At 48.6% G+C, this 70,226-nt stretch overlaps 2 protein-coding genes across 3 annotated transcripts; one reads left to right on the top strand and one right to left on the bottom strand.

Annotated features, from left to right (window-relative positions):
- Positions 1–120: 120 nt before the first annotated feature.
- On the bottom strand, positions 121–4,433 carry LOC111144283 (receptor transporter protein 3). Its single transcript, XM_022498525.1, has 3 exons — positions 4,196–4,433; positions 1,081–1,552; positions 121–387 (listed from the first exon to the last, which is right to left on the bottom strand). Exons 1-3 carry the CDS (start codon positions 4,348–4,350, stop codon positions 121–123), a joined length of 894 nt encoding a protein of 297 aa, XP_022354233.1. The 5' UTR covers positions 4,351–4,433.
- A 31,676-nt stretch (positions 4,434–36,109) lies between these two features.
- Positions 36,110–65,195, top strand: LOC111144126 (lactotransferrin). 2 transcript variants are annotated; one of them, XM_022498279.1, is made up of 17 exons: positions 36,110–36,256; positions 42,629–42,792; positions 45,031–45,139; positions 45,471–45,653; positions 45,958–46,105; positions 46,707–46,762; positions 48,187–48,365; positions 48,837–49,011; positions 49,750–49,904; positions 51,120–51,210; positions 52,206–52,253; positions 52,742–52,897; positions 54,537–54,678; positions 60,344–60,411; positions 62,288–62,472; positions 63,386–63,575; positions 64,983–65,195. In XM_022498279.1, the coding sequence occupies exons 1-17, from the start codon at positions 36,214–36,216 to the stop codon at positions 65,015–65,017; spliced, it is 2,127 nt and encodes a 708-aa protein (XP_022353987.1). In that variant the 5' UTR covers positions 36,110–36,213; the 3' UTR covers positions 65,018–65,195. The 2 variants fall into 2 exon arrangements, with proteins under 2 accessions (XP_022353987.1, XP_022353988.1); XM_022498280.1 differs by having other exon boundaries at positions 49,750–49,898; positions 64,983–65,017.
- Positions 65,196–70,226: the final 5,031 nt, after the last annotated feature.

The following is a 70,226-nucleotide window of genomic DNA, read 5'->3' as shown; positions in this document are numbered from 1 at the left end:
ACAGATTAATCCCTTTCCCCACAGCCCCTGGCAGTCACCACGCTACTTCCTGTCTCTGGATTTACCTCTTCTGGGTATTTCCTATCCCTGGGATCATACTACATGACTTTGACCTTGGCATCATGTGGAGGTCCACTGAATGGTCTCTACGATAATCACCACGACAATAATCAGAATGAAAAAACAGCAGCAAACATTCAAGTTCTTGCACCTGGGATTCGGGGCTGTGTGGGGATAGAGCACCTCGTTACGGGTACTGACGTGGATTCTCGTCTCCACATGGTGTTGCGTGTTTGCTCTCGGGCTCCAGTGGGTGGGGAAGATTGCAGCCTCCCTGGACTCAGGATGCCAGGGTTGGGGTAAAGCCTTTCCTTTGTTTGCCATGGCGTTCCACTTCTCTATGTCCACTGTGGAGTTCCCCCTCACTGGGTCCGCGGTGATGATGTCCCTCTTCACTGTGTCCGAGGTGATGTTCCCCCTCACTGCGTTGGCGGTGATGTTCCTCCTCACTGCGTCTGCGGTTATGTTCCCCCTCACTGCGTCCGCGGTGATGATGTCCCTCTTCACTGCGTTGGCGGTGATGCTCCTCCTCACTGCGTCCACGGTGATGCTCTCCCTCACTGCGTCCGTGGTGATGATGTCCCTCTTCACTGCGTCCACGGTGATGATGTCCCTCTTCACTACGTCCGAGGTGATGTTCCCCCTCACTGCGTCCGTGGTGATGTTCCTTCTCACTCTGTCCCCGGTGATGCTCCCCTTCACTGCGTCCGCGGTGATGTTCCCCCTCACTCTGTCCGCGGTGATGTTCCCCCTCACTCTGTCCGCAGTGATGTTCCCCCTCACTGCGTCCACGGTGATGCTCTCCCTCACTGCGTCCGCGGTGATGATGTCCCTCTTCACTGCGTCCACGGTGATGATGTCCCTCTTCACTACGTCCGAGGTGATGTTCCCCCTCACTGCGTCCGCGGTGATGTTCCCTCTCACTCTGTCCCCGGTGATGCTCCCCTTCACTGCGTCCACGGTGATGTTCCCCCTCACTCTGTCCGCGGTGATGTTCCCCCTCACTGCGTCCGCGGTGATGTTCCCCTTCACTGTGTCCACTGTGGTGCCACTTCTACTGGGAAAGGGCATGGGAATGGTGATCCCAAGAGCAGGTGAGCTTATGGCAGGAAGTGATGGGGACACTGGTGACTGCACGGCCTCACTGAAGCCACTCTGGGCACAGAAGCCCTGCAGACATGCCTCGCAGTTGTTACTGTCATGCGGCCCTTCAAGAGCGATTTCCCTGACGGTAGGGATCTCCTCCATCGACTTAAATCCTTCTCTGTAGCATTTCTTCAGAATTCGGAATACCAGGTTGTTCAGGATCCTGGAGATGTTCTCTTTTGTGAACTCGGGAACCTCAAATGGAGACTGATGGCACTTCTGACATCTCTGGGCAAAGACCCTCATCTTCACGTTGCCCCTGGGTTTCCCCCCAATCTTGCGCATGTGGAAAACAACCTGAACTTGAGAAGAGGCCCAACTGCGAGAGCACCAGGAGCACTGGAACCTGTAGGGACAGGAGACAAGACCCTCAGCTTGGCCCAGGATGGCCGAGCTGTGGGCTGGGCCAGAGGGAGGAAGGGGCGCCCAACAACAGAGACATGACTCGACTGGGGTTGAGGTTGGTGGGGAAGATGTTAGCAAGCCCCTCGTTCCTATATCCACTGTGCCACCAACATGCCCTGGGATCCACAGGTGTCTGTCATGAAAATAGCAGACCACAAGCTCTTGGTGCTGGAAGGGACCTTCTAAATCCGACATGATGGGGCTAGAGATGAGGTGCATGCTGGAACCCATCATGTGCAGAGACTTGGTGGGTGTAAGAAGCAGGACCAGACCTCTGGGCTCCTGAACCCAAACCAAGGCTTCTTCAAATGTGGACTGAAGTGGGTCAGAGGCTATGAGTGCAACAGTAGCTATTAAACCAGCCCCCAAGAGCTCTGAACTGAAATCCACAGATGGCACAAGTGGGTGCTGGTAGGTGCTACTATCTGAAAGTTGGTGTCTCCCCGCAAATTCACAGGTCAGAACGCGAAGCCCCAAAGGTGATGATGTTAGAAGGCCTTTGGGAGGTGATTAGGTCATGAGGGTGGAGCCCATGTGGATGTGATTAGTGCCCATATCACACAGACCCCATAGAGCTCCCTAGCTCCTGCCACCATGTGAGGATACAGGAGAAGTCCGTCCATAAACCGGAAGAGGGCTCTCACCAGACCAGATGGCACCCTGATTGGACTTCCAGCCTCTAGAACTGTGAGCAATACATTTCTGTTGTGTCTGTTGTGTTTAGTCTGGTGTTTATCTTATTTTAATTTACTTTATGTTTTATTACCCGCCCCCCCGCCCCAAACAGACTAAGACAGTAAGTCGTAGACCCACAGATCAAGGAGGGTCTACTGTCGGGAGGAAAAGCATTGCTTTGCCCTGTTGCCCAGGGCCCCCCAATCCGTCAGTATGACAGGGAGATCACAGTGTCCAGCTCTCTCTCTTCTTGCTCCCCCTCCCACCCAGTTCATTGCTCAAGGTAACCTGGAAAACCTCATATTCTGTGTGCACCTGGCCTCACACCTTCCCTTCTCTGCAGAGAAGAGGGTGATTTCCTGAGCTCAGATATTTGGACAAATACAGGATAGATGGAGAGAGGGGAAGAAGGCACGCAAGGACATGGCTGCACCGAGGACAGGAATCATGGGAGAGGCAGAAATTGCAGAATGGCAGGGACAATTCCTGCTCACTAAATTATCCATGCACTCCTGCCCGCTTCCCAACCCCCTCACAGTTAGGCTGGGCAGTGTGACTGGTTGCCCAATGGGATGTGGGCCATGACATGTGTTACTTCCAAATCTGGTACGGAAGCTCTTGGAAAACCCTCCTGCTCCTCTTCCTCTGCCTCAACGACCTGGGGACAGTGTGTTAGGTCAAAAACACTGATATTTCAAGGTTCATCTATTCTAGCAGCCAAGCCTCACCTATCGTGGGAGAGTGAATTGGAGGGAGCTGGGAAGAATGAGCGAGCCAGTCAAGATTTCCTTCTTGTGTCTTGATTCTGGCCACACCTCACAGGGTGAGCATGGCCATGAAATGAAAGGAAGAGGACAAGAGGCTCTGACCACCACGAGAGAGATGACGTTATTGGGGTTATTCGGAGTTGGTTGTGCACAGCGGGGCTCTGCTCTCCTGAGCTGCTGTCCCCAACCCTCCCTCTCTGGGTCGTATTGCTCTGTTCATGTGCCAGCTCAGAGTTCAAGGTTGTCCAAAAAAAGCAGGGTGGGGGGTGGGGATGGGGCTGAGATTTTGCTTGGATGTTCCTGGTGCCAGCTCCTGGCCTGGGAAAGCCGTGGGCCACAAGGAGAGGAGAGCTCTGCTTCCTCTGCCCAGACCCTCCCCCAGAGAGGAGGGCAATGGGCAGACACCAAGTCTCAGGCCCCTACCCTCTTTGCAGGGGCAGCCCTACCCCCTGACCCTTGGAACTCTGCTTCCTCACCTGGGGAAAACAGGGTAAGGCTTTGAATGAGTTCCAAACATCTTGGATTATTTTTTTGTTTGTTTGTTTTAGGATTTTATTTATTCATTTCAGAGAGAGAGAGAGTGCACAAGCCAAGGGAGAGGGAGAAGCAGGTTCCCACTGAGCAGGGAGCCCGATGCATGGCTGGATCCCAGGACCCTGGGATCAGGACCTGAGGCGAAGGCAGACGCCTAACTAATGGCTGAGCCACCCAGGCGCCCCCAAGAGTCTTGGTTTAAAAGGATCCATTAGCCCAGAGAAGAGGGGGCAAGGTTTCTGCATATTGCTCAGCTACGCTAACCTCTGCCCTCTCCTGGAAGGGCCTCCTCAGCCCGAGGGGCCTCTCCCTCCTGGGGTCCATAGACAGCCCCAGGTCCTCAGGAGACAGGGCGCATAGGTAGGAACTTTGCCCACCCAGCTGTCCTGCAGCTCCTCCCTCCACCCCGATGCAGCCAACACGGGTGCCCAGTCCTGCTACTGTTTGGGATTCGCTGAAATAAAGCTAAAACTTCTGGATGATGGGCACCGTACTTCCTGTAGTCTTCAATGTGCAAGCACGGGACAGAACAAGAAAAGGAACAAGGATACACGGTAATGAAAAAATAAGAATTTTCTGGAATACGTACCATCCCATTCTCCACTCACCTGGCAAAGGCCCACTGCTGGTACTGTGACCATCCCGGCTCCAGGCTGTTGGGAAGAAGGTCTTTGTCTTCTGTCAGGGTCCATTTGTGCCATGGCTTCACTTCCTGGATTAATTCCTGGAACACTTGCTTCCATAGCTCCATGTCCTGATTCATGGTATGCTGTGTGGACAGCTGCGTACCTCAGGATCTCTGGGAGGCTCTGACAGGTCTGCAGCAGGACACGAGGTTTCCTACTTTACAGAACAAGGGCTGGGACCCGCCTTTGTGTACATGACCTGGGCCAGTGGACCAGGTCTTTGCCTTGAAGACAAAGGTCAGTTGAATCTGGCTTCCAGTTCAGTGGACTAGCGAGCGCTAGCCTCCTCCACGGGGAATTTCCAAAGACACGGAATGCATGGTTTCATCCAATAAAATATGACCAAGGGAAATCTCCGGACTCTGGATTGGATCAGCAGATAACTTGCCTGTAACCCGGAATACATTCTTTACCTCAGAAGCCTCTGGAAATGATGGAGAGATGCAACTGCCCCTCAGAACAATGTATTACTTAAACTATAACCCCTGGAGGATTTTACTAGTTACCAAGCACATTTAGATACGGCCTTAAGAAAAACACATACTGGCAACAGGTATTTGGGGGAAAGGACGATATATGACCATGAAGCTGGGCAGCTGGGGATGCCCAGCTTGCTCAGGGCGGAACGCCGCCCGCTTCTTGGAAGCCGAGCAGCTGGGAACGCCCGGGCCTGCTCAGGGCAGAACGGAACACCGCCTGCTTCCCCTTTCCATTGTAGCTCCTTCCTCCTCCCAAAAGCGCCTGTTGTTAGTTAGATGAGTCCTTTGAATGGGCTTGGTTAACTATAAACTTACCCTCCTTCCTGTTTGTCCACAAGACATGTGACTGATGTTTGATCTTCATCGGCTCTTCTGTGGGTTATTGTTTTCTATCTAATAAAAGTGAGACTGAGGAGTTGCTCGGGGCAGTGGTCTTGTCGACTGTTGTCCGCTGCTCTCTTTCTCTTGTAGCTGACTTGTTTGTGCCTAATTCTTCCGTTCACCAACTGGAAGCGGCAGAGAGGGGTTGCAGGAGCTCTGTTTTAACGCTTGGAAGTCCTTATCCACTGGGCTGCTGTGCCCAAGACTGGGGAGGAGAGATGCAAAGAAGGGCATGGCCACGGTGGGCCCTCACTGCTCCCCAAGTCCCTGTTCTGGGCTCTCTGCTTCCTGTTTCTGCTGGTCTCTGTACAACTGGATCTCACAGCTCCCAAGCTGTCCCGGCTTCAACCCAAAGGCCATTCTCCTCCCAACAGGGTTAGGGACACTTGCTATCGCTCTTTCTGAACACTGGCTGGGCCCTGGCTCTGCCGCTGGGAGGGGGCCGCGTCGGAAAACTTGGGACAGGCGCAGATGAGCTTGGACAAGACAGCACTCGGCCTTCTCGTGTCAGTTCCTGTGCTGAAAACAAGTGTCCTCTTCATGGTCTATTTGTGCCACGTTTGTCAGATTTTCGTGGTTTTTGTTGGTGATCTCTTTGTTTCAAGTGGTCCCAAAGCCTAGTGTTCGGTCTAGCGTGCCTAATGGTGAAGAGGCTGGGATGTACCTTCTGGAGAGAGCGTGCGCTCGATAAGCTTCATTCAGGCGCGAGTTCTAGTGTTGCTGCCTGCAAGTTCATACACGAACATTACTTACTACATAAGGTGTCTTTAAACAGAAACAATGCAAGGTCATGGATTGCTCAGCTGCCCAAAATGTTGTTACTAGAGGCTGGCAGGAACTAAGTCTGCATTTCCCTGGGGAGTCATGGTTCAGTATTTGTTATTTTAGTGTTCTTGGCAACTTTATGGGATTTACTTCCAAATAAATAAATAAATAAATAAATAAATAAATAAATAAATGAGAGGGGGCTGCAGTTTTCTTTGTCTACTCAGTGGTTTGTCTTTCCTCCCCATCCTTACATGGGGAGAGCTGGCTTGGTGAAACTAAACCACTTTCGAGCCCTGCCCTCACCCATTATCCAGTTTTTGCCCAGAAAGTTGCTAATGACTAGTGCCGTTAGCTCTAGTATAAGACCCTGCCAAATCTGCAGGCCATCTGCTAGCCCTGTCTTGTCTGTGGCCCAGAGATCGGAGTGTCATTCTTTTCCCAGCCAGGCTTCTGCACTGCTGGTTAGAACTGATCGAATGCACCGGGAACTGTAAATCCAGCCATTTCAGACTGTAATTTCTTTTTTCTCTGATGTATCCAGTTGCCTGGACCCTGGGGAGTGGTGGATAGATTCCAGGAAAGCAAGTCCACTCCATCTTCAGCTCAGTGCTTTCCGAGTCCTGTGTCAAAAGCGGTCTGGCCCCTTCTGGAAGTCCCTTATCATCCCTTTCCCCTGAGGTGCGCCTGGGTCTCTCCCAGCAGCAAGACCTGGTCTAGAGAATGAAGCTGATCTAGAGAACAGGGCTCAGTCCTGTGATGCTCCATCGTGTAGAGATTGGGAAGAGGAGGGTGATCCAAGAAATGAGATTTCAAGTTTCTGCAGTTTCTGCATCAGTCCCACAGGAAATCATCTGTGTGACATCACAAGGTGCTGACACACCCCATATTAGTCTCAGTTTTTGTGTTCCAGACACTAGGGTTACGGTGGCAAATAAAACAAAGGCTACCCTTACAGAGCTTGTGTTTTATTCAGATGGGGAGAAAGACAATGACCCAGTAAACAAGCAAATGTTCAATGTCCTGTCAGGTAGCCATGAGCGCTATGGAGGAAAACAGCATGGTGAGGGTCTGGAAGGAGGAATGGCATGGGCACATGGGCAGGGTGGCAGTAGGGACAGCTGCTCTAAGTGGGCAGTTATAGAAGGCTGCCCTGTGAGATGACATGTGAACCAAGACCCGTCTAAAGTGAAGGACTGGGCCAAGCATATACGTGGGGGGAGGAACAGTCAGATCAGAGGGGACAACCTGTGTGAAAGCACAGAGGTGGAAGTGGGCCTGGTGTGTCCGTGGAGGAGGGAAACCAGGGTGGCCAGAATTTAGTGAGCAGAAAAGGAGTACATGAGGTTGGAGATGTAGCTGAGGGCTGCAGGGCCTTGTAGGATTTTATTCCAAGTGTGATGGGAAACCAGTGAAGAGATTGGGTACGAGAGTGAGAAGGTCTGATTTCACATTGTGATCTCGGCTGTCTGACCTGTCCACTCAAGCTCTCTGTTGTCTCGGCATTGAGGTAGGGAAGGAATGGCTGTGCTTAGTGGGTCAAGGACAATGCAGGGAAATCACCTAGAGTCTTAGCTTTAAGAGCATTTAGGTCAAAATAAGACTCTTCTCTTTCAAATTTGACTACATTTGAACCTCTGAGATCTTATTCCCCAAGGAAATTGCTAAGTCAAGTTTAATTAAAATGATTTCCACTATTTTTCTTTGATTTTGCACTGTCCTTGTGGGGACTGCAAGAGCAAAAACCAAACCAGACCAGACCAAAATTCCATAAACCAATTTAGTTCCTCCAGAGACTGATAAAACCCTCATCAGTCTCCTCGTCACCAATTCCTAAGGACAGCCTATACCACCCTTGGGACTTGGGCAAATTCTCTTTGAACCACTGGTTTTATTATTCAACAGAGAATTCTTTACTTCAACCCAACAGATGACTTGCCCTCTATATGATACGTTTCCATTACTGGCTATCTGTTCACTGACGAACTTCATACTGGAGTTCACGTTCATTGCCTGGCCCAGGGCTTATGTAATGAACACTCCAGAATCAGCGTGAGACCCTGTGACTTTAGAAGCCTGGGCCGGGCCCCAGGAGTCTCTTCCGGGGCGCAGCACGTGGGGCAGCTCAGGTGGAGGCCCCTGACTTCTGGATGGGAAGGTGTACAAGCTGGCACGGTGCCCAGAGGTGCTTGAGACCACAAGGATGGAGACCCCCCAGGGTGGGCAGTGATCCTCACTGCTCAGATTCTGTCCTCTCGTGCTGCATCTTTGAGTCCCAAATTTGTTTTTAAAAACAAATTTGTTGCTAATGATGAAAAAAGGGTTAAATATAGTTATTTAAAAATATATATATACATTGTTAGTAAACCGTCTTACAGCGGTGCCCTGCCGCACCTCCCCCCAGGCACCCACAAAGGGGTGTTATAGGAAGGCTGGTGTACAGAGGGCGCCCTAAGTGGAGTACTGAGCCGCAAGGTATCCGGGTAGCTGGCTTCTGACCTCGGCGATCCCAAGTGGGGTTGCCCCATGATACAGTTTCACTTGGATTTGCACATCAGTTAAATTCCAATTTCAGTAACAACGAATAATAAATATAATTAGTGAATTTTGCACTACAATTAGTATCTTATACTAGGAGTCGATTCATGCTCATCTGAAACTCGAATTTAAATCGGGGTTCCTGGTGCTGGCTTTGGGCTGCTAAATGTGACTGCTTTCGTGGGGGGCGGAAGGTGCGGTTTGCGCCCCTTGCTGTCACTCGGGAGAGAGCTCCGCCAGCCCCTGGAGGTGGGCGGGACGCCACAAGTCTTGAGAGAACGGGAGCCTGCTAGGGGCGGGCCGGAAGTGTGTTTGGGCGCGGCTGGGCGGGGCCGGAAGTGCGCTAGGGTGCGGACTGGGCGGGGCCGAGGGGCAGAGAGGCGGAAGTGGTACCTGCTCGGGAGTGTTGCTCGGCTGCCAGGCCAAGGCCCCTCACTTCCGACCAAGTTAGACGAGTAAGAGTGGCAGGACCCTTCCATTGATTTGAAGTACACGCTGTTAAGATTAGATCCAGAAGCTATGTAAAGGAACAAAACCCTCCCGCGTAATAGTTCAAGTTATTCAAGTTTGGGCTTGTGTCCTCCTCCCCCCCTCCCCAGTATATACTTCGAGATTCCTGGCAAAGGGAAAAAGAGAAGGCAGCGACTTAAATACTTAATACCTCCTTGATAGTAATCCCAGTCTCACCCCAAAAGGAGCATCTCCAGTTCCAGTAAATCGTCTTGAAGTAGAACAAACAAAAATAAAAATTTTTTCACAGTTTTTAAAAATGAAAATGAGAACTATTAAGGCTAAATAAAGGGGATTTAACCATGTTCTTGGCTGATTGGGAAAGGAATAAAACACTGCAGAGAGAGTGAAAGGTATTTTACAGTGTTTGGTTAGGTAGGGAACCAGCGAAGTGGGAGATGAGCCAACAGGTCACCACCACACTCCCCAGTCCACTGTTACTGGTCCCGGAAAGTCAGTCCACTTTAATCTCGGATATATTTCGTTCATCCTATTCTAAATCTTTTTTGAAATTGCAGTCACTGTTGTTGTCCTAAATACTGCTAAAATGTACCCCTTGTTTAGACCATATTTTAAGAAAATAGGTATGAGGGCATTCTTTATGCCATTCATATCTATCCTGGCTTCTAAGATTTTGACTTAAAAAATCTGTTCTGCAATATACAGACAGAAGAATAAGACATATATACCAGGGTAATGAGTAATTATAAAGCAAATATTTGTATAAATACCTCCAAGTTCAAAAAACAGAATATTGCTATTGTGAAAATGAATAAAGGAAATCTTACTCAAAATTGAGTTAGTAGTGGGGGTGGGGAGGGGCACCTGGCTCAGTTTGGTAGATGGGGGACTCTTGATCTTAGGGTCATGAGCTGGAGACCCACATTTACTTAAAAAAAAATTGAGTCCAGAAACCATGAAGGGAAAGCGCTCATGCACGACCACTCTCACAGCCTACATAGTCCTGCAGGAAGAAAGAATAGAAGAAGGAATATTTCCTGATCCCTCAGAAAGAGCGAGCTGTGCTTGCCTGCAGCCAATGAGAGGCCACCACCACTTCCAACTCTCCTTTTCCCCCAGTGACCTTCTGTTCAAACCAATCCCTCCCCAAATCCTTCTTTCTTCCTATAAATGGATATTCTCCTCCTTTGTTCTCTGGACTTGTCTATTGGTCTCCATAGTTTGCAAGTCCTGAGTTGCGATTCTTTGCTATTCCTGAATAAACTCATCAGGTAACCTTCATTGTTAAATTTTGAAGGTCGACACCATCATTCTAAGAGCCACCTGGGGCTCTCTAGAAGTGACCACTCTCCTTTAACTTTGGTGTAATAATTACCACGTGTGTGTGCAGCTCTATTTTTAAAAATTTTATCTTTTAAAAATGTTACATAAACAGAATCAAACTAGATGTATTTTTTGTTTTGCTTCTTTTAGTTAAACGAGGCCATTAGATGGAGATGGCTCTAAAGCTTTGGTAGCTTATGTAACCAAACTGAAACCTGGGTCAGAATCAATGCATCAGAACCCAAGAAAATGAAACTTAAGGACAACCAATCATAGCCAACCAGACTTTCCCAAATAAGGCTACTGTGTAAGCTATAGCCAATGAAATAATTTCCTTGCTTGGCTTCTGAGTCTTCTCTAGAAAAAAACGTTCCCTAACTCCTGTGGGTGGAGCACACCTAGCTGCTACTTTTGGTCTGGAGCTGCCTTATTTCGATGGGAGTATGCTGAAGTAAATTCGTGAAAAATGTTACTGTGTCTCAGTTTATGTTTTAATGCTTCTTTTACCCAATAGTATATAAGTTTCACCCATGCTGTTTCACACTGCAGTAATTTATTGATTCTCAACCCTGTATATTCCAGTGAATGAAAACTACAGCGTTTTTATCCATACTGCTGTTGTTGCCTGTGTGAGTTGTTTCCAGTTTTTGCTTATAATAATGAAACTTTCCATATATTTAGCCACATTTTTTTTTTGGTGCCTTTGTATGCCTTTTTGTTGGGTGTATAACTAAGAATGGAAATGTGTGGTCAACATGCATATGTTAACCCTCAGTAGATACCCCAGTTTGGGAAAGTTTATGAGTATTTCAATTACTCCATGACTCATCAATACTTGATATTGTCATAATTTTAAAATTTAAATTTTCTAGTGACCATGTAAAAATATTTCCCTATGACTTAAATTTATGTTTTCCTGATTATTGTTGAAATAAGAGTATTTTTTCAAAATGTTGATCGACAATTTGATATTCTCATTTCTGAAGTACTTGGCCACGTCTTTTCCTCATTTTAAAAACTGAGTTTATCTTTTTATATTGGTTTGTTGGAATTTTAAAAATATGTTTTCTGTATTGATTCTTTTTCAGTTACATGTGGGACAATTGTATGTTTCATCCTTCTACTTTGGAGAGCTTTACAATGATAAATTTAAATAAAATAAATACATATTACCTAAAATAAATAAAACAAGAGAAATAGAGGAAATGAATAGCTTGTTAAAATTATGAAACATTATAATTAACATCTTAAAATATCTGTAGTTATTAAAGAAAACTACAAAAACTGGATCTAAGTTGTGATCTAGTTTTGTTTTCTAGGTGAGTGCTATAAAACATTCAAGGAAAAGATAATTTTAACCTTACACAATATTTTTACATGTATAGAAAAAGAAGTCATACTTGATAACTCATTTTATTAGCACATTATAACCTTGATTAAAAAAAAACAATCAAGAAGACAAATTATAAGCCAATGTCATCTAAGAACTTAATATATATATTTAAAAAAACCACACAGAATAACAAAAAACCCAGCAAAGGCAATCTAGCAATGTATTTTAAAATGTATCTCGACCAAGTTGAATTTATGGTAGGAACGCAAGAATGTCTTAACAGAAATTTTTTATTGTAGCTCACTATATTAACATATAAGCTTCAAAATATATTAAAAAAAAAAAACACAAATGGGGCACCTGGGTGACTCAGTCGGTTAAGCATCTGCCTTCAGGGGCTCCTGGGTGGCTCAGTGGGTTAAAGCCTCTGCCTTCAGCTCAGGTCATGATTCCAGGGTCCTGGGATGGAGCCCCGCATCGGGCTCTCTGCTCAGCAGGGAGCCTGCTTCCCCCTCTCTCTTTCTCAGCCTGCATCTCTGCTTACTTGTGATCTCAGTCTGTCAAATAAATAAATGAAATCTTTGAAAAAAAAAAAGCATCTGCCTTCAGCTCAGGTCATGATCCTGGATTCCTGGGATAGAGCTGCAGGTTAGCCTCTCTGCTCAACCGGGAGCCTGCTTCTCCTTTCCCTCTGCTGCCCGCTGTCCCCGCTTGTACTCTTTTAAAAAAGATTTTGTTTATTTATTTGAGAGAGAGAGAGATCACAAGTAGGCAGAGAGGCAGGCAATGCGGGGTTAGGGGGCGTGGGGAGGGGGAAGCAGGCTCCCCACTGAGCAAAGCACCCGTTGCTGCGGGGGGGGGGGTGCTGGATCCCAGGACCCTGAGATCATGACCTGAGCCAAAGGTAGAGGCTTAACCCACTGAGCCACCCAGGTGCCCCAAATAAATAAAATCCTTAAAAAATAAAAACAAATTTAAAAACCCAGTAAAAAACAGTGTTTGGCAAAATCCAACGTCCATGTAAGACAAAAAGAAAAAAAATCTTAGCAAACTAGGACTAGAAGGGAATTACTTTGTTTGATGGAGTATCTAATAAAACCCTACAGCAAAATCATTCCACAAAGTGAAACAATAGATGTTTACCCTTAAAAATTCAGAAATGAGACAAGTACACCACCATCATTTAACATGGGAACCTCTATTCAGTGTTGTAATACAACATTGAAATGCAGCCCAATAAGTTGTTAACAAAATGGTTACTGGGATTGGGAAGGGAGAAAGAAAAACTGCAATTATTCACAGACAGTATGACTGTTTACATAGGTAGGGAAAAAATCCCTAAGGAATCTATAGATAAATGATGAGAATTATTAAGAGTTCAACAGGTTTCTACATATAGGATGCATAGACCAAAATCACATGCATTTCTATACACTAACAACAAACCATTAGAAAACAACAAAACAAAATTTTAAGTGACATTTTAAAAAGCAATAACTAAAAATTAGGGAACTAGGAATAAATCTAACAAAAGATGTTAAAACATTTATGGAAAAATCCTACAATCTTATAAAAGACATTTTAAAAAGACCCAAATACCCCTCACCCTAAAGGAGAACTATATCATGTGCATAGGTCAAATGAATCTGTATAAAAATGTCAGTATTTTTCAAATTAATCTAAAAGCTCAGTGCAGTTTCAATAAAAACTCCTACAGGATTTTTCATAGAACTTCACAAGTTCTGTGAACCTACCTAGAGATATAAGAGAAAGATAGCCCTAAAGATTATTAGGAAAAGGTGCAGCCATTAATCTGTTTTTCCAATAAATTCAAATCCTTGCCTTAATTTCCTGTAGATTAAGAACCTAATATGAAGAGCAAAATTTCCAAATCCTTTTCAAGTACATACTTAAACAAGACACACAATTTATACATTTAACAAAATGTACTATACATCTAACAAAACTTTCTTCCTTAGAAGACACTCTTAAAAATGGGGAAAAGCCACAAAATGGAAGAAGACATTTTCAACACACCTGAACAAAAAAGGAGTTAATCGCTATATGAAGAACTTTCACAAATCAATGGGAAATATATAAACAACTCAATAAACAAGCAGGAAAAAGGTATGAATAGGCAATTTACAGAAGAGAAAGTATGAAAGATCAATGAACATTTGAAAAAATATTCAACCTCATCTGTAATCCAGAAATGAAAATGAAAGTCAAAGCATCACACGCCAGCTGGATTTGCAAAGCTGGAAACATTGATATACCAAGTGTTTGTAAGCACGTAGCCCATCAGGTATACATATACACTGCCAGTCCTTGTAGAAATTAGAACGCCCACCTTGGAAAGCAGTTCAGTATTAACGATCTACATGCCCTATTCAACTATTGGCAACTCTACTTCTATGTATACTACCCTGAAAAACACTTACACATGTAGTGCACAGATATAAACTAGATTATTTATAGAAGCATCATTTTAATATCAAAACAATTAGAACTCCATTTTCCCCTGTGAATAAATAGATGAATTTTTTAGAGTCATCCAATGGAATTTTTATGTATGTATGTATGTATGTATTTTATTCTTTTTCAAAGATTTTATCCACTTATTTGAGAGAGAAAGATAGAGGACAAGTCAGGCTGGGGGGAGAGGCAGAAGGAGAGGGAGAAGCAGACTCCCTGCTGAGCAGGGAGCCCTACTCGGGCCTCAATTCCAGGACTCCAGGATCATGACCTGAGCCGAAGGCAGAGGCTTAACTGACTGAGCCATCCAGGTGCCTCATATTTATTTATTTTAAAAGATTGTTTTTATCTATTTGAGAGATAGCATGCACAAGGGAAGGAGCAGAGGAAGAGGGAGAAGCAGACTCATCACTGAGCAGAGGTCCTGACGCGGGCCCGATCCCGGGACCCTGAGATCATAATCTGAGCTGAAGGCAGATGCTTAACTGACTGAGCCACCTAGGTGCCCCCATCTAGTGGAATTTTATAGAGCAGTACAAATGAATGAACTAGAGTTGGGGTCAGCAAGCTATCACCTACAGCCAACTCTGGCCCAACACCTGTTTTTGTACAACCGAAGAACCAAGAATAGTTTATAAAGATGAACAGTTGCAATAGGAAATATTAACTTTGATGTTAGTCAAAAAGAATTTCAGTCTTCTTGTTATTAGACCTAGACTACAATTTCCATTCTATTATTATTATTATATTTTGAATTTCATCAATAAAAGTTTTATGGCAATTTGGCTTCCTTCTTGTTATGTAAGTATGTAATACCCTCAATTTTGCTTCTTGCTTCATAAAGCCTATAATACATATTACCTGGCTTTTTACAGGAAAAGGCTTGCTGCCTTTGACCTAGCACGACCTATATCAACAGGGACCCATCTCCCAATCATAGCGTTGAGCAAAGAATTCAGGTTGTTGGAGAATAATATAGTGTGATACCACTTATATAAAGAACAGAACCGTAGAACGGTACTCTATGTCATGTAGACAATCACTCACTTGCTGTTAAGCATAAGAAGACTCACAAATACAAGGGAGGGTTGAGGCATGTGGGGGCATTGTCTCTATTAATGATAGTCCATTTCTTAAGCTACAAGCATCTGATTATTCAATCTTTCCGTATTCATATATGTCTAAAGATTTTATAATAGATTAAAAGCACAAAGACATCAGATGAGGGAGGGATTACAGAGTCTCTTTAAGGACTCCAAGTTGTGCTTTTTGGCGGGTCCCTGGTCCCCATGCCCTGACTCAGACCTTTCTTCAGGGTCTTTGGAGAGCCGATGGCTGTGTTGGGGTCATGAGCTGCCCCTGCTGTGGCCCCCGGACTGTGTTTCCATCTCGGGCTGGGGAGGGAGCATGTAAGCTTCTAAATGATGCTGCTGGAGCATCTCTGAGCGAAGGGTGCCACGGCAGTTCAGGGAACAGAGAATGCACTGGGCTCAAGTGAGAGAAGGCTTATTTGTGACCCTGGGGTCTCTCTGAGCCTGGTTTCCTTTTGGGTCCTGCCCTGTATTGCTAGAGGCTGTGCTTAGCCTGTCCCTGAGACCAGCCTGACATAGAGGAACCCACCTGGTCCAGGAACATCAGACACCCTCTCACCAGCATATATAAAGCCAGGGAGAGGCACCTAGGAGGGAGCCCTGCTCAGTGCCCCCACGGCTGAGCTCCTAGTGAATGCTTAAGGCTGGGGTTGGGGAGTAGGAGGCTACCCAGACCGGCTGCTCCTGCCGTCAGCCCAGAGGCACAGACCACCAGCCCGAGTCTGCACTTACCATCCCACTGGCTTTGGTCCCAAGGTGCCATCATTGGACTGCTTTATTAAATTAGGACTCATTCCTTTGGACTGAGGCCAACCTTCTCTTCCAACAGGAGTGTTCCTAGGGTAGCAGAGAGGCTGATAAAGAAATGTGAACTAGACTACAGGACTAGAGGGGGTAAGGCCACTCTATATGGTGCTGCAGAGCCAAAGGAGAGCTCAAGGAAGGACACACTTGGAAGGGGCCATGTGTCCTTGGCACTGGCGGGGACAGGAGGCCTTCCAAGTGCCTGGGCCGCATGAAGGCTTGTACGCTGGGCTGCAGGTGAGCGTATGACCCTTGGGGCCAGAGGCCACTGCGTGCAGACCACGTGGAGGCTTGGAGAGGGAGTCTGGGCACCAGCACACAGCAGGTGCATGGGTCAGGCAGGCTGCGCAGGGCTCCAGGCTCCATGTTAGGGGGCTGCTGAAAGGATTAGCACCAGACCCAGGCTATCACGCTGTAGCCTGGATGCCCATGCTGGCATCAGCCCCGCCCTTCCCCAGCCCCACACTGCAAACAGCAGCAGGGCCCCTTCCTCCCGCCACGTCCCTCCGGCGCCCTCTACCGAGAAAACTTACTCTAAAATAACCTTGCTCGCTGTAAAGTATCCTGAAGGGTGCATCCAGGGCCAGGAAGTTCTGCTTTACGAGGGACACAAACTTTGCACAAATGCATGACATAACCACACTGACATGGCTGGGGGGACAAGGCGCCCAACCCACTAACTTTGGAAAATAGCGTTTGGCCTGGACACGGTTGGGCTAAAGATGAAAGGGTCCGCAAATATCATACTCTAATTAGTAAATTCATTTCCCAGAGGGGTTGCCACTTTTTCTTTTTTTAAAGATTTTATTTATTTGAGAGAGAGAGAGAGAGAATGAGCAGTGAGAGTGAGAGAAGTAGACTCCCCACTGAGCAGGAAGCCTGGTGCAGGGTTTGATCCCAGGACCCGGAGATCAAGACCTGAGCTGAAGGTCAGATGGTCAGACGGTTAACCGACTGAGCCCCCAGGTGCTCCCAAAGGAGTGCCATCCTGACATTGCTTCACAGGTGTGCCGGGGATGAACAAGTAAATACAACGATGACAGGGGTGGGCCAGGTTGTCTGCACCATAGCAGAGGGAAGCAACAGGTGCACGGGAAGGAAGGCTAGGACGGATCCTGAGGGCCAGATTAGAACTGGAGACAGCCACAGGGAGCTCCGTGTACGCACAGATGCGTAGACACAGAGACAGCATCAGTCTGTGGACAGACTTACGTATGTTCCCCATACACACACCAACCCAGCCCTGTCTGCCAAGAGGTTCTGATAGCAACAAGCACACTCAGTCCTTACAACTTAGTTTCTAAATATCATTCTCTAGGAAAGGAGTGAGGGCGCCTTGGGGACACAGCAGGAAGAAATACAAGATGAGCCGGGAGCATCTTGTAGTGCCAGAAAGGTAAGGAAGGGCTCAAAAATAAAAAAGATGGGGGCAGGGGCACCTCGGTGGCTCAGTGGGTTAAAGCCTCTGCCTTCGGCTCAGGTCATGATCTCAGGGTCCTGGGATCAAGCCCCGTATCGGGCTCTCTGTTCAGCAGGGAGCCTGCTTCCCTTCTTCTCTCTCTGCCTGCCTCTCTGCCTACTTGCATTTTCTGTCAAATAAATAAATAAAATCTTTAAATTTAAAAAAAAAAAAGAAAGATGGGGGCACGTCAAAGGGACTCCTGGACCAAACTGACCGAGCTCCTGGATGGCCCAAGTTGGAGCAGTCTGAGCCATAAAGTAACATGGTATGGGATTATAACCCAAAGTATAACATGAGCATACACGAATTCATAATGGCTGAGTAAATGAAAAGTAAGAAGGGAAGATAAATCTTTCTAGAAGAATTCCAAGTAATACATGTAGAGACTTCCTACTCGGGGAGGTGAGCCTTGGTTTGATCCCACCAATCTTCTTCTGGGTAGGCTAGATCTGCTTCCAGGGAATAGACCCTCAGCCCTTCTTAGGGGCAGAGCACAAAGTTGTGACTGAGAAGACCAGCGTTCTAGCCTATTGTCACCCAGTCTGTTGTGAGCTCCAGGATCTGTCACACCCCTCCGGGCGGGCAGAAGGAGATGCTGAGTGAGCCTGGGGAGACACGCTGTGGGAACCTTAGTGGCAGCATTGTTAGAGACAAGGAGGCTGCTAGTCCGAGGTAGCTCCTGTGTTGGGGGGCCCCTACCTACACTATCCAAAATCTAAGCCCATAAATGCCTCAAAGTTTCAGAATGAAAATGATAAGGATGACCGCTCACAAACAGCCAGTGGGCCTTTAAACTTCAGCCACTCAATTTCCTGATTTGGCTTCTCATGCCGGTCTCCGGAGGACTCCTGGGCACTATTGGCTCAGCGCGGCCAATTCGCGTGCATTTGTGCTCAGATAAAAGTGCGAGCCTGTTTCATATGCCTGAGATTATCTTGTGAGGGTTCCAGTCACGTGTCTGCCCTCGGATGTTGATATTAGCTGCCTCTCCCCACCTCGCTGTCCACTGAGTATCCGTGAGAGCAAAGGGATGCTGGTGTGTCGCCAGCCCAGCCCAGGGCTTGAGGAATGCCCCTGGAGTGAATGGATGGCAGGAGTCCCTCGGCTGCGTCTGAGCCCCAGGGAAGGAGAGCAGGTGGCCAGCTGCTGGGGTCCTCCTCTCCACTGTCAGGGAACTGGCTGGGCTGGAGAGGCCTTCCAGATCATTAGTGCTGGGAGAGAAAAGCCTTCCTGAACTCTGGCTGCCTGAGCCTCCGACTCCTCTGCTGATGCATTGGAAACAGGACCTCTGCTTGTCCTTCTAGAGATACGTTGTGGCCGCCCTTCCCGGGGGGCCCAGGGCTTCCAGGGCCTACAGCTCTCTGCTTTGGGGGAAGTGTGTCTGATGGATTAGAGAGAGTGGGGAGAGAGGCAGAGGAGAGGGAAGGAGGGAAAGGAAAAGGAAGGGGGGAGGGGGAGAGGAAGAAAGGGAGACACAGCGCACAGTTGTAGAAAACTTCCGCAAAGCAGACCAGACAGCCTCCTGGACCTCTCACTCAGGCCCTCGTCCCCTGGGGCCAGCGACGGAGGGGAAGAAGCAGGTGTCCCTGCGGTCAGGGGCGATGCAGCCTAGCTCTCACAGGAAACTCCTCCAGCCCCTGGAAAGTTCAGCAAAGTTTTCAGGCCTTTGATAGGCCCTTGGGGTACAGTGGGGTGGAGGGTGGGTGCGGGGGATCCCTGGCCTTGGGGTCCTGGCTCAGCCTGGAACCTCCCAGGAAATCCCCTCTGAGGAATTTGGGAGGATCCGTATTGGTTGGCATTCCTAGTATCTACTGTCCCCCTTTCCCTGCTTGTCCCTCTTCCCTCCCTCCCCCTCTCCCTCCCTACCTCTTTTCTCTCATTCTTTCATTCCATCACATACCCAGTGATCGTAGTGCACTAGCAGCTTTGGTGGGTGGCAGACAGGACAGAAAGGAAGACTGGAACCAACCTTGCCTTACTGGGCCAGACACCACGATCAGCTTTTTAAAAAGATAAATGATCAAATCCCCACCGCAACCTTGGAGATCATTGCTCCCATTTTAAAGATGAGAAAACTGAGGTTCAAACTGGATAACTGGAAATGCTGCTCCTGTAGGCCCATGCACGGCTGGAAGCTGAAGGCGGTCATTCATCTTGTGGCTGGTTTGTGTCACTCTCAAGCTCTGGGTGACCTCCTGGAGATCACCCCCTGCCTTGGTATCATTTGTCTCTGGGGCCTTCCTCCCATTCAGCCCACGAGGGCACTGCCATGGGTCAGGAGGCAGGAGCTTCCTTGTTCCTGCCCCAGGGGCAGGGGTCTGAAGTGTGGCGTGCAGGAGAGGGGGGTTTCTGGGCACAGACGCGCTCTTGCTCCTTTCACAGTGCCCACACACCTGTGCTCTCTCCTGTCACTTCTAGAGGACAGGCTGCTGCCCTCTCCCCTCGCCTACCTGTCCTTCCTCTCCCAGGCTGCATCAGACCTTCAAGCTTCCAAGGACGGTTCTCCAGGACACCTTGTCTCCTGAGTTCCTTACTGAGCCTTTGTGTGGGCAGTGGTGGTCCTTGTGTGCCTTATACGCAAGGCCTCCCAGCTTCTACTCGGCCCATGGTCTCAGCTCCCTCCTCCGTGAAGTGAGCCCAAAGTGTGGACCTGAGCCCACCTCCCACGTATTCACAAGGCGGGGGTCCTCCCTTAGTAGCCACAGCACACACCGTGACCCTGGCCCCAGCAAGGACAGGTGGACAGCGACCTGACTGGGCCTTTGTTTCCACTCCTAGCCAATAATAGCCACAATTAATGTGCCACAAATTATCAGCATTACCACAATGAGCCCTGGCCTTTGGAGGAAGAAGTTGTATGAATAACCACTTTCCAAGTGTGATTGCCAACACCCACAGGAAGCAAGGGAGCTCGCCAGCATGGGTGGGTTCTGTAAAATCAGGGGGAGGGGCTGGGCATGGGGAAGGCTGTGGCTGGAGGGCCTTCTGGGCGGTGGACACCTCCTGAGACCTTTTTTCTCTGAGAAGGCCCCATAACTCTCTCTAGGAGCTGTGTTGGGTCCTTGGAACCTTGACCTCCACCCCCACCGGCCTTGCCTGTGACCTCAGCATTTCTGTAATTGACACTAAGCAAGCAACGGTCCTCCATGGAGACCGAAATGTGAGTGGACATCCTGTACTGCCCAACTCCCTCTTTCCCACCAGGCCTCCTTCCTCACCCCACTACCCCCACTCCTGCTCATTCCTGCTCCCCAGCAGGGAGCTCTGGGGACGGTGGGTAGGCTGCTCTGGGCCCAGAGCACAGATACAACCTGGGACCTAGCAGAACAAAGCCTGTAGCTCAGTGAACAGAATCCTTCTGGATCCACCTTCTGGACTGCCCGCCTCTGGCTCAACCAGCCTTGCCCTTGAGCTTTCTGCTACCACCTTCCCTGCTCTCTGCAATTCCAGCTGGGTTCTGGACGGAGGTCAGACTTGACTCAGAGTTTGATCAACAAAGAATGGTAGAAGGTGTGTTCCTCCTGGAGCTGGCAGGGGCTTGGGAGAGCAGGAGGCTGGCCATGGAGGAAGTATGGCCCCAGAGGCCAGTCCCAGAGGTCATGGTGACTCGTTCCAGTCTGGAGCCCACTCAGCAGCCCTCAAGTGTGTGGAAGGCTTGTCCTCTCTGCCCCAAGGTGCGGGCTCTTGCCCTGCCCCACGAGGTGGCCCCGGGGTGGGCCTGTGTAAGGAGACTATGCCTTCTGGTCTCAGCTTGCCTGGGAACAGGTTGCAGGACAGGCTGGGAACATTTGACTTGATTTTTCATTTATTTCCTTATTCCTCCTGTGGGCCCCTTTGAAGTCCCTGCTCCATCAACCACAGTTAATCTTGATGAACAACAATATGCTGGGGGCCCCAGATCCTAAGAGCTCAGTGCCAGTGTGGGAGGAGCGCAGATGTTGGCAGAACATTCTGGGGCAGGACATTTTGGGCCCTTCTTGGCACTGCCTTCCCCATGGGGACATGCTGTTTTCTAGGGGAGTAGGGGTAGGGTATGGGGCCTGCAGTTGCCTGGAGGGCATTTTAGCTTCACCTCACCCCTAAGCCTTGACCTCCTCATCTGTGAGATGGGCAGATTGAGGACAAGATCCACTGCACGGGGTTGGCCAAGGACCCAGAGAGGAGTGCACGCACGGTGTCAAGAACAGGGTCTGACATTGTGCTCAGGAGCTTGCCAGGGTCTGCCAAATATCTTTGCTCCTTCTCTCTCTCTCTCTCTGTCTCTTCTTTCCTTCCTTCCTTTTCCAGGGCCCATGCTCTAGCTCAAACACCTCCCCCACTACGGTGATGTGGGTAACCGTAACTCTTGTCCATTAACAAATATTCATCCCCACCCTCTCCTTCCCATCCTTTCTCTCTTTAGCCCCCGACAAGGGTTGACATTTCAGGGAGAGGGTCACTTTTCAGGAAAAGCTTTGTTCTGTGGTTTCCAGAGGGCCCCCGGAGGAGCATTTCTGACACACCCCCAAGAAGGGTGGCACCTCTGGGGGTGCCCAGGAGGCCATTCCCAGGACCACAGCCATTCATTACATGAATGTAATGAATGTATGCCTTCATGCTGGTGGCTTTTAAAAATAAGCTTGTTATGCACAAATAACAAACCTCCAGAAAATTGCATCGTTGATATTTTGCAGAGCTAGATGACTTACCCCGAAATGAACCCCCTCATGGGATCACCGCCAGTAGCCCATGTTACCAGCACCCCAAAGCCCTACCCCTGTCCCCCGACAATCACTTTCCTGCCTTCCTACTCCCCAAAGTTACCATTCTCCCATCCCGTGACCTCAGAGGCTAATCTGACCCGTTCTTGAGTTTTGTACACATGCAGGAAGGTGGCAGGGCTCCTCTGTGTCCCCCCCTCTTCTGCTCAGCTTTATAGTTGTGGGATTCAGCCATGCTATAGTGGCTCACGGGGACAGGCTCATTCTCCTGGCTTGGTTTATAATATTATTATTCATTGTGTTTATTTCTTTATCATTTATTCGTTTATCATTTAGGTATCGTGAGTCTACCTCTCAGACATCTGGGATGTTTAGGGAAGCACTCTTTTTTTTTTTTCTTGAGATTATTTATTTATTGAGAGAGAGAGTGGAAGGAGGGACAGAGGGAGGGAGAGGAAGAGAATGTCAAGCAGAGTCCCCGCTGAGCACAATCTCACCACCCTGAGATCATGACCTGAGCCAAAATGGGGAGTCGGACGCTTAACTGACTGAGCCACCCAGGCGCCCCTAGGGAGACGCTCTTATGCACATTCCTGTTTATGTTCTTGGTGCTCGTTTCAGTTGGACGTAGTTCTGGGAGAGGAGCACCTGGTCACAGGCACACGCTCATGAGAGCTGGCTCTTAGATTGTCAAGAATTTGCAAAGTTCTGCCCCATTCTGCCCTTCCTTCTCTTGCATCCCCGGGTCTCCCGAGGCTGTATCTGTAATGGTGGGAATGCGGCACAAATGTGATGTACCTTCTCCCTTACCAGCTCCAAGTTCAGTGATAACTGTCCATGTTGGTAGCGTGAAATCAGTCATGGGGGAGTTTTACAGCATGGAAATGTTACAGATCGAGGCTTAATTTGTTTGGCTGATGGGCTAGGATGAGCCTGAAGGAAGTGATGGAGAATGTGCTGGTAATGCATGATAGGCTCAGAAGGGTTCCCCTCTAAATAGAGCAAAGGAACTTAGGATATATTTCTCCAGTTTCGGAAAACTATGGACTGATTAAGGGAAGAAGCTTGTTGTTCACACCACTGACGAATGAGTGACGTTCAGTGATTTTTCTCTTCCATGTTACTCTTTAACATCAACAAAAGTATTAACCCAAAGATAATTTTGGTGGAGCTGCACTCCCAGAGCCGTTAGGAAGCACTGATAAGCCCGGCACTGGCCGAGGGCGTGTCGTGCCATAGCTCGTCCCATCAAACCATTCTCCAAAGTGGTCTCGCCGATTTATACGTCTGCTGGTGGGTTTTTAAACAAAATTCAGTTGTACTTTGAACTCTTATCCCAGGACCAGCACTTTCCTAGAAACTAAGGTTATGGCTGAGCAAACAAACTGACATAGGCTTGTTGATAATTATTGGCAAGAGATTCCATAAGCAAATATTACTTCCATAGGGCTGCTATCTGAAGTGTGAGCCAGCCGTTAGGGCGGTGGGTTGAAGCTGCAACTACTTGGCTTCCTGGTGGGGGCTGTACTCTGAAGGCCCCACCGCTTCAAGTTCGAGTGGGCATGGGAGGCAGCAGGCACCGGGCAGGGTCAGTCTGTGAGTGCTATGGGGTAGGCACTAAAGCTGGGGCATAGAGAGCTGCAGGCATTTCCATGGGCAGATGTGTCCCTCCTGTGCAGGTGTCCTATCCTCCATGCCTCAGCCCCACTGCCCACCTGGAAGGAAGCCTGAATCGGGCTGTCACTGGGGCAGAAGTTTCACTCGAGGAAGCTCTGCTCCCCTCTCAAGGGAACCCCTCTCTTACGGGTTCCATTCTCACGTCTTGTATATCACTGCTCAGATCTAATCTCAATAAATTCTTTTGTGCACTGACATCTGTGGGCAACACTGAGTGGCCCATAATATGATGAATAAACATTGTCCAGAAATGCACACAAGCCCTTCCGAGGCTTGTGAATGTGTCCGTTGTTCTTGCGGCAGGGGTAGACATTTCCTGCTCTTTCTCTTACGCAGAGGTCAACAATCAATCACAAAGGACTTCTCGCTGTGCAACTCCCAAGAGACAGGCTTTGCATTAGATGTGGACTGTACAAAGAAAAACTTCAGCCTCCTTCTGAGTTCATGTGCAAAGAAAGAACCAACATCCATGAAACAGGGAGATGAGCCAAAGGCTTGAATGGGAGATTGTCGGCACTCCACAGTCACAGACACAGGAAGGGCGGAGGGTACAAAAAGTCAGAGTGGGGCTTGAAGGCGTGGTTAGGAAAGCTGTGGAGTCCCAGACACCCAACATGTGAGAATGACCCATGGACATGTACAGAGTGTTTCATGAGCTCCTAGAGTTGGACACAGTATTTTGCATAACTAGGCATCAACATTACCCTGGGGAGAACACGGACCCATGGTCCAAAATAAATTTTAGATAAAGTGGCAGACTTCTACCTTTGACTCCTAGCACCAATGTCACACTGGGTGGCAGTGAGTTGGGGAACTTCCTCTATCACCATCCACCTGGAGGTCCAAGGGTCTATTCTACTGACAGTGTGCAGAACGGAACTTCTGATCTCCCCCTCCCAGTCTGCTTCCTCCAGTCTTCCCATCTAGCAGTGCAAGTCTCTTCTTCTAGCTTCTCAGGCCAAGCACCCTAGCAACGTCCCCGTCTCCTGATGCTACATTCCCTGGTGATGTAAGCAAACCCCATGGTGACCTCCTTTAAAACAAATCTAGAATCTAACCTATGCTGCCACTTCCCCACTGTTGCACCCCAGACCAAGCTGTCACATCTCTCTTGCAGATTACTGCTGAGCCCCCACAATTGTCTCTCTGCTCCCCTCCTGTCCCTCCTCTTAGTCTATTCTTAGGCCCCTCCAATGACTTGTCCCTCCCCCAGAATGAAAGCAAAAGTTCTCCCAGCTCCCTGCAAGGTCCCATAATCTCCGATCCCTATAACCTCTCCCATAATCACTTTGTTCTAACCAGGCCCACCTTGTGGAGGTTGCTATAAGATGCCAGGGTGGGGCAGTGTGGGGGCTTTCCCAGCCTCTTCCGGAGCTGCCCCGGATGGTGACCCCTCCCCCATTTACAGGGCACTGGGCAAGCACGGTCTTTCGTGCCTTTTCCCACACATTCTTATCTCCCCAGTGGTAGTAACTCCCTGCTCTTTTGTCTGTTGTCCTTGGGGGGCAGGGACCAAGTCTGATGTGGGTTGGTGACCCACAGTACTTGACAAGGGCCTGGCCCAGAGCAAATGCTCTGTTGAGATTCTTCAACTGAAGGGAGCTCTGCCTCCCCTCACTCGCCTCCCTCCATCTAGTGCAAGTCAGGAAGCCAGAGTCTGCCTAGCACCTATCAGGGCAGGTCTGGGCAGGCCAAATGTCCCCTCTGTGCTTAGAGACCCCACTTTTAAAATAATATCCAGGGAAACATTCAGCTCTGAAGGTGTCTGATTTTTTGGTTAACTTACTTCATGGGAACAATCTCAAAACAAAATATTATCAAATATCTTGGAAATTGCTCACTTCCGATTCTCCACCATTTCCAAATAACCATCAGGTTCTGGTTCATCTACCAGGTCCCCATCTACTTTGCCCACCACTTCCTCATTCTACAAGTCATGTTCTGCCTTTGTGTCCTTACAGTGGCCTCTGGCATTCGTGTTGCATCCTGTGGCCACTTCCTTGTCTAAGTGCAACTTCCCTGGTGACCAGGGAAAGGTGGTTAAGAAACACCTGGGCCTGGACTCACCTGGGTTCACCTGGACTCAGTCCCTGAGCCCTCCAGGGCCCCTGCTGTTGCATACTGATGGGCAGAGCACATCACTTGTCCTTAGTCACCAACACTGTGAACTTCAGCTCCTGGGGAAGAGACCTCGTGGCCACATGGATTCTGGGAAAGCTTCTCCTATAGCCCAGGGAAGTTAGAGGGAGAAAGCATTGTAGAACAGAGATAAAATCTGAGAGCTGAGAGGCAGCTGGCTTGGAGATAGATCAGAAAGGGCCGAGGACAATGAAGAGTCTGCTGTGAGAGGCCACTAGAGGACTTGGGGACTGTGGAGCTGAGGGAGAAGACAGGAATGATGAGGGACAGAGAGATATAGAGGATGAAGCAGAGAGAGACCTGGAGATGGAGAAAGAGCCAGAAGTCCTAACAGAGAGAGAAGGAGGGAGCAACTGAGTTACAGACAAATAACAGGACAGAACAAGGTATCAGAAAGACAGATGTCCTGGGTCAAACATGAGTGGCATGCTGCCTGGTTCAGCTTCAAGAGGGAGACTGGAGGGAAGGGGTTCCTACTCTGTCCCCAGTCCTACCTACTCCTCCTGTGTCTCAAAGCCCCACTCTCCCATTGAATAATGGGATGCTTAGTTTCTTTCTTTTAAAAAAAGATTTATTTGTTTGTTTTGGAGAGAGAGAGCGAGCAGTGGGGACATGCAGAGAGAGGGAGAGAGAATCTGAAGCAGACTCCATGCTGAGCATGGAGCCCAACATACGGCTCGATCTCCCGACCCTGAGATCATGATCTGAGCTAAAAACAAGAGTCAGAGGCTCAACTAACTGAGCTTCCCAGATGCCCCTGGATGTTTATTTAGTTCTTAAGAGTTTGGAGATTTTTCCTCTTTTTGTTATTGATTTTTAGTTTGATTTAATTCTGATCAGAGAATACGTTTTGTGTGATTTCAGTTTCTTTGTTTGTTGAAGTTTGTTTTATGTTCTAAGACATGGTCAGTCTTGGCAAATGTTCTGTGGGAACTAGAGAGTTATATTCTGCTACTGCTGGGCAGATGGCCCATAAATGTTGCTTACCTCTTGTTGGTTGATGGTGCTGTTAGGTTCTTCTGCACCCTTGCTGACTTGCTGTCTCCTTGTTCTCTCAGTTGTTGAGAGAGGGGTTTGACGTCTCCAGTTATAATTGTGGATTTGTCTATTTCTTCTTTCAAATCTATCAGATTTTTAGGATTTTATTTATTTATTTATTTGAGAGAGAGAGCATGAGAGAGCAAGCGCGAGTGGGGGAGGAGCAAAGGGAGAGGGAGAGGCAGTCTCCCTGCTGAGTGGAGAGCCCTGAGGCAAGGCTTGATCCCAGGACCCCTGGATCATGACCTGAGCCGAAGGCAGATGCTCAGCCGACTGAGCCACACAGGGGTCCCTAATTCTATCAGTTTTTTCTTCATGTATTTTGCAGCTTTGTTTTTTGGTGTTATACATTTAGGATTGTTACCCTTTTATCATTACGTAATGTCCTTCTGTACCCTGAACCATTTTCTTTGCTCTGAATTTGACTTTTTCTGATACTAATACAGTCACTCCTACTTTCCTTTTATTAATATTTACATAATGTATATTTTTCTGTCCTCCTACTTTCAACCTAGTTATGCTGTTGTATTTTTCAGTGAGTTTCTTGCAGACAGCCAATAGCTGTATTATGTTTTTATTTATTTGACAGACAGATCACAGGTAGGCAGAGAGGCAGGCAGAGAGAGAGAGAGGAGGAAGCAGGCTCCCCACTGAGCAGAGAGCCCGATGCGGGGCTTGATCCCAGGACCCTGGGATCATGACCTGAGCCGAAGGCAGAGGCTTTAATCCACTGAGCCACCCAGGCACCCCTGGATTATGTTTTTAAAAACCACTTTGCCAATCCCTGTCTTTTAATTGGAGTATTTAGCCTATTTATATCTGATACAATTATCGATATACTAGGGTTGCATCTGCCATTTTATTTTTTCTCTGTTTTCTCTGTTTTTACATTTTTCATTATTTTCTTTCTCCTACTGTCCTGTGGGTTAGTTAAACATATTTTTACAATTCCATTTTGACTTATCTACGGTGTTTGAGTTTATCTACAGTTTGAATGTATCTCTTCATACGGTTTACTTAGCGGTCACTCCTGTGGCCAGTTTGCATCCATGATTTATCACAATCTACTGGCCTGTTAGGATGAATAATGGACTCCAAAGATGTCCATGTCCTAATTCCTGGGACCTGTAAATATGCTGCCTTATGTGGCGAAAGAGTCTTTGCAGATACAATTAAAGTAAAGATCTTGCGATGGGAAGAGTATCCTGGATTAACCAAGTGGGCCCAATGTAATCACAAAGGTTTTCATAAGAAGGAGGCAGGGGATCAGAGTGAGAGACAGAGGTGGGAAAGTGGAAACAGAAGTGGGAGTGATGTTGGGCCAAGACTCAAGGAGCTCCGTCAGCCTCTAGAAGCTGGAAAAGGCCAGGAACTGGTGTCGCCCGTGAGCCTCCAGAAGGAATGCAGCTATATGTTCTTTAGCCCACTGAGAATGACCTGGACCTCAACATTTAGACTTGAGGCTGACAAATCTGTGTTGTGCTAAGCCATGATAGCTGTCATGCCCAGAGTTTTAAGCTATACTTGGGAGGAGTGGGGGGAGATGTGTCTGTTCCATCTTGACCTAGAACTGGCAGTCGGACATGTGATTTTGAGGTGCTGGTGAGACTTGCATGTTGAGCTGTCCTGCTCATGGTTGAGCACATCTCCATCAGACTAGACAAGAAATCTGGGTGGGCATTATAGTTCCAGGAGTTTTCAGTATTGAGAGTAGTTTAATCTAAAGGACGAAGTCCTTCAGGGGCAGAGTGTAGGGAGAAGAGAGGAGGGGCAAGGAAAGAAGCCATGGAAGCACTGTGGGCTCTGTGATTTTGAGAGTCCCATGGGGACAGATGGCAGTGGGGCAGCAAGAGGTGGGAGGGTGGTCAGGAACTGAGGCAGGAGCCCAGGGCCATCTCATGACCATGGAATGGAAAGGGGCGCGTGGGCATGAAAGGCAGGACGAAGGAAGGCTGAGTGCATTTGGGCACCAGATGGCATCCAGGGAGTGAAGAAGAAGGGGGCATTTGAAAACACACACAAGTGTTGACCTGGAGAGATTGGGAGCAGAGCCCAGTCTTGCCAGACTGGAATGAAGAGAAGACCATAAGGGAGCTAGGATTCCAGAGAGGAAGGAAGACATGAGGAAGAGACAGGAAGGATGAGCAGAGAGAAGCTCTTTGATTGCTGAGTTTCCTTTACAAATGGGGCAACATTGGGCAACATCTCTGTTGGTCAGAGCCTTGCTCTCCTGTATCCCCAGCCTCCACCCCTCAGCTTCTTCCAGTCTTCCCTCGGACACCATCCACACCAAGCAGGTGACTGAACGTTAATCTTTTCCCAAATGGATTTCTCTGGTAGTTAAGAGTTAAGACTTTGCTCAGGATCAAGATCTGCTCAGTGGATCAGGAAAAGGGGGCATCTTGGGGTACCTGGGTGGCTCAGTCACTTAAGTGTCCAACTCTAGGTTTTGGCTCAGGTCATGATCTTAGGTCTCAGTGTGGAGTTTGCTTGAGATTCTCTCTCCCCCTCTTCCTCTGTTCCCCCACCCACACAATCACCCTCTATTAAAAAAAATGTCAAATTGCACTTATTTAAAAAAAAAAAAAGAAAATGGGGCATCTCACTTGCCATCTCTGCCCCTCATCTCACTCAATGTGAGCACACAGGAGGTTAAGTATGAGCAGACAGAGTGCCCAGGAGAGAACCCCAGGCTAGTGTTCTCTGTAGCCTTGGGAGAGTGCAAGTTCAGTGATAATATACACTCGTGGGGTTAAATGCCACAGCTCACGTGCCAGCACCTCCTACAGGGAACTGGGTTTGTGCTAGTTTTACCTCTGTTTTCAGCTGAACAAGAGTAGGGGGAGGGAAGAGGAGGATTGACTCTAGAGCTGGGAAGGAGAGGGAAGGAGGAGATGGGAGGGTGGGGTGTCCCTGGAGAAGATAGCCCCTAGAAGGAGCTAGAGAAAACGGTCCCAGGCTGCCAAGGCCCCTCTGGACACTCCAGTGGGCCTTTGGCTGCAAACTAATTCACTAAGATGAGAAAATCTCTGGCCTGGAAAGGGGGGTGCATTAGGATTTGGGAAGCTTTGCCCCCGCTTCCACAATCCTCCCAGCTCATCACTTTTATTTCCTTGCTGCTCTCCTGGTGTCCCTTCTCCTTGTCTTTGGAAGCTGATGTGGGCTGTAGGGTTGGGAAGAGAACTTTCAGTAGAAGAGCGGGCAGTCCTAGCTTCCCTGTAGGGGAGTTCTGGGTATTGGAGGTCATGGAGGAATCTCTTCTCCAGCCTTTCCTATCAATCCCCTAGCTGCTGTCCTCATACAGATGCTCCTTAGCACTCTAGGTCCTCATATGCTAGATGCTGCCCAAGGCAGGACAAGGGCAGGACAGGCATGTCCCACCTGCTGGGAGGTCTCTGCAGGGCACGGGGTTGTGGGGAGGGGGAGATAGAGCAGGCAGGTGTCCCCCCCACACCACACTGGGTCTTAGTGCCCCACTCACTCTCAGGGTCCAGCTTCCTCCTACCTCCACGGGGATGAGAAGGGTGCCAATTAGACTTAAAACCAAAAAATTTTGGGGAGGGAGATTTAGACCTCTCCTCCTGTTTCTCTTCACACTCACCCAGTGAACAATCCCTCAGTGAGGGTCTCCCCTGGGCTGGACTTGAGGATCCAGAGATGGGTCAGAGGCAGCCCCTTCCTCCCAGAGCTCAGTGTCAGGGGAGGGGTGCAGGGAGATGGGTCAGTGGGACGCACAGCCAGGATCAGCGGGCTCCCTTTAGCAGGGCACCCAAAAGGAATATGGACCTATGAGCTTAGGAGGGAGGGAGGCCAGAGCTGGAGATGGAGAAGGAAGCTAAGGAGAGAGGAGAGAGGCAGAATGAGAGACGAGGGAAGAGGTAGAGATCAGGGACAGAGGCATGGAGAAGGAGCTGGAGAGCAGGCCAGGGTAAGACTGACACTCTAGAACACATGGGCAGTTGAGGGCAGCCGCATGCTCTGTTAGAAGGAGGGGCATGTAGGAAAGTAACTCTGCCATTGTTTTGGTTCCGGGGAGCTGTCCCCACCATGGCCAGAGCTCCCAGCAGCACCTTCCTAGGTACCTACACATGGGATAGAGACTCTCAACACACACAGCCCCTCCTGATGGGCCAAGTGTCCCTAGAGGGCACTGCCTGCTCCCCTGTAGCCCCATGCCCAGCCGGGGCCCACACAGCTCAGGACACTCATTCACGTCTGCAAATACGACCAACAGCTTGCCCATACTGAGCACTGTATAAGCATCTCAAACGTCAGATTTTAACTCTACCCACTTCATACGGTGGGTATTACTTGTATCCTATTTTTACAGATGGGGAAACTGAGTTTCAGAGAGGTTAAGAGACTAGCCCAGGCCAAGGTGGCTATTTAGAGTGGAGCAGGTTCCAGCCAGGTGTCCAATCCAATCTCCTACACCTCTAACCATATTTCCCCTTGCCCTCCAGTCCACCAGGCTGTACAGTGCAGAAGTGAATAAGGGGGGTGTGGGGCAGACGTCCTCCTGGAGCAGGTCAGGGGTTGGCCACTCTTGGCCTGGGGGAGCTGGGAAGGAGCAGCTCCAGCCTTGCCGGGGGGATGGAGGAAAACAGCGGCTCCTTGCTCCCCTGGGCACCCACCCAACTCCTTCTCAGAGACGGCGTGGCAGGTTTGGGGGGGCAGCCAGCGGAGCTGCCAGAATGCAGCCCCATGGGAGGGACAGCTGCAGGGGCCCCTGGCTCAGGTGATTCCTGCCTGGGGGTTTCTCTGGCAGGAACCTCATTCCTTCTGGGAAGAAATTTGCATGGCTGGCCCTGGGCCAGCAACTTTCACCCTCCAGGCTGCCCTTGGCTGGCACCTTCCAGGAAGACTCTCCTGGGCCTGGCCTGCTGCACATTCTCATCTAGACGTGGTGATTAGGTGCTCATGGAGTTCAGATTTCTGCCAGGGAAATGGGGGTGCTGACCTGGCTGGGAGAATTGAAATCTTGCACCTGGAAAACCTAGGATGTCTCCACTGGCCCTCGGATCACTGGGCAGAATGATGCCGTGTCCTTGGGGAGGTCTGCGGGGTGCTGGCCCGAGAGGGGAGGGTCCAGAAGGGCAGAGGGTGCTGATTACGAGGAAAGGGAGGTGAGGGAGGAGAAGGAGGAGGAAGAGCGCTGTCCAAGGACATAGAAGCTCTTTGTCTCTGTGGGTTCTTTGTAAATTGGGCAACATTTGGCAACAAGACATATTAGTTAATAAAGCCACCATTTTCCTGCCAGCCACCCTCCAGCTCGGCCCCCACCACTCACAGACACTCCTGAAGTCTCACCAGGGCTTTTGACCATATGCAAGGAGCCCACTTGGGGCCCAGTATTCTGGGGACCTTGCTCTGGAGGACCTTGCTCTGGAAATTGTGACCATCACCCTGGCCAAGAAGCAGAAAGCTCTGAGTCTACCTCACCCTCAGTTTTGTTCACATTCTGCTCTCTCTTCCGTGTGGTCAGCAAAGGAACGATGGAGAGCCATCAGGGACCACTGGATAGGAGGCAGGGGTCAGTGGCGGATTTCTAGATCTGACCAGTGGCGTGGCCACGGACGAGTTGCTTTGCCCGGTTCTCCCCATTCGGAAAGCAGGCCTGCTGAGGCACGTCACGGTCCTTCCACAAGGATCAAGAGCCATGGCTGACATGTGGAAGGGGCTAGATGGTACCTGGAGCCACAAGGGGGTCAGTCCCTGTGGGTTTTCCTTCTTGCTGAGGTCAAGAGCTAGGGCTGTCCCTGGATCTCAGCCTCTGTGTGCTGAGCTCTGGGAGAGTTCTGGGCCTCCTTGGGGAGCACAGCCTGGTTGTGGGCTCAGGGGGAGACTCAGGGCCGGCAGTTCCATCTCTGCATCTTACTCACTGTGTGACTGCAGGCAACCCTCAGTTTACCTGATTTTAGAGCAATAACCATGACTTCCAGAGCTCTCTGAGCCATGAGAGACAAGGTCACTGGCAGCTCCATTTGAAGTTCAAAGTGCTAACCAAATGCTTTGGGTTATTACCTCGTCTTTCTCCTAGGAGGCCATATAGCCACGCTGACCTGGGCACGCTGCCTGCACACAGTGACAAGCCGTGATGTGCTATAAACTGGCTCTTCAGGAGGGAAACATGCCCCGATTCACAGCGTTTGCTCATTTCCATGGTGTAAATACTCCCACCATGAATGAGTTCAAGCTACTAACGGTTTAACAACCTGCCACAAAATTCCTGAATATTTAACAAGTGGCTGTCTAGCAAGCCAGTAACCTCCCACCATTGGCAGGGGTGGGCAGCCCAGCCGGTGGTCTCCAGTTGGCCAAAGACCCCTAGCTGAGGAGATGTCTGAAGAACTCCTTTCCTTCTTTTTTCCTTCCAGAGCTTGCTCTGCCCAGATCCACAGCTCCTTCCCAAAGCTCCCCTTGGGGTTTGAAGCTGGAGGACACTGTAGAGGGCAGGGAGTGGGGCTAATTGTGCACCTGTTGGGAGGGGGCTTTGCTTGGGCCAGTCCTTGAGCTGGCAAAGGGTCCCTGTGTGAATTTCGGGGCTGGAGAAGCAGTGAGGATGTGGGAGAAGTTTGTTGGCTTCCCTCACCTGCCTGCCGCACACCAGTCCCCAATGTTACACGGTGGTTTGTCCCATCAGCATCCTTCGTCACCATGCCACAGTCTTGGCATTGTGAAACCTACAGCCTACTTCCCTGTAGGCTCTGTGAGATCTGGCCCAGCTCCTGGTCCCTCAGAAAGCCATGTAGATCGATGCTGAGCCCATGGGCAAAGTGGGCTCCGTGCACACAGACTCTGGGGAGGCCTGACTTCGCCAGCCCTGGGTCTCCCCCTCTTTCAGATTTTACAATGGCAAGCAGGATCCTTCACGCTCTGTCCCTCCTCCTTGCTCCTTCACTCATTAACCAATATTGATCATCGCGTGTCCATCACATGGACAGGGCTAGCTGGCCAGAGGATTTGAGGACCCCTCTGAGGCTGTTTATTTGGAGGGTTTGGTGGAAGGTGGTAGGAAATCTGAGAGTAGGTGCAGGGCTGGAGCGGGGGATGAGTGCATTTCAGATGCACTGATTTCCAGTGCCCACAGGACCTGCAGGAGGAACTGTCCAGAGGCAGATAGACACCTGGTGTGGAGCTCAGGCCAGAGGAGGTGGCTTGGTCAATCCTTCTTCCAAGGAAAGGCCCAGGCCAGAAAACCCAGATTGACCTTTTGTGGTTCCTCGTGCTCAGGTAATTGGTCACTGAGTGCTCACGCTTCCAGGTCCTTTCTTGTCTGTTTTTTCTACCTGAATATTTTTCCTGTAGAAATGTAGCCCTTCCTCCTGTTACCCAGGTCAAATATTATTCCTTGAACCTTTCTGGAACCTTCATGATGGGAACTGGTCAGTCATTCCTCCTCCTCCCCTGACTTTGTATATGCTCCTGTGTCTGTGTGGTTGAGGGGTATGCCTGTGCTTGCCCCCAGCCATTTGGCTGTGCTGTGAGCTCTCGAGGGCAAAGACAGACCCCTCTTCTCCATGTCCCTCCTGGAACTCACCAGGTCTGGCACAAATGAATGAAGAATGAATGTTGATGATAGTTCTGTTGAACTTCATTGTCTCCTGGGTAGACTCCAACTTTCTGTCCACCTCCTCTGCAGATGGCCTTGGAGTAGCCATGCTCTGCAGGTGTCCAGCTGAGCACATCCCTGGCCTGGGACTGGGCCATGCCCTACAGACACAGCATACAAGCAGTCTGTCCTGTGACCCGACCTATCCCGGTCCTGCCTCCAGGGCCTATCCCTGGAGCTCAACCTCTTGATTGTGGCCCCAGGTTCTCCGTGTTCCTGCCAACGCTGTAATAGACATAAGAGGCTCCGGAGGCCCCTGACTTTATAAGCCACTCTTTGTAAAACTTGCATTGAGAGACAGACACATGGGTGGTGACATTTCTTAATTCTTTAATAATTGTGGAAGGGCAGAGCTGAGTGGCTAATTTAGGTACCAAGATGCTTCAGCACTCCTGAGAATTAGTCAATTTTGCATTTCTTCACTATTTTTGAAATCGCTTATTGCAATTATCGATGAAAGCAACTTTTAACATTGTGACACTATGTTTCCAAACAATAGGAGGGGCTGAATCTGTCACCCCAAAACCCGGCTGGTGAATCTACTGCTGACCCCCAGGCAGGCAGGATACCTGATCAGACCCTACTCTATGCCTTGACAGTCTCCATACCTGGGGCAGAGGGGCCCCACCATCTCCCTGAGGGTCCCAAGGAGGCACACTCTGTGACACCCCAAAGCCATGGATGTTGACTTTGCTTCCAGTTGGTTAATGATACACGGTGTGGCCCTGGAGATCCTCATATGTGAGCCGCTGTGCAGCACGGGAGTGCATTTACAAGGTATATTCTTAGCAGCAGAATTCTAGAGTTTACAAACACCTTCCTGAAATAAGGTCAGCTTATGTTGACAAAATATGACATTTATCAAAATGAGGTTCTCATCTCCCACCTCATACTGCCACGGAACAAAACAAAAGAAAAATGACACAAGTGTTAAGACAGCCTTCTCACTGGCAAATGAAGGGACAGGGTGACAGCCGTTGGGCCCTGGGTGGTGGTCGCTTCCTCTGAGACTTCTGGCTCTGTTTTCTGGGAGCTGTACTGTGGTCTCAGTGGGGCAGGGAGAGACCCCATGGGTGGCCTGGGGCAGACTCTGGGCAGGTAGCTGGGTCCTCTGCAGAATTCTGGGCTGGCCGCTGGCCAAGGTGAAGTTGGCTCCCAGGCACTTCTGACTCATCTGCGAAAGGAAAGGCGAGCTTCACAGTTCACATGATCACAAATGTTCACCTTGGGATCCCTGCTCTGTGTCCAGTGGTCTAGGAGGCTCTGAGACCAAAGAAAGGACAAGACTCGGAGGCCACGAGTCCCTAGGGACTTGCAACCTGCAGAAGAGAAAGACCATCCCAGTCCCCAGTCACCAGGCAGCACCAGTGGAGACTCACAGAGGTGGCCTGTGGGCTGGGTTTCCTCCCTTATGGCGCTAAGGCTGCTGGGGCACCGGTCCTTCTCCCCTCCCTCTCCTGTTCCCCCTCTGCCCCCCTTTCTTGGCCTCAAGGAACTAGCGGAGGAAGGGTGCTAGAGCGCAGGGCAGGGGATGTGTATTGGGCCACAGGGCGGGGCAAACCCCGTGAGGTCACCAAGCCGTGGATAAAGCGGGGCAGAGCCGGTGGGGGTGGCAGAGCCTTCGTTCGCCAGAGTCGCCTCAGGGACCCAGAATGAAGCTAGTCTTCCCTGCCCTGCTGTTTCTCGGGGCCCTTGGTGAGTGCAGGTACCTGGGAGCGCGCCCCGCCAGGTGGGCGCCCTTGGTCTCCGCGCCCGCTGGGTGGATGCCTGCGTCCCCACTATCCCCCTCAACCATCTATCCCTGCGCCCCGCGGGGTGGGCGTTTGCGCCCCAACTCCCCGTGCCCCGCACCCTTCCATCCCTCTGCCTCGGCTCCAGCAGCCTGGAGGCGGCCGGGTCCCGCCCACCTGTTTGGGGAGGAGCCAGAGTAGGGCTCCTCTGAGCTGGTCCAAGAGTCCCTAGAGCGGCGTAAAGCGACCCTGTCCCATTGTGTCCCACTGGGACCTTTGGTACCTATAGTACTCTTGCAGGCTTTTTACGTGGGAGGTAAATGAGACCCAGAGACCGTGAGTGACTTGCCCAAGACACACAGGAGACTGGAGTTCAGAACCCAGCTCCTGCCAGGACTGTGTAACTTGGGCAAGACAGAGCCCAATTAAAAAAAAAAGTCCAGCTGTCTTCCCAGAAGGGCAGAGGTGGTGGCACAGACCTTCCTGAGGGGACCCCTTCTTCAGAGCGTCTAAGAGAGAAATGATTGATTTCTGGTTTTAAATGCATCCAGGCTAGGACTATCTGAAATAGTTTCTGGGGTGTGTGCAGGGCACTCAACAGTCATGGACATCAGTGACTGGAATGTGTGAGGGCAGGGCTCCCCGCAGTTGTGGGGTGTGTGTGTGTGACAGGTATCAGTGCCTAGGCAGTATGTGGGGGGTCGGAGGAAAAGGAGAGATGTCCCCTCCCTCCCTGGGCTCCTGCCAGCCCGGGTCATCCTCCTCCTGGCTTAGAGCATGTACTCCCAGCTGGGAGAATCCTGGGTGGAAAAGGGCCACAGAGAGCCCACTGAGTGTACACCCCCAACCTTAGGGACCATGAAGCCATCCCTGTCCCCATCTTCTGGTTTCCTTCTCCAAATTCCTTCCTATGGGTCTTGTCATCCCTGTCTTCTCTGAGACAGGATTGGGTCTGCCAGGACCTACTGCTCAGGACCAGCTTGCCTTCTGCTCCCTGACCTGTGTGTAGCCAGCTGGGAGCAGAGCACAGGGTTGGGGTCACCTGAGAGAGACCAAGAAGCAGGAAAACTTGTTTTTCTGGAGGAGGTCATAGGCCATGCTGCAGGATCTGGGCTTAGAGTTGCACCCCTGGGTTCCATTTTGAGGATTCACTTGAATCTTTGGTTGCCGTGGACCTTGCTCTAGGGAGTCCTTGCCCTGCTCCCATGGGCATCCTGGCTGGTGAGGGTTGGGTGGGGTGAGAAGAATAGCTCCATCCTAGTCCCTGCCCTGGAGGTCAGGGCACTGCCTGTCTATACACAAGCAATTAGGGGATGCATACTTTCAAGGAGATTCCATCCAGGCTCAGGGGGGCAGCATCTGAAGGGCTGACAGAGTTAGGGTGTAGGTTTGGGGATACAGGAGGGGGCAGCCTCAGACCTGCTTCAGAGGGCACGTGGTCTTGAGGGGGACGCATGGCTTCGGAGGTGGCTGGGAAGGGATGAGTGGGTGGTGTATTCTGACCCTGCCCCTAGTGTTTGGGGGGGGCTGGGACTGTGGATCTGGAAAAAACTCCTCTGTGGTCCGTTATATAGTTTCCTGGTTCAGCCCTTCCCAAGAGAAGAAACCAACTCAGCCTGTGGGTTCCCCGTTCCTGCTGCTGTTCATGTCCTCCCCCACCTTGAAGCATGGTCTTCTGTTTTACCTTTCCTCTACACCCTTTGGTCGCATCTGTCATCAAGCTAATTTCTGACACCACCTCACTACTCCTGACCCTTGTCCATTCCCAGTATTTTTCTGCTTGGTTCCCTGCTTCCAGTCTACCCTTTCCCCATTCTTAGCAAAGCTCTTATCTCTGCTCTCTTTCAAGAGAGAGCTCTACTCCCTCTGGAATAAGCCCTCCTTGGACCAGCACCAAGGGCTTTCCATGATCTGACCCCAAACCCTTTACTCACTCCATCTCCACTGTGGTCCGTCTCTAACCTGACCAACCTAAATGGGCGGGCTAGCTTTGTGGTAAGAGCAGGAGGTTTTGTGTCTGACTTTGTAAGTTGAAATCCTAGACCCAATACTTCTTAGTTGGGGGGAACTTGGACAAGCCACATAACTAGCTAAAGCCACTATTTTCTCACCTGGAAATGAGGGTGTTAGGAACACTCACAATACAGGGGGTTGGGAGGACTGATGGACAGAGAAGGCGTGAAGTGCTGAGCAAAGCGCCTGGCATAAAAGGTGCTTGCAACATTGGGGCCATTGTTCTCACTCTCCTGGACCGCCCTGATTACTGGCTGAGGTCATGGGGACCTCACTTCTGGTTTGGTATTGTTTCTTCTAGAGCATTCATCGTCCTTAGCTTGCTCTTTTTTGACTTTCTCCCTCTCCAGAAGGGAGGTAAGATCTAGTCCTCTCTGCTTACATGTTCCTCTGTATGACACACAGTGCTGTGTATACAGAGGGCATCCAGTAAATGCTACTGGGTCACAAGTGGCTGACTATGACACGGTTAGTTGATTTTTTAAAAAATATTTTATTTATTTATTTGAAATAGAGTGTGAGAGAGAGAACATGAGCAGGGGGACAGAGGGAGAGGGAGAGGGTGAAGCAGGCTCCCCACTGAGCAGGGAGCCCATTGTAGGGCTTGATCCCAGGACCCTGGGATCATGACCTGAGCCGAAGGCAAAGGCTTAACTGACTGAACCACTAATTTTTATGGCAGTACAGTTCCATGAGAGCCTCATGCTAGATTACATCCCCTGGGATTTTTTGGGACATGGCTGGTGGAGAAGAATTGTAGCAGCATGCCCTTGAGCCCCTTCTGACTCTGCTTGGGTGCCTCCCCAGGCCCTCCCCTGGGAGCCTCAAATACCTTGGTGGGTCTGATTATACAGGGAATGGTTCACAATTATGCATGGTTCTGATTATGCCATAGATGGCAGAGGGCTGAGTGTTCTACTCTAAAGCACATCCAAACGGGAAGGGGGTTTTTGCCAACAAGTGGGTTTTGTTTATTTGTTTTGCAATAGCTTTATTGAGGTATATTTTACATATCCTCCAGTTCACCTATTTTAAATGTACAATTCAGTGATTTGTAGTAATTTTACCAAGCGGCACAACCATTACTGTAAATCAGTTTTAGTACATTTCTTCTCCCTAAGGAGTTTCTTCATGTCCATTTATAGTTACTTCTCATTCCCACCCCCACATCAGGTCATCACTAATCTATTTTCTGTTTTATAGATGTGCCTTTTAGGAAATTTCATACAAGTGGAATCAAATAATAGGTAGTGTCTTGTGTCTGCTTTTTTTTCATTTAGCATAAATGAGACTCATTTGTATCATGGCCCATACCACTAGTTCTTTCCTTTTTACTGCCAAATAATGATCTGTTGTGTTAATGTACCACGTTTTCTTGAGCCATTCACCAGTGCCTGGACTTTCAGGTTGTTTCTAGGTTTTTTTTTGGGGGGGGGCACTTTTCTGGATAATGCTGCTATGAATATTCATAAAGGAGTCATTATGTGGATATATTTTTTTATTTCTTTGGGGTATACATCTAAGAAGGGATTGCGGGGTCGTATGGTAACTCTCTGTTTAACATTTTGAGAAACTGCTCATCTATTTCCTAAAGTGGCTCCAGCATTATACAGTGTACAAGGGGTCCCATTTCTTCACATCCTTATCCATACGTTATCCTCTGTTTTAGTTATTATAACTAGTTCCAGTAGGTGTGAAATGAAGATCTCATTGTGCTTTTAATTTGCATTTCCCTGATGATTAATGACGTCAAACATCTTTTTCATGTGCTTATTAGCCATTTATGTATCTTCTTTGGTGAAATGTCTGTTCATATCTCTTGCCTATTTTTTGATTAGGTTATTTGTCTTTGACTGAGTTGTCAAGGTTCTTTGTGTTTTCCCCCAACTTGTTGCTTGTGTTTGTATTTTCATAACTGTCCTTGAAACACAAAAGTTTTGAATTTTGATAGGCCCAATTTATCAATTTTTTTTCATTTATGGACTGTGTTTTTGGTGTCATAGCTAAGTCAACTTTGCTAAGCCACGGTTGCATTGTTTTCCCCATGAAAGTATAATTGTTTAACTCTTACACTAAATTTTATGATCCAACTTTGAGTTAATTTTCTGTGTGTGGTGTGAGGTAGGGCTCTAAGTTAATCTTTGTATGAGCCTGCCTATGTGCTAGCACCATTTGTTAATAGACTATCCTTCTGCCTATGAACTGCCTTAGTGCCATTAACAAAAATCAATTGAATGTAAATGTAAGGATTTACCTCACTCAGGACTCAACTTTTTTCATTGATCTATATGTCTATCTCTACGCTAACATCACACTGTTTTGATAACTGTAGCTTTAAATAATTTTTTAAAAAAGATTTTATTTTATTTATATTTATAAATATATATAAATATGTGTATTTATATATATAAATATATATTTAAAAATCTTTTTAAAGATTTTATTTATTTATTTGACACAGAGAGAGATCACAAGTAGGCAGAGAGGCAGGTAGAGAGAGAGGGGGGAAGCAGGCTCCCCACTGAGCAGACAGCCTGATGCGGGGCTCGATCCCAGGACCCTGGGATCATGACCTGAGCTGAAGGCAGAGGTTTTAACCCACTGAACCACCCAGACACCCCTATAATGTTTTGAAAACAGGAAGCAAAATTGCTCCAGATTTGTTCTTTTTCAAAACTGTTTGACTATTGAATATAAATTATATGGAAAAATTATAAATATAAGTTATATAAAATTATTTTGGCTATTTTATATCAATTTATTTATTTATCCTATATACATTTTCAAATCTGTTTGCCAATTCCTCCAAAATAAAAAAGTGGCCTGCCAGAATTTTGATAGAATTTGTGTTATCTGTATCAATTTAGGGAGAATTACCATCTTAACAATATTGAGTTTTATAAAGCATGAACAAAAATGTTTCTCCACTTATTTAGAACTTCTTTCATTTCCCTCAGCAAAGTTTTATAATTTTCAGTGTACCAATCTTGCATTTGTTTTGTTAAATATTTTTCTAAGCATTTAATTACTTTTGATGTTATTGTGAATAAAATTATATTCTTAGTTTCATTTTTGGATCATCCAATGCTTATATGCAAAAATATAATTGCTCTTTGTGTATTGATCTTTGTATCCTGTGACCTTGTTTTACTTGTGTATTAGTTCTAATCGCATTTTGTGCACTCCTTAGGATTTTCTACATAGAGGATCATGTAATCTGCAAATAAGGACAGTTTTGCTCCTTCCTTTCCAGTATGGGTGTCTTCTGTTGCTTTTTCTTGCCTTATTACTGTGGCTAGGATCTCCAGTATTATGTAATATATAAAAAGTAAGAGTGGATACCTGATCTTAGGGGAAAGCATTCAGTCTTTCACCATTATAATATAATGTTCACTGTAAGTTTTTCAATGATATGGTTTTTAAGGGCTGTGAGCAAATTTGGTCTAGCCTCATTCTTTTTTTTTTTTTTTTTAAGATTTTATTTATTTATTTGACAGACAGAGATCACAAGTAGGCAGAGAGGAAAGCAGAGAGAGAGGAGGAAGCAGGCTCCCCGCTGAGCAGAGAGCCCGATGTGGGACTCGATCCCAGGACCCTGGGATCATGACCCGAGCTGAAGGCAGAGGCTTTAACCCGCTGAGCCACCCAGGCGCCCCTAGCCTCATTCTTAATTGCAAAGACTCTACTAACAAAGCAGTCTCAGCTGGAGAACCAGTCTTCTTGATACAGGGTGAATGGTGGTAACTCAGACACACTGACCCATTTGGTACACCACTCACTACTACTGAAAAGGAGTCGGGTGTGTTTTAGTTGCCTTGGCATCATCTGGGGATATTCTTGTCAAAGGAACAGTCTAGAGGGACTTGGATTCTAGGCTGGATTTTGCCACTGCTGAGCAGACAATCACTCAGTTTCCTCAAGAGCCAGTTTCCACCTTAATAAAACAAGAACAGTAATCCCTTTCCTGCCTACCTCTTGACTTCAAGTGGGTCAAAGCAGGTGGGAGAACCTCACAAATGGATGCAAAGTGTCATCATCATTTTTTAGAGGTAGGAAATGTGTCAGGTACAGGAAAGAAAATAATCCAGAGGCTCTGACCATCTCCTTTCATTTATTGAGAGCCACAGCCTTCTGGCCAGCAGAGAATGCTCATTAGACCATCAAGACATCTGCACTCAAGGACAGTGGCCTAACTTTGGCACTGAGTGAGGGGGAAAGGGGAAGAGCAGAGAGATGGAAGAGTCTGGAAAACCCTGTCAGAGGGTGAGGTGGTGTCTCCCGTGGGCAGTGCTTGAACCCTGACTCCTTGGTTTCTCTCTCCCAGGACTGTGTCTGGCCGCGCCTAGGAAAAATGTTCGGTGGTGCACCATATCAAAAGCAGAGATGGCAAAATGCTACAAATTCCAATGGAATATGAAGAAAGTGGGGGGCCCTACGGTCTCCTGCACAAGGAGAACCTCCCACCAAGAATGTATCCAGGCCATCAAGGTAAGTCATTGCCGTGTGTTTGGGTGGGACCAAACTGAATGGAGGGAATGAAATGGAGTGAAATAGAAAACGTGTTTTCCCCCACTTCTTCTGCTTTTCTTTTTGGGTACCTGTAAGTTGGGAGTGCTCCTTCCTTATAGGACACAGGGCCATTTTGAAAGAAGATATTAACATTTCAAAGTTGAGAGACCAAAGGTGGGGAATCTGGGGTTGCAACACAAATTGTTAAGAAGAGTTGCTGCAAACACAGAAGTAGTCACGTTGGATGAACAGGCAACATCAGGGTTCCTCTGAAAGGTAAAACCTCCAGAAGATCATTACTGCCAAACCCTGAACAAAGTAAGATCAGCTGATCTGTAGTTACTGGATCCCAGGGCTTGGGAATGTCTGGCCAGGGCACCAGGCATTGGAAGGACATTTGTGCAAAACATACCCAGAGAGAGAGAAAAGGGAATCATGACTTCCGGATGATCGCTGATTCCTTTTGTTTTTTTGAGATATAAGATCTACTGAAATAATTTTTACTCATTCACTCAACATATATGTTCTATGTCCCTTCCCTGTGCCATTATTGTGGGCACTTGACTCTAGCAGAGTGGATAAATTGTGTCAAACTTTCTAATAATATCTAGAGTTATCAGAACAGTATGTAGGGGTAAAAGATCTAGCTTAAACAATGTTTTAGGCTATTGTTTTATAACTATGGCCTGGGGAAAAACAACACCAGCATACTTTGCTCATTTAAAATGCAGAATCTTAGACTTCGTTCTAACCTATTCAACTGAGTACCTGTGATGGGGTCACAGAATTTGCCTTTTTAATAAAACCCCCCTTCAAAATCAGTTCTAGATACCACACATCAAATGATGTCATTGGAAACAGAACACACATTTTTGAAGAATCAAGGGACAGGTTAATTCTCAGAAATTTGGAGGACAAGAATGCTCATAGCTTTTAAGCAATGAACGAAATCGTGAGGTAAACTGACAGATTGAAAAACATAAAAAATTTAATTTATAGTCATTAAAAACATTCAACCAAAAAATTTAGAAAGCACCAGAATGAATATGCACCAGCTCTGACAAGGGGTTCCTATTTACCGTACACTCTATAAAGAATTAATTCAACCTGGTCAGAAAGGTAGGGTCCTATATGAAAAATAATATGAACCAAGCCTTAGTAAGAGGGCATGCATAATTACTAAAAATAAGAAATGTTCCCTTAGTAACCGGAGGAATATACACCTAAGCAATCTATTAGGACTTGCATTTTCTAAAGTAATAGCAATAAAACGAAAGCCTGTCCTGCTGGTGATTTTATAGCAAAACTGATCTTCCTGGTCGGTGGGATTCTAAATTGCCATTACGGATCTTCTGGAAAGCAGAAAAACAACAGTGGCCAGGGCCATGAAGATAAATGTGCTCACCGTCTGGGTGATTCCCACCCTCGGATGCCTATCCCAAGGCGACAGGTCATCAGAAGGAAAAAAGAAACCTATGAGGACAAAGCGATCCATAAAAGCATAGATATCATAGCAAAAAAAGAAAGTGCCGAACATTTGAGGAATTACTGGATAAGCTATGGAACAACCGCACTATCATAAAATATAAGGAGGTCAATGAAGTCAATAAAGACTGCAGAAGTAAGAAAATGTCATGTGGTTTTAGATGAGTAAAACAGTCCACCAAATATTGTCTCTACCAGATTGCCAGTATAATGGTGCAGTCATTAATCAGTTGCCTTCCGCTCAGGTCATGATCCCAGGGCCCTAGGATCGAGCCCCACATCAGGCTCCCTGCTCGGCGGGAAGCCTGCTTCTCCCTCTCCCACTCCCCCTGCTTGTGTTCCTTCTCTCACTGTGTCTGTCTCTGTCAAATACATAAATAAAATAAAAAGAAATAGGTACGTATATGAGAAGTAATATACCAAAGAGAATGCATATGGTTTATTAGGATAATTTTAAGATAGCGTAAGAGTTCTATTTTCTATTCGATAAAAAGGAACTTAAAAGAACCAAATATAGAGAAAAGATGGGAGCAGGCATCTAGAATAAACAAGTTTAGATATAAATGACTGAAATGAATGAGCGATAGGGGCAGGGGGTTCGTACAAAAAAGAGAATATAGCAATATGGCTGGATGATCCTTCCAGCCACAAAGACCTATGACGTCCTGGAATCCAGCGGCGTGGGTTAGGGTGGGCTCTCTTCTGAAGCTTGGCTGGCCTCTTCGCTTTCAGGCAAACAAGGCAGATGCTGTGACCCTGGACAGTGGTTTGGTGTATGAGGCTGGCCAGGGCCCCAACAAACTGCGACCCATAGTAGCTGAGGTGTATGGGACCCAGGCAGGTAAGTTCTCCCTGGAGACCCAGAAGCTGGGGTGGCCCTGGCCTTGGCCCTGGGCTCCGTGCAGTCAGAGGGGCTGCGTTGTAGAGGTGGGGTCTCGGATAGCATTCCACTTGCAAGGGACAGATGCCCACCAACTGGGCTCTTTGGGCCAGATGCCCACCCACTTGGGGAGGACATGCATGTGCTCCCCAGGGGAACAGAGTAGACCAGAGGAAAAGGTAGCCTACGGCTCCCCTTTCCACCCGGGGAAGGTCAAGGTGGGCTGTTTTTCTCCCTCTAAGGCTTTTAATTATCCAGTTAAGAGCTTTCAGTTCTCTCTGTCCCTTTGCAGAGCAACGAGTCTACTATTATGCTGTGGCCATAGCCAAGAAGGGCACCAACTTCCAGCTCAACCAACTACAAGGCTTGAGGTCCTGCCACACAGGCCTTGGCAGGTCCGCTGGATGGAACATCCCGATGGGTACCCTCCGTCCATTCTTGAACTGGGCAGGGCCACCTGAGCCCCTTGAGGAAGGTGAGATGGCTGGGGGATGGAAGGCCATCTCTGGCGGGGGTCTCCAGCCCAGCTGCACACACAGGCCACTTGGTACACATGTGTGATGAGCCCATGGTGGGCCTCCCTGCACCAGCGGCCCTTGGAAGGTGGCAGCTGAGTCTGCCGTCAGCCAAGGGCATCTCTGAGCTCCCAGTCTCACGAAGAGGTTGTTCAGCAAGGATAGAGGAAGTGGCTCTCTGCCCGCAGGAGCGACACAGGGAGGTGTGACGAGCTGTGGCTGGGTTGGCTCACCCCATGTGGTCTGTTTCTCTGTGTTTGACAGCTGTGGCCAAATTCTTCTCCGCCAGCTGCGTGCCCTGCGCAGATGAGCAACGGTACCCCAACCTATGTCGCCTGTGTGCGGGGAAAGGGGGAAATAAATGTGCCTGCTCCTCCCAGGAACCATACTTTGGCTACTCTGGTGCCTTCAAGTGAGTGAGAAGGTCGTCTTCTCCTGAGTGCCACATGTCCTCAGCTCAGGAAGCCTTTTCTCTGGCCCCAAATACAGCTCAGCCTGCTGGCTGGGCCTGCGGAGCAGGTCCAGTTCTCCCACTGCGGTGTAGACAGAAGTACTTAGTAGAAAGAGGGCAGTGACTTTGCCCAGCGAACGTGCCCCTCCAGCCCCCACCCCCGGACTCCCCCATGGTGCCCCTCACCCCTACACCAGTCTGGTGGTGTCCTCAAGATACTCAAGACTTTACTTTCTGGTGTAGAGTCTTCAAACCCTTTTATATAGAAATATATATATATATATTATATAGAAAGACCCATTTTGCCCTTTCAGCCCCTAACACAGGAGATGAGGGGGGTGGTCTCTGGCCAGCACCTGAGCCATTCTTCTTCACCATCTACCTGGACGTGGCTCTTGCTCCTTCCCCAGATGGGGTGCTCCAAAGCCTCAGAGCCTTGACCACTGTGGGTCAGACGCCCACAGGAGACAAACCCCAGGACCCTGTTCCCCTGGGAGGCACGAGGAAGAAGTTGGGGAGGGCCGCTTCGTGCTGACCCTTCCCGTGCTCTCTCATTCCACAGGTGTCTGCAGGAAGGGGCCGGAGATGTGGCTTTTGTCAGGCACACTACAGTGTTTGGTAAGAGACGGGAGGAGAGTCTTGGGTACTCTCTCCTTTTATTTTATTCTCCCATAATTTTGAGTATTGAGCTAATCGGATGCCTCATCTCCTTGGCACACTATTGTTGGGGTTCCCTACAGGACATGCGTCTTTTTATTTCCTTTTATTTCTTCTTTTAAACAATCGTTTTCCCTTAAATCCCCCATACCCACTGCCTTTCTCTTCCTCATAGACAGCCCCGCCATGGTACTTGACACGGGTCCTTCGAGATGTATGGGGTCTTGCAAAATGCAGAGCGCCCCTTGTATTTTGGTGTTCTAAGACCGCAGACGTTTCAGCATTAGAAACCATGCTGCTGCCCAGATTTTCTACCTAGCATTTTGTTCCAGAGATTTATCTGCTTTTTGTGTCTGTCTAGTTCAGTGGTTCTATCTGTTGAGGAATGCTCCACGGAATGTGTCTACCAGATTCGAATGCTTTCATTTTCTTCTGTTAGTAGGATTTTGCTGTAGTTGTTGTGATAGATGGCATTTGTCAAGGTCAAGAACTTTACCAAGTTCTCCATATTACTAGTTTTCTGAAACTAAAAAACAAACACAAGTAGATGTTGAACATACACGTACTTGTTCTGCATCTATTAAAATTAAGATGATCTCACGGTTCTCTTCCTTTTCTCCATTAATGGCATACATTGCTTTAGCTTTTTGGATGATTGACCATTCTTTTGTTAATGGGATAAACTGACAAACCTTAATCCTGATCTGCTAGTTTTTAAGATACTCTGTTAGACCGAATTAACTAATGTATATTTGAGATTGATGCATTTATGTTCGTAAAGACAAGAGGGCTGTAATTCTCTGCTGTACTTCTCTCTCTGATTTTGAGATCAAGGTTGTACTAATCTCATAAGAGGAGTTGGGCAGGTTCCTGTCACTTTATATATTTGGAAGTGACGTATATACGAGATCCATTAGCACTTCCAAATCAGGCTGAACTCCCTCATAAAAACAGTCCTTCCCCTTCTTTTGATAGCACCCAGTGTTGGGAAGTGATTCAACTGTATCTCTCGCCGTAAAAGTGTTTGTAATTTTTATTCTTTCTAGAGAGGTGGGTAAGGCATCTCCCTCCGGGATGGCTAGCTGGGTTGCCTCTGCCACCTGGCCCTTTTCTGGGCAGAGTTGCCATGGAAACAGAGGGGGTCTGGTTCTGCCTTCTTGACCAGTTAGGCAGCAGTCTTGATCCCGGAGCAGCCTGTCTGACCCAGAGGAACACTGGGCTAGCCCCCGAGGCTTTCTGGGCATTGTCATTCCTTCTGGAATGTTCTGGAGCAATCCACTGCCTTTCTCACCGTCCAGTTTTATAGAGTGCCTCCGATGTCTCCTCTGGGGGAAGCTCCTGGTTAGGCTCATCTGGGCTCCCCTTCACTTTTGCCCTTCCTCCAGAGAACCTGCCAAACAAGGCTGACCAGGACGAGTATGAGCTGCTTTGCTTAAACAACATTCGGAAGCCAGTGGACGCTTTCCAGGACTGTCACCTGGCCCGGATCCCTTCTCATGCTGTTGTGGCCCGAAGTGTGGATGGCAAGGAGGACTTGATCTGGGAGCTTCTCCAGAAGGCACAGGTATCCACCCCTCATCCCCCCCCCCACCCCTGGAGGCCCTCCGCACCTCCTTGGATTTGTGTGGGGAGATGCTTTCCTTCCCCAATTTCCTGCTGTTCCAGAAGTCCTACTGCAGCATCTCTTCCCAAAAGGTGACACATTCAGTGAACTGCCTACCTTGGCGGTGCTCTAGACAGCAGAAGCAATCCAGATCTCTCCGGCATTACTGATGAACATTGTCTTGTGGGCTGGAGCAGAAGCAGAGGGAGGATGGGGCAGTATTCTCAGGACCTTAAGGTGCTGGGACCCCAGCAGCTTTCTAAGGAATAAGCCACAGCTGAGCTCCTGCCACAGGGAAGGTGCCGGTCCCTACGCAGGAAGAACTGAACCAAGGATCATCCCCCAGCTCCCAATACTGTTTTCCAAACATGGTGTTTTTCCTTTCCTCTCTATTTACCACTGAGACTGTGATTCTTATTCTTCCTGAATTAGGAAAAGTTTGGAAAAGACAAGTCATCTTCGTTCCAGCTCTTTGGCTCCCCTGCAGGGGAGAAGGATCTGCTGTTCAAAGACTCCGCCCTTGGGTTTTTGAGGATCCCCTCGAATATAGATTCTGAGCTGTACCTTGGCTTCAACTTCATCAGTGCCTTCCAGAGCCTGAGGGAAAGTGAGTGAGGCCGGGGCAGGACCGGGTTGAGGGAGTTGGGGGGGGGGGAGGGGCAGGGGGTGAGGGGTGGGGAGGCAGGCCGGCAGCAGGTGTTGCAAATTGCCGGGGAGACCTTCCAGGAAGGAACCTGCACTCCCTTCTCAGGCAGTGCGGCCCTGCTCTAGAGCGGTCACTTCTCCACTGGAGGCAGAGGCCAGTGTCCTGTCAACCAAGCCCGGGCATGATGAACCCCGAGGGCCTGGTGAACACCAAATCTGGGCTGGGGCCCTGCACCTGCTGGGGGAGGGGGCGGATACCACAGTGAGCCAGCTCAGCCGTGGCTCCTCTCCTGGGTGCATGCACAGGTGGGAGTTTGAGGGGGGAACCAGGACCCTGCACTGTCGTTAGAGGTGGTGACTGCCCGAGGGGAGTTCGGGGATGGGCTCAACGTCCGCTAAGCCATCTCCTGGGACTGCCACTGTCTCTGTGTCCTGGAGTTTGTGTCCCGTGGGACTGAGACATCAGACAAGTTATTGCACTAAGGCTCGAAGGGTGGATTAGAAACCGGGGAAGTCTCCAAAGGAACGGAAATGAGAAGCCGGGTTATGAGCGTTTCTGGAGAAGGGGTTGTGCCTGGGGTGGGGGGCGCGGGAGGGCAGCAGGTTACCTGGGTGTTTCTCTGGGCTGGTGGGCGCTGGGCGGCGCTGGGGTGTCCCCGCTGGGCTCTGGACCCCACTTCGGCCTTGTTCCCGTGCGCAGAGACTTCGGAGGCGGCAGAGCGGCGCGCGCGGGTGGCGTGGTGCGCGGTGGGCGCGGACGAGCTGCGCAAGTGCGAGCAATGGAGCCGCGCGAGCGGCGGGACCGTGACCTGCGAGTCGGCGCCCAGCGGCGAGGACTGCATCGCGCTGGTCCTGGTAGGGGCGCGGGCTCCGCTGGGGGTGGTTCGGGGCCCTGGGACGCTCCGCGCTCGGTTCAGAACTGCTTCTGGTGGCCATTCCACGCCCCCACCCCCACCCAGCCCGCTTTGACGCGGTTATTGCAGGGGACCGAGGAAGCCTAGACAGGTAGCATGTCGCACACCACTAGCAGAGCTACACCGCGGTTCAGGGGTTGAGAGCTCCCTACCCCCGGATTCCTGGGTACACGTGTGCATCCCGGATTGCACTTGTTCCGTAGGCTTTGAGTCCTTGTCACTTGGGGTACGTCGTGGCCATTTTCTCATGTGAACATAGTCTCTGAAAACACTTAAAAATGATGCTAGGGTATCTTTCCTGTGTCTGTGGCTTGGTTTAGCCATGATCCTATTCTGCTTCGTCCCCTTACTTCGTTATTATCTATAACTCGGTGGTGCCCCATCCCTGAATAGAAATCTTCAGCCACGTCTCCAGTTATTTTTAGGAGAGTTGTCAAAAAAAATTATTACTGAGCCAAGGAGGGAGTTAGTCTTGATGAATCCATGTTCCAGTGTTGGGGTGCGGGCTCGTTCATTCCCAGGGTGAGGCAGATCAGTCGTTTTGGTTCATTTGTTAAACGCCTTTTTTTTTTTTTTTTTTTAAATCTTTTTTACTTATTTGAGAGAGGGAGGGAGAGAGCACAAGCAGGGGGAGAGCACAAGCAGGGGGAGGGGCAGATTCTCCGCTGAACAGAAAGCCCCACACGGGGCTCGATCCCAGGATCCTGTGATCATGACCTCAGCTGAAGGCAGATGCTTAACCCACTGAGCCACCCAGGCTCCCCCATGTTGAACAGCTTCTGTGTAGCTCTTTGAGTGTGGTGCCAACGGGATGAGACTAGACCAGGCCAGTTGTTTGCATGCATTTCCTCCGTGAGTGAGGCTGGTCCAGGAGGGTGTCCCAAGAGTGCTTGGAGGACAGAAAGTCTGTGCTGCCTGTGCCTGGTCTCTGTGCTGGAAGTGACAGCGTGAAAGGCATAGAGGGCTGGTAGAGAATCAGTAGTGCCCATAGTCTTTCCTTGGATGCTCTGTTCACACAAACCCCTGTCTCTTTCTGCTGCTTTATCGGAACACCTGACATTCTCTAACGTATAGCCATGCTCCAAGAGACCCTAAAACAGGTGGGATGGGAGAGAGCCTCCCTGTGTGCTGCTGACGATTTGCTTTGGTTTTGCAGAAAGGAAAAGCTGATGCCTTGAGCCTGGATGGAGGACTTATCTACGTTGCGGGCAAGTGTGGTTTGGTGCCTGTCCTGGCAGAGAACCAAAGTAAGTTGGGGGAGTGTCTTCTCTGGTTTATTCCGTCTGGGCCATGGGAGGAGTAAGCCCACCGGGTGGGGTCCAGGTGGAGATGCTGAGATGGGGGATGCATTCAAACAGGAGAATCGGGGGGAAAGAATAAAGGAAAGAGGCTTTTACCTGCTGTGTTGAGAAGCATGGATCGAGCATGGACAGAGCATAGATTGGCATGGACTGGCTTCTTTCTTCTCGTTTTAAAAAAAAGGTTTTTGGGGCACTTGGGTGGCTGAGTCGGTTAAGCGTCTGACCTTGACTCCAGTCATGATTTCTGGGTCCTGGGATTGAGCCCTGTGTCAGGCTCCATGCTCAATGGGGAGTCTGCTTCTCCCTCTCCCTCTGCCCAGCCCCCAACTCGTTCTCTCTCTCTCTCTCTCAAATAAAATATTTAAAAGAAGATTTTAGTATAGTATAATATACATACAGAAAAATGCCCATAGGCGTGCAACTCAGTGATATTTCACAAACTGATACGTCCCAGTGTGCGAGTGCCCAGATCGAAACACAGCAAATTCCACGTGGCCCTGGGTGCCCTCTTGCCACCAGCCCCCTTACTCCAGCCAGGGTAATGACCCTTGACCTCGGACAACACAGAGCAATTCTGCCTGATTTTAAACCTTGCATGTGAGGCATGTGCTTTGTACGTCTCTCGCTCGGTGCTCCATTGGTGCTGTTCCTCCAAAGGATATGAACTCTTGTGGCTGTGTGGTGTTCTGTGCCATGACTCGACCAGTTACTTGTCCCTCCTAAGGCAGAGAGGCATTTGGGTCACGTCCAGCTGGTGGCCGTTGTGAGCGAGTTGCCGTGAGCATCCGTGAACACAAGGATGGATGCCTTTCTGGTGCCAGGGGCTGCTGCACTGTCCCTTCTCCTCAGATTTGATCCTGTGTCATTGAGATTTTAAAAGTTTGCGACTTCTCCACAAAGCTCAGCGTTGAACGGCATTTTGCTTGTTTTTGTCCTTTCAGAATCACAGAACCCTAATAACGCAGGTTGTGTGGATAGACCGGCTGAAGGTGAGTTGGAATCTGTTCCTTTCCGGGTGGAGGTTAAGTCCTCATTGCCAGAGGGGGAGATGGCAGGAACTCTAGAAAAACTCAGAGAAAGGGATGCAGCTGGAGAATCCTGAAGTTCTTTCGAAGGTGCACATAATTCACAGATGCGTAATGGTAATGAATGTTCTGCTAACCTTCACACTTGGCCGAGAACTTTCAGAATGACTCACTGTGTCCTGATCGCAGGGCAGGAGGGTGGTTACATCCCTGTCTCGTATGGCTGGGTCAGGGTAGGTCCCCAGCCACCACTTAAAGGCTCGGCTTGTCTTCTTCCTTTCATAGCCTAGATCGGTCTCACCTTCACATAGAACAGTTGCTTAAGTTTCTGACAGTGGCCAGATATCTGGGGGGTATCCCTGATTGGTGGGGCTCCTTGACTTTTGGCTTTGGCTGCAGAGAGCTGCGCTTGAGTCCGATGCCAGGCGCCCCCCCCCCTTCTGTTGTTCAAGGGTACCTTGCTGTGGCCGTTGTCAGGAAATCAGAGCCCAGTCTCACCTGGAACTCTCTGAGAGGCAGGAAGTCCTGCCACACCGCCGTGGGCAGGACTGCAGGCTGGAATATCCCCGTGGGCCTGCTCTTCAACCAGACGGGCTCCTGCAAGTTCGGTAAGGCGTCCTGAGGGAGTTGTGCATGGGTAGGCGCGCTGAGCTGTGGGACCTCAGGGAAGGGGGACGGCGGGGCCGACTGTGGCCCGAAGGCCTCTCTGGGGGTCGGCACGTTGTCCGTGTAGCAGACCGGACAGCAAGGAGTGGGTCACCCCACCCCAAGATAAAAAACTGGAGGACCAGTCGGCTTCTCTGCACCCTAAGAATAGATAGAGGTTCTGAGAAGTACAGAATTTTTTTTTTAATCTTTTGAAGTGTTCGATCCAAATTTCTCCTAGGCGCTGGCTTCCTAATTTGGGGAAGGGCACCTGTTTGCCTTAGGAAATAGACTTCTTCCTCCACACTGCCAGGAAACCAAATTAAGAGCTCAAGGGTTCTGGCTCTGCCTGCTTCTGGGGTCTTCTCTCCCTGCATGCCCCATGTTCCTCCCGCCATGCGCAGGCCGTGGCCCACCTGCTGTGGGCCTGCTGCTGTGAAAATGTGTGGCATGTCCTCACCAGGGCTTGCCTCTCGTGCAGGTGTCTCCTCAAGGAGGATGCCGCTGCATTTTGAGTGGATTTGGGAGCCCGACTCGGGCAGACTTCCATGGGGCTCTGCTCCTCGTTGCTGACACTTGCCGTGGTCATCCTTTCCCAGCCCCGTGGCTGCCTCCAAGCTGGGAGAGGGGACCTTAGCAGGTGCTCCCCAGGCCTCTCCAGAGGTTGACACGTGGTGTGGCTCTCCCAGGGGCAGGGCCCACATGAGTCGGATAATGGGTGCTAGCTGCTCATCGAGGCAGGACCTTCTCGTCCCGGCGTGTCCTCTCACCTTCACCCATAGAAGTCCATGTTAACTCCTAAACGTGGGTCAGATCACACGGGGGGTTAGTCGGATCAAATTCAGCGGCCAGGAGAGAAAACTCCCCAAGTAGCAGAGGCTTCCACAAAGCAGAGGTTTCTTTCTCATGGAAGTGAAACCCAGAGATTAGATTGTCTGGAGCTACTGTGATAACCTCACAGAGTTCAGAGCCCGGGCTTCAAACACAGAGCTGTGATCTGTGTGGCTGCCGTGCTCAAGGTCCCTTCATGGGCCGTATATGTCACAACTGGAGGCTGGGTGCTCACTTTGGCAGCCCGTGTGCAGAAGGAAAGAGAAGAAGGGGAGAAAGATCTGGGCCAACTGTCTTCGAAGGGTGTTTCTAAGGAACTTGCTGGAGAGTTCTGTACTAGCCATAGGGCATCTGGTAAGGCCAGTCTTTATCCTAACGGACCGGATGACCAGGTAAAAAGCAGGGCTTCTGTTTCTGAGGAAAGGGGATCAGATCCTGGAGGGTGGCCAGCAGGTTCGGCTGTGGGTCACTGCCAAGTTCATCAGTTGAGTCTCAGCCCGAGGGTGTCACAATGGGCCCCTCTGCCCAGTACCGGACCCTCTTCTCCAGCCCCCGGGCAGATTTCCTGTCAGTGCCTCCGGTGTGAAGGCCTTCTGATTTCTGCTGGGCCCTCTGTGGGTGGCAGCACCAGGCAGTGTGTGACATCGAGGGTGCGGTGTCCTTGCCAGGCTGTGAAACGGACCCAACCCAAGCTGTATGGCCTGTTGGGTAGAGAGGCCTCTCGTCTCGACTCAGGTGGGAAGCGCTGACTCCCGTGTTCCTTCTCTCCAGATGAATTCTTTAGCCAGAGCTGTGCCCCTGGGTCAGACCCGAAGTCCAATCTCTGTGCGCTGTGCGTTGGCGACGAGAAGGGTGAAAACAAGTGTGCGCCCAACAACAATGAGAGATACTTTGGCTACACTGGGGCTTTTAGGTGAGTTCTGCAGCCGAGGCTGCCCTGGGTGGGGCCTCGTCCTTCATCCCTTATCCTCCAGCATCTTGACAATGCACGTCTAAGGAGGCAGACACGGCCTGTCACAGCAGAGCCAAGGGGCGGCCTGGGGGCCCACAAAGGGGCTGCACCCATCACGGCCCCTCCACTCCTTCCCAAGGCTGCCATGGGGTTGCTGCCATGGGGCTGCATGACCTCAGCTCTGCCTGGCCCCTCTCTGTGGCCTGGGACCCAAGTCAGCCTCAGTGGGCCTCAGCGTCATCCTCCTCAAAATCAAATGGGTCGTGTCTGTGGCCTCTTAAGTCCTTTCTACAGTTCAATTTTATGGGCAAGAATTCTCTTTCCTGTAGCCGCCACCCTCTTCACCCTCCTCCCCCATCAGGGTGGTCCTTATATCTCACAGTTTACTTTTCTCTCTGATTTCAGCCTTAGAAATGGCAAAGACAAAGCAGTAGTGCAGTGTTATTTTCCACTAGGAAAGTGAAAGATAAACCAAAAAATACGTTTTTAGAATTCACTAGTTATAACCACTTAGTGATCCACAGTAATTATCCATAATTCAAAATTGCAACCCCATTCCTACAGAGGTCGGCTTCTCAGGGGTCCTCCCCAATCCCTTTTTCTCTATATACCAAGAATATATTGCTCTTGGGGCTCCTGGGTGGCTCAGTCAGTTAAGCGTCTGATTCTTAATTTCAGCTCAGGTCTTGATCTTAGGGTTGTGAGTTCAAGCCCTGCATCAGGCCCTGTGCTGGGTGTGGAGCCTATTAAAAAAAAAAAAAAAAAAGATATTGTACCACCAGATGGCGTCATGGATCTGACAAGGACAGTGGCCAAAGTGGGGTCTTTGAACTTTTCATATATAAATTCAGTAGCCTTCTCTCCCACAATGGGACGATATAGACGTAACTTTTACTATAGTGTGAGTGACTTATGAAAATATTTTGTGAAAGTATGAGAATATCTTTAAAAGACTAAGGATTTGCAAATAGAAAAGCTGTGATGTGATTCTGCTCAGAAATAGAAAAGCCCAGAGGAATCATGTGGTTTTCTCTTTTATAATCACGGGAAGGTATTATTCCATTGGAAACACCTACACCTTCGTCTTCCTCTTTATACAAGAAGGAAATGTTTTGTCTTTTGTCTAAACTGAAAGCTGGACCCAGAAGTCCTAGCATGGTTATATTTCTAATTAACATTCTTATATTGCTGGTTCTTAATTTTCACTTTTCAGCTATTTTTCTGCTGACTTTCCATTATGGAAGAAGTTCTAGCCTCTCCTGCAACTCCTGTGCCTGTTCCACTCACAAGCACGAATTTCACCTTTCAGCACCCAGCATATTTTTATTTCATGTTCAGTGCTTACGTTATTATGAATATGTAAATATTCTCATATCAAATATGTGGTGTAATAAGGTTGTACTTCTCTTATAGTACAAAGTTTTCGTTTACTCTAGGGTTAATAAGTGTCTTTTTTTTTTTTGTTTCATTTTTTTGTTTCTTTTTTTCTTTTTTTTTTTTTGCTTCATTTTTTTGCCTCATGTTTTTTTGCTTCATGTGCTTAAAAAAAAAAATCACTAGTTCATCTAAAAACCCGTAGTCAGTAGTGTAAACCTCCTAACAATACATACCCAGACTGAATACTGGCTCTGGTTCCTCAGATGCTGGGGAATCTTGCTCTGGCCAAGTCCCGACTGGTGTTCTCGATGCCTCCTGCACAGCTGTCGTCCTGGGATTCCCCTTGATGGTCATTCTGGGATTTCCCTTCACAATACTTTATGTTAAATTGCCTGTTTCCTGGATTCCATGTCTTTTGCTTTCTTGGCTTTGTTGGCACAGAACACATCTTTTTGAGAAAGGCTGAATTGACATTGCTGTTCTTTGAGGATTCCATGTCTGAAAATGTGTTTGTACTACCTTTGAAATGATGTATAGTTTGGCTGGATGACTAAGTGTCAGTTGAAAAACATTCTCCCTAGGGATTTTGACAGGATTTTCCCTGTCTGGGAAAGGACAGCATTAGCTATTTTGACCAATCCTCTCACTAAAAACAAGCAAAAATGTTGGAATAGTCCACACGGTCGCACGCGCGCACGCACACAGACACAGACACACACACACACACACACACACACACGTTCTTAAAAATATCAAATAAATAACAAAGTAGTAAGGTTATTAAGGGAGACTAGGAATTCAGAGAAAAAAGAGTTCACTTTGTCCTGAGGACATTTACCTGTCATTGCAAACTTGAACACAGAGGTTACATACAGCTTTAAGGTAGGAGTGAATCAGAAGTAATTTCCTCACCTACTCCTGAGGGCAACAAGTTGTTGGATGCTGAGGAAAACGGAGGAGAATGCACACCAGCCCTGAAAAACTGAAAGCATGAACCCCCTCCTGCATGGATTTGCAGCTCAAACTTATATCCCCTAGAATGGTCCAGAAATTCTCAACTAATGAATATTTTCATTCATTCATTTATTTATATAAAGACTTCATTTTTTTAATTGGCAGAGAGATTCACAGTGAGAGAGGGAACACAAGCAGAGGGAGTGGAAGAGGGAGAAGCAGGTTTCTCGCCAAGCCGGGAGCCTGATGCGGGGCTCGATCCCAGGATCCTGGGATCATGGCCCTGAGCCGAAGGCAGATGCTTTACTACTGAGCCACCCAGGTGCCCCTCAACTCATAAATATTTTTAAAAGTGGTCCCAGACTAGTGGTCCCTCTAGAAACCTGCCTGAAAGACAGCACCTTGAGGATAGGCCTCAATGATTGTTCAAAAATCCTATCTTTTTTTTTTTTTTTAAAAGATTTTATTTATTTATTTGACAGAGAGAGAGAGAGATATCACAAGCAGGCAGAGAGGGAGGCAGAGAGAGAGAGGGGGAAGCAGGATCCCTACTGAGCAGAGAGCCTGATGCGGGGCTCGATCCCAGGACCCTGAGATCATGACCTGAGCCGAAGGCAGAGGCTTAACCCACTGAGCCACCAGGTGCCCCCAAAATCCTGTCTTGATAACAATGAGCAGTACACAGTCAGAAGTAACTATAATAGTATGAAGCTAACACACAGGGGGAAAGTTACTAGAAGCAACATCCAGCAGAAAAAACGGTTAGTATTTTTTTCTAAAAGAATAAATTGAACTTCTGGAAAGGAAAAAAACATAGCATTTGAAACTATCTATGCCATTGGCCAGTTTCACAGCTTAGACATAGCTGAAAAGAGAATTAAGGAATATATGTGAAAAAATTATCCAGAATGTAACAGAAAGACAGAAACTACAACAAATTCAAAAATTTAAAAGCATTAATCCATTGTCTTCTAAATCTAGAATTTCCCTTGAGAAATCTACCATTTTGGATTCCCAATCCTTTGTATGTGACTCTTCCTTTTTGAAAAAAAATTACTTTTGATTTTTCAACAATTTATTTGTAACATCCTTGTTCTGAGAGAATGAGCTTTAGGAGGGTGAGGAAGCATCTTAGACGCACAAGTCGACCCAAAGAATATTTTGTGAAGAGTAAAGAAATCAGACACCTATGCCTCTCCCTTAAAATGTATATTTCTCTCTAAATTTGCAGAGATTGAACAATGAATTAAAAAAACTTTTTTTTAAAAGATTTTATTTATTTATTTGACACAAAGACACAGAGAGAGAGGGAACACAAGCAGGGAGCGTGGGAGAGGGAGAAGCAGGCTTCCTGCTGAGCATGAAGCCCAATGTGGGCCTCGATCCCAGAACCCTGGGATCATGACCTGAGCCGAAGGCAGATGCTTAACGACTGAGCCACCCAGACGCCCTGAAAAATACTTTTTAGGAAAAATTCACATGGGGTTTTATCGAAAGTAAGATGCTTTGAAAAGTTTCTTAAGAAGTTTCTGAGTTAAAAAAAAAATCTCCAATGTTCTGAAACTTCACACTGATATTTCTTTATGTGAGTCTCCTTTTAAACCTTTGGATTGGATACTTGGTGGGCCTCTTTTGTCTAGAAGCTCAAGTTGTTCTGTTCTGGGAAATTTTACTTCATTATTTCTTAGATAATTTATACCCTTTTTTCTCTGATTTCTCTTTAAACTTTAATTCTTAAATTATAGACTCCTGGATTATCATTTCATCATCTTCTTATTTATTTTTTTATTATTTGCTTTTCTTTATCTTCCAGTTTCTGGGGTATTTCCTCAGCTTAACCTAATCATTATATCATTTTTGAGAATTTTGATAATGATTTTTGTTTTACTTTCTAACAACAGTTTGTATTCTGACTGCTCCTTTTTAAGAGCTTCTTGTTCTTGTTTTATGAATGCTACAATTTCTTTCATCTCTTTGGCGATATTCATTGTAGTAAAAAAAATGTTAGGGGCACCTGGTGGTTCAGTGGGTTAAGCCTCTGCCTTCAGCTCGGGTCATGATCTCAGGGTCCCTAGGATCGAGCCCTGCATCGGTCTCTCTGCTCAGCAGGGAGCCTGCTTCCCCCTCTTTCTCTGCCTGCTGCTCTGCCTACTTGTGTTCTCTCTCTGTCAAATAAATAAATAAAATCTTTAAAAAAATTTTATTCCCTCTCCTGTATTGTCTCTGTATTTTCTGAGCATAATTAACTATGTTTTTGCAGTCTACATTTTTTTCTGGCTTTTATTCCAAAGATCCAGTAGTTTCTAGCCAATTGTCCATATTTGAGAATAAACACAAACAATGACTGTTAGTTCTGCATCAGGTGCCTTGTCTTGGCTTGGTTATGGGCCTCACCTATGGGGCAACTGATTTGTGTCATTTCACTGTGGGGCATCCCCATGTCAGAATCTATAGGAATTTTTCTTGGATTGATCAACTTTTCCAGAGAAAGAATCATCCCGTATGCTTCTTGGGAGGCTGAGTGGGAGAAAGAGGTTATGAGTTAACCTTACAGAATATAGGTTTTCAGTCCACTCTCTGACATCAGTGTTGGGCCTCTGCTCTCCACTGTGCTTGGCTCTTTGTCTCTCATGTAATTCAGGTTCAGTATCTTGTGAACAAGCCTTCAGTCTTCTGCCAGAGGGTGGGGTGTGTGGAGCCATCTCCCATCCAAATGGAATAGAAGGGCACATAAGCCATGTTTATACACACTCTATCCCGTCCTCCTGTCTCAGCCAGATTCGTGATGCCTGGTACTTCTAGTGATGCCTGGTACTTCTAACTGATGAACCTTTCTGGAGTTCTGTAGCACACATCAGTGTTCTTCTGGGCTTCCCTCTCTTCCAACTTCCATTTACAGCTGTCTCTGCTCTGCTGGATCAATTAAAACTCATTGGTTTGCTCTCCGCCTTCCAAAAGTTGTCAGTACTACCTTCTCTCTTCCCCTCCTGCCCTCCTCTGACTCATGGTTTACAGCTTAAAAAAAATCTCATTAAAGTTAAAAAAAAAAAAAAGAAACCAAAAACCCATCAATTTCACTAATATCATCTTATTGGGACTCTGGAAGCAGGGAAGATTCATAAACATATGTGTTCCAAGCTACCATTTTAAATTATATGTTCCTGGAAATATTTGTCTTTATCTATTCCATGTTTACACCCTTGTTCCAGTTTTTGGAATCTATATTACAAATATTCATGAAAACCCTAATAGTTTCTCATTTGTGGCAATGTGTTTATTTTCTGGAACATTTTAGGTGCCTGGCGGAGAGGGCTGGAGATGTCGCATTTGTGAAAGACGTCACTGTCTTGGAGAACACGAATGGTAAGCGAAGTGTTTCCCTTTCGCATCTCAGTATTCAGGTTTGCAATTGGGAAGTTATTATAACCTTTTCTAGGCTTTGGATCAAGTTACTTGCAAAATTCTTTACTTAATTATGCCATGTGGTATGTCTCTGAGTGTCACACTGATTTTGAAACCATATTCCCTCTCTCTCTCTCTCTCTCTCACACACACACACACACATGCACACACACACACACACACACACACACACACACACACACACACACCCCAGCCATACACAGTAGCAAATGTCTCCCTGGCTTTGTCTAGTCAACCACAGAAGTATACCATCTCCCTGTCCCAAAGTTTTTTTTTTTTTTTTTTTTAAAGATTTATTTATTTTGAGAGAGAGAGAGAGTGAGAGAGAGCATGAGAGGGGAGGTCAGAGGGAGAAGCAGACTCCCCATGGAGCTGGGAGCCCAATGTGGGACTTGATCCCAGGACTCTGGGACCATGACCTGAGCCGAAGGCAGTCGCTTAACCAACTGAGCCACCCAGGCGCCCCTCCCTGTCCCAAAGTTTTAAAAAAAGAAGTAAGGGCCTTCATTCAGACCCATGTGAGCCCTCTGTCTGGAAACTCCTTGGGAGTCTTTGGGGGGACAAAATCACAGGCAGGTACCGAAAATGGAACATGAATAGTAATTGCCAGCTTCCGCACCCTGAGCCATCTGGCCTCCCTCCAAACTGCAGCCTTCTTCTGAACCCCTACTCGGCCCCCAAGGCAGACATAAAAACTTGGAGTGGTCTCAATATCAAATAGACAGAGCCAAGAGAATGGATAAAGTGTTTGTTTTTGTTTTTGTTTTTTTGAGGGGAGATAGGGTAGAAGGAAAGAAGCAGGGGCCTGAACATTGGATCTATGTTTGCACATACACAGACATGCGTAGAATTCTACTTCAAATTTATGAAGCATTAATCCAAGTGATCTCTGGGGATCGATGGATGTCAGGTTTTTTTTTACTGAAGTGTAATTAACATACGGTGTGATATTAGTTTCAGGTGTACAGTATAGTGATTTAACAATCACTGTACATGATTCAGTGCTTACCACGATAAGCATACTCTTGTTATCCTAGAGCGATGTCAGATTGCGGTGTAAAGTTTCCTCGGGATTTTACAACTATTTTTTTAAATCGATGGAACATACTCAATAAACTTACAGAAGTTCCTATCCTTTGTCTGGTTATACACTAAGAGCCTTTGAATATGAAAGGAAGGAGAAAACAATTTCTTCTTGAACATAAACCAGATGTTCCTTTTCTAGAACTCATTGGAAAATAGGGCACAAGTGGAGGGCATTCTTTTAAAAAAAAATTAACAGCTCTGTTGAGATACAATTCATGCTATAAAAATATGCTCATTCCAAATGTTTGACTCAGTGATCTCTAGCACATTCATGGAGCGCCACACTCACCAGCCCAGCCCAATTCTAGAACACTCTAGAACACCCCAGAAAGTACTCCTGCCCCTTTCCCCACTCCTCCAGAGGTGCCCACCACCAGTCTGCTTTCTGTCTCTGTAGATTTGCCTGTTCTGGACGTTTCACAGAAATAGAATCCCGTGGCCTTTAGTGACTGGCTTTTTTCACTGACGCTTTCTCAGGGTTTGTCCACATTGTAGAGCATGTCAGGGTTTCTCTCCCTTGTATTCCTGGATCCCGTCCCCTAGTGTGGAAACAGCACTGACGACTGCTATACTTGGCGTTTGTGTAGCTTGTGCAGACGGCTTCCTTCCCTCTCCCTTGCGTCACTGTGACCCACATGTGTGCATTTCAGGAGAAGCCAGTGGACCCAGAAAGGACCTTTACTGAGTGGGGCAGCCCCATGGCTGATGCCGCCTTTCTTTCTCTCCCCAGGCAAGAACCCTGAGGCCTGGGCTAAGGATTTGAAGCTGGAGGACTTTGAGCTGCTGTGCCTTGATGGCACCCGGAAGCCTGTGACGGAGGCTCAGACGTGCCACCTGGCCATGGCTCCAAACCACGGTGTGGTATCTCGGCAAGAGAAGGCAACACACTTGAAGCAGGTGTTGCTCGACCAACAGGTGTGGATCGCCAGGGCCTCCTGCCGTCTGCCAGCTGCATGGGCTACTGCGAGGCAGGGCGGTCACAGCGCTAGAGGGGAAGCAGCCCGTCCAGAGCCCATCTTTCCCGTCCCTCTGCATGAAGTTGGTTTCATGCCGAGGAGCTGCCCAGAGTCTCAGTGATGGGAAAAACAGAGGCATCTGCACACATAATCTCTAGAAAGAACACACCCAGAACTTCTGCAGTTTGAAGGCTATCTGTGGGAAGTGGTTTGCAGGAAACCGTGCAATTTCCTTAAAGTCTGTGATTCTCTTTTAGAGCGTCTAGATTTTGTGTTAGAACACCTCATGTCCAGGTGTGATTTAAAGATGGTGGCACTAGAATGGTAATAATGGGTACAGTAACCTCACTGTGGCATGCTCACTGGTGCTGGTAAGAGGGGGTTCATCACCGAGGTGTGTTGCTCTCGCCCCGCGGATGAGGCTGAATGACCCACCCGCCCAGGGCAATGACCTGATCAAGGACAGAGATGATTTCCAATGCAGACTGCCTGTCTGCAAGAGCTGGACTCTTGGAATGCTGTAGGTGGTTAGCTTTTGGGGGAGTTCTCAGAAATCCTCAGCTGTCACCTAGCCACCCAGAGATTTTATGGGAAGAGGTCACAGATGGACAAGGAGGGAAAGATGGCAGGAGGTGAGATCAGAAGTAGGGAGGGGCCCAGTCTCTACCCTGTGTGTCTGCCACCTGTGGAGCACGGACCGCTGGTGGACATGGGGCAGGGTGGGGCTCAGCCAAGCGGTGGAAGGCATCCAGAACTCAGCTCCTTTCATTCTGTGGGCTTCCCAGGGCTGAGCCTGGATGGAAGAGGTGTCTTTGTCCTACATTCTCCTGTTTCCCTCGGCCACTCTCTTACTGTCTGCCTTGTTACTACAGAATCAGTTTGGAAGAAACGGCGAGAAGTGCCCAAGAGACTTTTGCTTGTTCCTGTCTAAGACCAAAAACCTTCTGTTCAATGACAACACGGAGTGCCTGGCCAGACTCCAGGGCAAAAACACGTATCAAGAATATTTGGGATCAGCATACGTCACGGCCGTTGGTAATCTGAGACAGTGCTCGAGCTCCCGTAAGTGCGACACCCTGGGGAAGCCGGCACGCGGGAAGGGTGGCGAGATTGCTGGGCTGGGTGGCATTTTAGGAGTGAAGATGGGAATAAAAAAGTCATGGCCATGTGCTTTCCTGCTGCCTTGGGAAGTTACAGTGTCACTGACAAGATGAAAGACTTAGGGAAAAATCAGGCAGTAGTAATATGCTCAATTTTTGTAATGCTGAGTGCCCGTCCTGGGTTTTAGAAACTGATGATACATTTTATCCAGTAGAACGAAGTATGTGTACATGTATGGAGCTATATGTATATATGCGTATACACATGTACATGCACATACATGTATGTGTGTGTGTATACACGTATGTATTCAGAAAGGACAAATGCTGGTCTCCGGACAGTTACTGTAAATGCCAGCCATGGAAAATACAAAGTCTTAGAAAGCATCTTAGCCAGGAAGATGTATTGAAAAATGATTTGCTCCTTGAAGAACACGTGTAAGATACTGCTGAGTGTCGTAAGACCCCAGGCGGTGATTCTAACACTACAATGTGCACCACCTGGCCTGTGCATGGGGTCTCCCAGAATCTGGTTCCTGGGACCTCATCGACAGCTAGAGACATCGGGGTGGTGGGGGCCCCAGGGTGGGGTGGGGCCCAGAAGCTCTAGTATCAGTCCTTCACAGCTAGGCGCTGTGTCCTCCCCAACCCCGCCCACCGAGGGGACACTGGGCTGTGTTTGCAGGTATTTTTGATTCTTACAACATAGGAGGGTGCAGCTGGTGTCTGTGGGCAGCAGCCATGGTTGCTGCTGAACAAAGCAGAGAACAGCTCAGCCAACCAAGGGTTCCCCGGGTCCCAAAGTCAATACTGCCACCGCTCTTTAGCAGGGCAATTGTGATCAGGTGGTTCAAGGACTCCGTTCTGAGAAAGAGGCTGCAGGGCTATTCCCGTGCCCAGAGTGTATGCCTCTTGAGGGCAGGGCCCGTGTGTCCCTGCAGGAACCTTGGCACTCAGCACAGTGCCTCACACCAAGCAGGCCTCAGGGAGTATTTGTCAGTGCCTGAGGGCACAAGGAGGTGACCGCCGCTGTGGACACATCTGCATGAAGACGGGGCGTTGAAGGCTCCCATCCGAGGACCATCTGTGCCTTGTGAACTTGACTGTGACAGTTGAGTCAGTTAGAGGCAAAAGGGGGTGGGGCCTGTGTCGCTCAGGCGAGGACAGGAAGTCACCCTGGTTAGTGAGGCCCAGAGCCAAGGGGCCACCATCAGGAGGAGGCTCGGAGGGCCAAGGTGAGCAAGCACGGGCCGCAGGTTGGTGGGAGAAGGCAGGGGAAGGTCTGTGTTTCAGTACTCTCCTTGACTGATATCTTGGTTTAAAAAAAAGAAATCGGTTTCTGACTCTCCTGCTTTGGTGTGTCCCACAGCACTTCTGGAAGCCTGCGCCTTCCTGAGTAGATAAAACCCGCCAGAAGATGGCCTGGCCTCCCTTCCTGAGGCGCCTCAGCCCCTTGCTGCTCCCGGCCCTTCCCAGGGGCGCTGGGCCTTCTCCCACCCTGGCCAGTCATCTGCTTTCCCAACCCCGTGCTGTCATCCTCTCAATAAAATAAAATGAGAAAGGCTGTCGATTTTCATTCCTTGTAATGCATCATTCATCTTTTCTAGATTTTATGCTGAAATCATGGGTCTGGTCAGGTGCTGGGCCAGCTGGACCGCTCCTTCTGCATTTTCCAGGTCCTATGCCTCCTCTGTCCCACAGGCTCTTGGAAGCAAAGGACAGGCCCAGTAGCTGGTTTCCCCAAGGGCATCGGCTCGTTGTTCACATGGTTGTTTGTGTGTGTGCTTGTGTATGTGTGTGTTTCTAGGGCAGGGGGAGGGAATAGGGAGTAGGAATGAAGGCATCCTAAGATGTGAAAGAAACTGGATATCACAAAGATTTTTGAGTGTTTGGTATTTTAAATAAATTACGTCGGTACAGCGAATGTACAAGTAATACAGGCATCATAGGGAGAGGTAACAGCCTTCTGTTCCTTTGTCTTCTGACTGGCCTTATTGTCCCCCCACCTCCGGCTAACCTCCATTCAGTTGTTTTTTCCCCCACTTTCCTCAGCCCAGCTCTGGAGAGCACGGTTCAGGCAGGCTGCCCTCTCTTCCTTCAGCAAGCAGACTGGGCTGGTCAGGCCACTCTCTCATTCTCTCTGCATCTCACTGTGACTGGGTTCTAACCTGTTCTCTCTCCCGAGTGGTTCTGGGAAAGGACCCCCATGCCCTCCCAAACCACCAAGCTTCTCAGGGTTTCCGGATCTCTTTCCCCGAGCCCGGGGCCGCTCCTCGAACCCCGTTCCTTCAGCTTCCACTCCTCCTCCTCTCCAGCTTCCTTCCCCCGCCGTGTCGAGGACCCGTGCTTTGTCCTTGAAGTGTGCCTCCCCTGTGGCTTTCTTCTCCAGGGTTTTACTTCTGACCCATGAGAGAACCATATGACAGGGTCTCGGCTGCTAAAGCAGACTTTTTTCCAGAAACTGGAGCTCAGTGGTGGGCAGGTACCAGCTCTCTCAGACTGCTAACTCTTCCTCAGAAAGGGAACATTCTCTGGCTTTCAGTTTTTCCATTGGCTCACTGGACCCAACAGGCAAACGCATGCCAACCGGGTGAAGACAAAGCAGCCGCCAGACAAGGGTGGCCAGCATTGACCACCACCAATGGGTAGGTAGCTTTGCTGCAACCTACACCGTCTCTGAAATCTGCCAGGAAAGGACATGTGTTAGGGTCCCCTAGGCTTCGGATGGAAACTCACTTTTTGCTAATGTGAATTATGGCCCAGATACGCCGTCCCTCCTCACTAACTTGAGAACGTTTTTCAGGGAGCAACATTTGATGCTGTTGTCATGTTCATTACAATACTAGCCCCGCAAAGCATAACATTTGGACAGTATGAACCTTCTCGTATAAATAAAATACAAAGGAGAAATTAAAGCCCCGCCAGTGAAAAACCCTTTCTGGCCGTCAGCTCATGCTAAGTTCTATCAAAATCCTAGTAGCTTACACAGCAATCTCTTGTTCCTGCCTCACACCTGTGTCTTTCCGCCAGTGACCCTTTTGCTCATGTCTTTGTTCTGAGACCCGGGCTGAAAGAGAGATGGGGAGGGGCGCCTCACCGTAATTTTTAGAGCTTCTGTAGATCGACAGCATGGTCATTCCCATCACTTCATTGCCCTAAATCAGTCGGGTGGCCGCGACGTTGAGGAGGTGGTATATGATGTCCGGTGGGAAGGAGCAGGGAACATCTTGGCCATAGGACTCTATTTCACTTCTGTGCCTGAGGCTGTACCTTCATTTATTTCAACCCTAAGGCTCTGGTCCATCTCTTTTCTGAGACTTAGTGCTGTCATCAGAACACACAGGAACATCTGTATATCAGGTTCACAGTCACGAAATGTAGAGAAGGTGAGCAAATCACCATTCTGCTGTGGTCGTGGGTGTGAGAAGCCACCTGCTTCTTCCAACCAAAGTGACAGTCCCACTGGGTTGTGAACACTGTGGCCTGAAGCAGGTCATTTCTAGTGTTTGAACCAGAATGAAATATTCTTTTTCTTTTTTTAAGATTTTATTTATTTATTTGACAGAGAAAGGTCACAAGTAGGCAGAGAGGCAGGCAGAGGGAGAGAGAGGAGGAAGCAGGCTCCCTGCAGAGCAGAGAGCCCGATTCGGGGCTCAATCCCAGGACCCTGGGATCATGACCTGAGCCAAAGGCAGAGGCTTTTAACCCACTGAGCCGCCCAGGTGCCCCGGGCCAGAATGAAATAAATGGGTGAAGTTGAGTTTGAATTTTAGGATGGAAGCAGAGGGTATGTTAAGAAATGGTCGTAGGCGGCCATGGGGTTTGAGAAAAGTGAGCCCTCTACCATGAGAGTGAGAGTTTGGAGCCAACTCAATCAAGTTGACTCACTCTCCTAGATGAATAAGGGAACTTAGAATTGACTGCAGGTGAGGGAAATGTGGAGATGGTGGAAAATCCACTCAGAGAGGACACATGGGCCCCAGGAACTCAGCCTCTCAGATTCTAAAAGAAAATGTCATCATGGAGACAATTCCTGCCCCTGCTGGCCAGATACTTTATCCCGGACACCTAATACCTATCAACGACTGGACCCATCTTGGCCATCCCCCATCAGGACAGGGTCTGCCCATGGGGAGAGCATGTGGGGAGCGGATCGCAACTTCTGGAATGAAAGGTGGTGGAGACCAGTAATGAGGGAGCAGAAGGATGTGGGTGACAGGGGGTCGGAAGAGGGTGAGGCCCCAGGAACCTGTGGAAATTCGGAGTGGGACCCTGAGCCCTCTGCAGAGCAGGAGATGGGTACCATGGCACGCTGAGTCCTAAGGGAGGGTGTCACTGCAGAAAGATGATGTGGAGAATCCAGGGTAAGGCAGGGACAGACGGAGGAAGAGAAGAAACAGCCCACCAGCTCCTTTGCTTCAGCTTGGCTGGGATGGCGGTCAAAGCCTCCAGTCATGAGAAGGAACCAACGTGTGCACTTTGTCTTAGCCAAGAGCAACATCCCTCCTTCTGTGCGTCTCAGATCTTCAGGGACACACAAACCCCGAAACTGCACCCGCGGTAAACTGTCTTCGAGTTTTGCACTCATGAATTCTCGCAGAAGTGGGAAATCTGCACATTTCAGTTCCATAACTTCCCGGATGCTCCTCTCTCCTCCCACTCGGGGGGCATCCCACCTAGCCCAAGCCCTGGGCTGCCACGTGACCTTTGGTCCCCACTTTCTTTTCACGCTGAAAAGAGGGTGGCCTCGGTTTTGTGTCCCCGCTTTCACTTCCTCCGACCCCTGACTCCTCACAGGCTTCAAGGGAAAGCCCGGAGCCTCGCATTCTGCATGGTTTCCACCCTGAGTAGCTTCTCTGGGCTCTCCACCCCCTGGCCAGACCTCGCCAGCCCTGCTCTGGCTTGCAGCTGTCTCTGCCTGGCTCCTCAAATTCTCTCTGCCCCCGAGCTTGGTCCCAGATGGAGAAAACCCCCTTCCCCGTTTGTCCTGGCCGCAGACCATGCCCACACACAGGACAGGGGACAGAGAAATGGCCCAAGGAAAATGCATCAGAATTTCATGGTGCCTGGCCAGAGAGCAGTCAGAGGACAGCCCTGCCAGCCTGTATGAAGGCCAGGGAAGGTACCTCTTTCCCAGGGTGTGTACAGGTTCCTGCTTGGGAGCATGGTCTGCTCAGCGACATGGGCCGGATTTCAGGTCCAATGTCTCCCTCATTAGGGTGCGTAGGCAGGACCCCACCTGCATAGCCGCCCAGGCACCACAGACACAGAAGATCGAGCAGATGCCGGATTCTTAGGGGAGGATCACTCATGTCTGAGCACAGATGCCCTCCAGGGAGACCGCTGCTGAATCTCGTAACATCAGTCGTGCTCCCATGCCCCGTGATAGCATCGTCTCCTCTCCTCCAGGCCATATCTTTAGGACTAGTTTGCATACCACTCTCTATCACCCTTATATCCGTCTACCCATGATTCTGAGCAATATGGGTGTAGCAACACAGGACACTGTCGAGTGCATGTATGATTGAGGAAATGAGCAAATGCGTGGATGCTTTTGGGGACCTAGAGTTACCATGAAAGAAAAGAGGACAGAAATACGGAATGGAGAAGGCGAGGTGGAAGCACTGGGTTAGGCTGGAATGGGCGGTATCAGTACCAGCTCATAATTGGAGTATAATTTCTTGTGTGTGATACAGGCCTACTAAGGAGAAGAGTGGAAGTTAGGGGGGTAACTTCTGTTTAATTGAGGTTCAAAACTGATATTTCCCATTACTGAAGTTGATTCCAACATTTCGTCCCTTAAAGCTGATCCGTGGAGAAATTTTACATCATTCGTCTTCAAAAATGTCTTGTTCACAAAAGGTGCTGTCAAACACTGAGACCTACCTGCAAGTGTAAGACACTACTCGTGCGTATTTATCACTTGGGAGACGTTTATAGAGTTCTACTAGATTCTCCACTTGATGTTTACCTTCTAGCCTGGCATGGAGGATTGCAGAGCGCCCCCCACTGGAGGTAAAACGAAAGCTCTCCAGTTGTCCAAACTGACTTTAAAAGAGGGAAATGTCTTTTGTCCTTGCACAGAGGTCTAAAAATCATGGCTAAGTTCAGAAAACATTTTTTAAAAAAATTTATTTATTTATGGGGGCGGAGAGAGAGAGAGAATGGGAGAGGGAGAGAGAGAGATAACGTGAGCAGGAGGGGCAGAGGGAGAGGGGAGAGGGAATCCCAAGCTGACTTGATCTCACGACCCTGAGATCAGGACCTGAGCTGAAACCAAGAATCAGATGCCTAACCGACTGACCCCCCAGGGACCCCCAGGAAATATGTTTGATACAAGTTTGCATGAGAACAGAGATCGCATTTTTGCAACTTAACTTACAAAAAATTGTATTATCCTGCTAGGGCTCCTGGGTGGCTCAGTCAGTTAAGTCTCTGACACTTGCTCTTGATCTTGGGGTTATGAATTCAGGCCCCACATCTGGCTCTGCGCTGGGCATTGGGCCTATTTAATTTATTTTATTTTTAAAAAATATTTTATTTATTTATTTGACAGAGAGAAACATAGCGAGAGAGGGAACACAAGCAGGGGGAGTGGGAGAGGGAGAAGCAG

The sequence above is a fragment of the Enhydra lutris genome, unplaced genomic scaffold, assembly GCF_002288905.1.
Source record: "Enhydra lutris kenyoni isolate GAN:26980312 unplaced genomic scaffold, ASM228890v2 scaffoldscaffold10, whole genome shotgun sequence".
Lineage (NCBI taxonomy): Eukaryota > Metazoa > Chordata > Mammalia > Carnivora > Mustelidae > Enhydra > Enhydra lutris.
The sequence above is the reverse complement of the archived record's forward strand: the minus strand, read 5'-3'. Positions and strand labels throughout refer to the sequence as shown.

What these genes read in the sequence shown, in the direction of transcription:
- LOC111144126 (XM_022498279.1), top strand. Translation starts at nt 36,214, where the DNA reads ATGAAGCTAGTCTTCCCTGCCCTGCTGTTTCTCGGGGCCCTTG. An exon ending in CAGGCACACTACAGTGTTTG is followed by an intron (nt 46,763 to 48,186) that starts GTAAGAGACGGG and finishes CCCTTCCTCCAG; the next exon opens with AGAACCTGCCAAACAAGGCT. An exon ending in TGTGGATAGACCGGCTGAAG is followed by an intron (nt 52,254 to 52,741) that starts GTGAGTTGGAAT and finishes CTGTTGTTCAAG; the next exon opens with GGTACCTTGCTGTGGCCGTT.
- LOC111144283 (XM_022498525.1), bottom strand. Translation starts at nt 4,350, where the DNA reads ATGAATCAGGACATGGAGCTATGGAAGCAAGTGTTCCAGGAATTAATC. An exon ending in CAGCAGTGGGCCTTTGCCAG is followed by an intron (nt 1,553 to 4,195) that starts GTGAGTGGAGAA and finishes CTGTCCCTACAG; the next exon opens with GTTCCAGTGCTCCTGGTGCT. An exon ending in TGGACACAGTGAAGGGGAAC is followed by an intron (nt 388 to 1,080) that starts ATCACCGCGGAC and finishes GAGAAGTGGAAC; the next exon opens with GCCATGGCAAACAAAGGAAA.